At 44.4% G+C, this 72,089-nt stretch overlaps 1 protein-coding gene and 2 pseudogenes across 4 annotated transcripts; all 3 read left to right on the forward strand.

Moving 5' to 3' along the window:
• On the forward strand, positions 22,878-24,556 carry LOC110436411 (annotated as a pseudogene).
• On the forward strand, positions 25,316-31,058 carry LOC8069398 (probable LRR receptor-like serine/threonine-protein kinase At3g47570). 4 transcript variants are annotated; one of them, XM_021462490.1, is made up of 5 exons: positions 25,316-25,675; positions 25,775-25,851; positions 27,466-27,568; positions 29,749-30,385; positions 30,456-31,058. In XM_021462490.1, exons 2-5 carry the CDS (start codon positions 25,841-25,843, stop codon positions 30,815-30,817), a joined length of 1,113 nt encoding a protein of 370 aa, XP_021318165.1. In that variant the 5' UTR covers positions 25,316-25,675; positions 25,775-25,840; the 3' UTR covers positions 30,818-31,058. The 4 variants fall into 4 exon arrangements, with proteins under 4 accessions (XP_021318165.1, XP_021318164.1, XP_021318163.1 ...); XM_021462489.1 differs by lacking the exon at positions 25,775-25,851; XM_021462488.1 differs by lacking the exons at positions 25,316-25,675; positions 25,775-25,851; positions 27,466-27,568; positions 30,456-31,058 and having other exon boundaries at positions 27,637-29,799; positions 29,892-29,981.
• LOC8069399 lies at positions 35,705-39,030 on the forward strand (annotated as a pseudogene).

Genomic DNA, 72,089 nt, shown 5'->3' on the forward strand with positions numbered 1-72,089 from the left:
AGCTTTCAAACTCCTGAGAGACATACTTATCCCTGATGTGTGGCAATAAACCCTGGAAAGCTAAATCGGCTAGCTGCCGATCATCTAGAACCAGACTATAACATTTATTTTTGACTTCCCGTATTCTCTGCACAAAACCTTCAACCGATTCATCATTGCGCTGTCTCAATTTGACCAAATCGGTGATCTTCTTCTCATGAACCCTGGAAAAGAAGTATTTGTGGAATTGTTTCTCCAGATCGGCCTAAGTAATCACTGAGTTGGGAGGTAGCGATATGAACCAGGTAAAGGCCGATCCAGACAATGATGACGAAAATAAACGAACCCTTAATTCGTCTCTGTTACCAGCTTCTCCACATTGAATGATGAATCTATTGACATGCTCCATGGTTGACGTGTCATCCTGTCCAGAAAACTTAGTGAAGTCCGGTACTTTGTACCGATGCGGAAGCGGGATCAAATCATATGCAGGAGGATACGGTGTCCGATAAGAGTAAGTGTTGACTTTGGGTTTTATCCCAAATTGATCCCTCATTACTTCAGCGATCTTATCGGCCCAATACGCATCAGCGTCCTGCCGATGAGGCGGCTGCGGGTCCGGCACCTGGTGGTGAGCCTCCACGTGTCTGTTTGGGGCACGATCCGCACGGAACATTGGGTTGATCATCTGGCCTCCAATCTGCGGACCACCAAACTGCTGTCCACCGATTTGCTGCCCCCCGAGTTGTTGTCCGAGATTCATTGGCTGGTTGGGGATCCCCTGATTCTGAAATCCGTGATAGATCTGTCCTTGCTGGAACCCTGTAGCCTGGTAACTCTGTTGGGGCGTTTGTGGAAAACTTGCTGCCCAAGCCATCCATTATTAGCATTCATCGGCATAGGCGCTGCCGATGATTGGTAATTGGGCATCATCATTGAATTGACATACCCCGACTGGGCCATAGACCTCTGTTGCATCAACATTGAATCTGCCGATGCATTAGGCATCTGGAACATTGAATCTTGAGGATTCCCAGTGTGAGGCCTCGCAGTAGTAGTTGTAGTATACCAAGGACTCTGGTTCAACGGCGCATTGGGAGGCGCCGATGCCATAGGAGCCTTGCCCCTCATGTCAGTTATTTGCGATGTACCCGGCGTCAACTCTGGAGGCATACCATAACCCCACCAGTTGGGAGGAGGAGTCAACCCTGACATTGCCGATGCCAACATATCTATAGTCAGTTTATTCTGGCCACTTGAAGTCTGCGGGTTAGTTGTCATCGGCACAGATTGCGCATTAGTAGCTCCCAACGTACTTGGAGGAACGGCAGATTGTGCACTCGCAGCGGTCATAGTAGCCGATGGAGCCGTGACCTCCGGTGACCCTGGCTGATGATGAGTGGGGCCCACATAATCTGGTGGGATTTGTCCTTCCTTGAAAGTTCTTGCCACGGCATTGAAAACCGTATTAGACAGTACGCCAGCTTGGTTGATCAAAGCACGGTTGACAGCACTGTCAACCATATCTTGAAGCTTGCCAGGATTGGCTTCGAAAGTAACCTGCCGTGGTGTCGGCAGTGCATCTTTCTGGATCACCTCGCCGCTCCTGTTTATGCTGAAGGACTTCAGGCATTGCAGCTTGTATTCCTCCATGGCTTGGGCAATAGCTTGCTTCTGCTCATCCTTGAGATTGGCTTCCATCACGGGGATGACGTTCTCCTGATCAAAGTCAGAGATCGACAAGTTGATCTTGATCTTGGATCTGTCCCACTGGGCGTGCCAAAAGATGTGTTGGTGCAAAAGCTAGTCTGCAAACACAAAGGGCTAATACCCGACTCAAACGTTAAGGCGTGCCAGCCGATTTGACCTTACTATCGGCAAAGGTGGTAACTCGAATACTTTAGTCCTGACAACAGCGATGCGCCCGGATGTCACGGCTAAGAGGTACTCACGCGGAACTTGAGAACACGCCAAGCTTAAGTCGACGAATTCCAAAGAACTCGTAGTGAAAAGGAAAAGTATGGCGAAGTCGTCGAAAAAGTAGATGCTAGAATATGAGTAAAACATGTGTTTGATTGATTGATAGATGTCTCATTACAAGGTCCTAGGGTCTACATTTATACCCTGCTCAAAGAGCTACAACCAGACACGATTAGAATTCGAATTCCAAATTACACGGAATCCGTATACAAAACGATTTAAATAACTAAGGAAATAATAAAGCTATCCCCCGTGACAAGCTGAAACTCTTCCACAAACCGATTGACAGCTTCCGGACTCTCCCTTCATATCATCGGCAGATTCCCTTGTCATAGTCATCGGCAGACTCCTTGTCATAGCCATCGGCACAGACACATCACCACCTATAAACTTAGTCACATTCAACCCCTCCTTCATCGGCAACCATCCTCATCGGCAATTCATCCTGTAGACAAAACACCGCCGTCTCATCCTACCGGCCTGGACATGTGCCCAAAAACGGTGTCAACAGAGCCAATCCTAAGCACATTTCTTTAAAATCCAAGGCGGGTTTTGGTCAAACTTGGTCAAATGACAAACTAAATTACTTAAAATAAAAAAATTTTGAATACCAAGTTGTTAGATATCATCAATATCTAAACTTTTTATATACACAATTTTTCCATTTGACAAAGTTTAAGTTAACAATACCCACCAAATCTTGAATCTCACACAAACTATATGAAACTATATGTGTCAATTGTGGATTTTCAACTACACCTTCCCAAAACTTTCTCAAATGCAAAAATGGTCTATATATTAAATGTAGATTTTGATGAGTGGAACAATATTGGTATTCATGACTTTTCCATTCGAGACCATCTAGGGTTCCGAAACCGCTGCGTGGCTTTGAATTCTCTCAAATTTCAAAATTCAGTGGTTCAAACTTTTCCAAATGAAAAATTGACCATTAGACTAAATGTAGAACTTGATGAGTGTAACAAACTTTGTATTCATGAATTTTCAATTTGGGACCATCTAGGGTTCGGTCAAAGGGTGTTTTTGTAAAAACCAATGCTTTGACTTTGGTCAAACTTGGTCAAATGACCCATTTGATGACTTCAAATGAAAAAATTTTGAATACAAAGTTGTTAGAGATCATGAAGATCTACATTTGATATATTGTCCATTTTTCCATTTGGATAATTTTGAGCCAATCCTAAGCACATTACTTTAAAATCCAAGACGGGTTTTGGTCAAAGTTGGTCAAATGACAAACTAAATTACTTAAAATGAAAAAAGTTTGAATACCAAGTTGTTAGATATCATCAAGATCTAAACTTTTTATATACACAATTTTTCCATTTGAGAAAGTTTAAGTTAACAATACCCACCAAATCTTGAATCTCACAAAAACTATATGAAACTATATGTGTCAATTGTAGATTTTCAACTACACCTTCCCAAAACTTTCTCAAATGGAAAAATGGTCTATATATTAAATGTATATTTTGATGAGTGGAACAATATTGGTATTCATGACTTTTCCATTCGAGACCATCTAGGGTTCCGAAACCGCTACGTGGCTATGAATTCTCTCAAAATTCAAAATTCAGTGGTTCAAACTTTTCCAAATGAAAAGTTGACCATTAGACTAAATGTAGAACTTGATGAGTGTAACAAACTTTGTATTCATGAATTTTCCATTTGGGACCATCTAGGGTTCGGTCAAAGGGTGTTTTTGTAAAAACCAATGCTTTGACTTTGGTCAAACTTGATCAAATGACCCATTTGATGACTTCAAATGAAAAAATTTTGAATACAAAGTTGTTAGAGATCATGAAGATCTACATTTGATATATTGTTCATTTTTCCATTTGGATAATTTTGAGCCAATCCTAAGCACATTTCTTTAAAATCCAAGACGGATTTTTGTCAAAGTTGGTCAAATGACAAACTAAATTACTTAAAATGAAAAAAGTTTGAATACCAAGTTGTTAGATATCATCAAGATCTAAACTTTTTATATATATAATTTTTCCATTTGAGAAAGTTTAAGTTAACAATACCTACCAAATCTATTTGAATCTCACAAAAACTATATGAAACTATATGTGTCAATTGTGGATTTTCAACTACACCTTCCCAAAACTTTGTCAAATGCAAAAATAGTCTATATATTAAATGTAGATTTTGATGAGTGGAACAATATTGGTATTCATGACTTTTCCATTCGAGACCATCTAGGGTTCCGAAACCGCTGCGTGGCTATGAATTATCTCAAAATTCAAAATTCAGTGGTTCAAACTTTTCAAAATGAAAAGTTGACCATTAGACTAAATGTAGAACTTGATGAGTGTAACAAACTTTGTATTCATGACTTTTTCATTTGAGACCATATAGGGTTCGCTCAAATGGTGTGTTCATCAAGATATACATTTTTATATGATAAAATAGATTTTTTATTTGATGAAAACTATACCCTACTAACAAAAATAAAAAGTTTAACGTCAATATGATGTGAAAATAGATTTCCAGTTGATTGGATATAGTTTTTGTAAATTTATTGGAATAATATATTTTTGCATTAACAAAATTCTAAACATTCCTTACAAAATTATTGCAAATTAAAAAAATACAGTAAGATATTTAAGGTTAAAAATTTTCATGTGTACATAAAAAAAAATTACAATACATGTCGCTCTTTAAAAAATATTATGTAAAATATTTAATTTACTATACAATTTATAATATAAAGTGTATATATAAACACTTTAAAATCCTAAACTAAAAAACAGGGCCTTTAGCACCGGCCCATAGTGGAAACTGGTGCTAAAGGGTCCTTAGAACCCCGCCCGAGCCCGCCTAGGACCCTTTAGCACCGGTCCGTGGCTGGAACCTGTGCTAAAGGTCCGCCCCTATATAAACGCACAAACGCCCTGGATTTGAAGGAGTCTTCGTCTTCGTCGAGCAGAACAGTTTCCTGCGCTGCCGGCCGTTCGTCTACCGCGCGCGACCTCGTCTCCAATGCCGCCGCCGCCGCCGTCTCCAGCGCCGCCGCCTCCGCGGCCAACTCCGGCCATCTCTACACCGAGAACACATCGATCTCACGTATATACCTCCACAATCGCCATGCATGCATATCTCTAAAAAAATAAATATATATATGTATATTAATTAAATGTTTATATATATACACTAAACCACATTGAATTATATATATATGTATATATATTATATATACACTAAAAAATATTGCATGCTAATATATTATTCTAGTATTCTTTTTTAGTATATTATTCTAGTATTACTTTTTAGTATATTATTCTAGTATGCATATAGTCTGTAATATATATTTTAATTTCTAGTGTTTTGTATATATTGTTGTAGTATATTATTTGGCTTACAAGACTTTTTAGTATATTATTCTAGTATATTATGAATTGTAGTGTTTTGTATATATTATTGTTTTTTAATATTATTCTAGTATTATTTTTTAGTATATTATTCTAGTATATTACTTGTCTTAAGACTTTTTAGTATATTATTCTAGTATATTATGAATTGTAGTGTTTTGTATATATTATTGTTTTTTACTATTATTCTAGTATTATTTTTTTAGTATATTATTCTAGTATATTACTTGGCTTAAGACTTTTTAGTATATTATTCTACTATATTATGAATTGTAGTGTTTTGTATATATTATTGTTTGTACTATTATTCTAGTATTATTTTTTAGTATTATTTTTTTAGTATATTATTCTAGTGTATTACTTGACATAAAAGACTTTTTAGTATATTATTCTAGTATATTATGAATTGTAGTGTTTTGTATATATTATTGTTTTTTACTATTATTCTAGTATTATTTTTTTAGTATATTATTCTAGTATATTACTTGGCTTAAGACTTTTTAGTATATTATTCTACTATATTATGAATTGTAGTGTTTTGTATATATTATTGTCTGTACTATTATTCTAGTATTATTTTTTAGTATTAATTTTTCATATTATTTTTTTAGTATTATTTTTTAGTTTGGAGCACTCTAGCACTTATATTATTCTAGTGTATTTCTTATCTTATATATATATATATGTATGGTTGCAGACATAGAAATGGCCGGCCGTCCTCACGATGATCCTGAATATATGGAAGATGCCATTCAAAATATGATCGACGACGGTAGTCAGTACTTTATTGATTACAACGAGATCATGCAAGACTATCCGACTGAGCAACAAGAGGGCAATGCCCTGAGCAACATGAGGGCAATGCGCCTGAGCAACAACTTGTCGTGCAACAAGAAGGAAATACCGGCGAGGTATGTAAATGTAAACATATATAATACATCTCTTACATTAGGTTTTAGACTTACTTGGTTATTAATTTAGTATTTTTGTTTCTATATCTACGTGTAGCCTTCAGGATCGACCTCTACAGGGAGAAGCATACCTCCACGAGGGCCAAAGAAGCTGGATGGCCGCTATGTAATCTCCGAGTTTGAGATAGCTGTTGACACTTGCTAACACCACTTGACTACTAGGTTGTCATCCCCAGCATGGCACTAGAGTGTACTATGGTATTTATACGCACACAGATAAATCCGCAAGCACACGGATACCGTTGTAGCTTTTATCCGGTTAAAGGTTTTATCGTATCCACACAGAAATAGGAGAACTGATCTACGCTCTAACTTAACCTAGATAGATAGGTAGGTGTAAATAGGAAAGATGGTAGAATTGAATAAGAACAATATTAAAGGTAAGATAACAATGGGTGATAATATGAGAATAGAGAGTAGAGCAATTCTAGTATATGGGCGATGGTAGCAGAATAGAGAGGATAACTATGGTTTCTCTACTTCAAAGGGGTATGTCTATGTCTGGGACGAACCACGTGATAAGAATACACCACAAAGGATGCTTATCCATAGGCCGATAAACCCTATCCGTCCTGCTAACGAGAGGTGGACTATAGAGGACCAACGTAACTGTCACCTACGCGGCCTACCACACGATCCAGCTAGACAGAGGATATCCACAAGTAATCTAGGTCTAAGCACCACGCTTACACCTATACCACAACTCTAACCTATAGGGTCCTATAGATTAGAAGTACTCAAAAGAGTTGTAAACCAGAACATACATGGATAGTAATTGCATAATAAAATAGAAGTAGATTACTAGAGTCATCCCATGAGCAAGCTTGATTAGAGCTTGATCATGGCGAAGTACAACCAGAGGAAGAACCGACAGGCTGGCCTCTCCTCCAATCCTCCCTCGCTCTCCATCTCGCTACTATCTAGATCTACTCTAGTTTAGAGAAGAGAGGAGAGCCCTCATCTCGAAACCCTAGCTTTTGCTCTATCTATGAATAATGAATAGGGATGAAGGGGTGTCTCCTCCAGGGGCTAGGGGGCCTGCTTATATAGTCCTTCCAAATGAATGTGGGTCGTCGGATCAAACCGACCTTAATCGCACGGTTTTCCTTGATCCTTTAGGTCGGTGGAGCATAATCCGCGAGACTCAACCTGATTGGTTCCTGTAGCAGGGCGGGCGCCCAAGGGGGGAGGGCGGGCGCCCTGTCCCCGAGCCCGCTCAGCTTCCCGTTCGTTCCCGTGGCTTCTAGAGTCTTCTAGATGATAGAAAATTGCGCGGCACGTTAATATCTCTATGTAAACCCGACATGTGGGCCTTTCCTCCATATTTCCTGATAACCCCCTGCAGAAATAGACAAACACCAAAACTCGTAGAATTCTGTCAGATAAAACCCTAAGTCTGAGTGTTGGTTGCATTTGGATCCTTTTCTTTATTTATTTGATGATTATATTTGGTACTTAAGGACCGTCAACAATAGTGTCGGCGTCTAGACTCGTGGTCTAGACACAAACAAGTATAAGAATGCGTGACTGTCCTAGCCCGGATGGTGATGCAAGTGGAACACAGAGAGTTTATATTGGTTCGGGCCGAGGACGCCCTACGTCCAGTGAGATTGGGGGTCCGTATTGCCTTGCACCCAAAGGTGCTTGTAGTAGGGGTGTACGAGCAAGTTGCGAGAGAGGGCTGAGTCCTAGGTCTCGGCTTTGTGATGTGGACAGAGCGCTGCTGGCTACCCTGCGTGAGAACTCGCTTGGGGTTGCGGTGTTTGTGTGTGTATGAACTTGTGCTATGTGGATGAACCTGTCTTAGCTGTGAGCCCTGGTTCCCCTTTTATAGTCTCAAGGGGAGGCAGGTATTTACATGAGTGATTGGAGATTTACTCTGCTGAGCGACGAAGCCACAGTGCCGACCCTGTAGAAACTCGCCCATCCCGTCCTTGAGGTATGGCTGACAGCATGGTTGCTCCTGTGGGGGGTTACCGAGCCCTGTTGGAGTCGTGGGGGTCGGATCGGCGATACTGCAGCCTGTCATGTTAACAGTGAGAGAAGACAGCAAATAGTGACGCTGATTAACCTCTCCCATTCCCCTTTCACTGTGAGGCGGTACACTACAGTAAAAGAGGTAAGGTTGCATAGAGAAAGAGGTAAGGCTACAGTGACCGGGGTGGTTGGAATAGTCGCCACCATGCCTTGCTGCGATATGGGGGTCACTGCGCCTATCATGTCGTGGGTACGGGCGTCGTGCGTCGAAAGCCTTGTACCGTGATGGGGGATCGGGCGAAACGGCACCGACGCCCGAGCCCTAGAGGGGTCCAGCGAGGCGGAACTTGCGTCCGAGGCCCAGCGGGGTCGGGCGAGGCGGAGCTTGCGCCCGAGGCCAAAAGGGTCGGGAGAGCCGTGGTTTGGTCCCGAGGCCAAGGAACCGGACGAGACGGGGCCCACACCCTGGTGATTACGGGTGGTTTGTTTTGTCTTTTGTGATTTTTATTCTGATTTGGGTATCCCTTTTTATGGTACCCAACAAATAGCTACAGGCAGACCACTTGGTGAACATGCAAATAAATATGTTAGTCACTGTGGATACCTTGTGAGAGATCAAATACCGATCAATGCTCGTGAATGGAGAGAGAAGCGAGGTGCTCCTGAAATCAGTTTTGTCTCTGATCGTGACAAGAAGTTAGTTTGGAAAGCCGTCATGGACGTTTTCACCTTCAACACCAACGATTAAGAGTTGAAGGTGAAAATTTATGACTGGACTATGAAGAAGATGGCGGTACTGTTCCAGAATTGGAAGAAGTCTTTGTACAATAAATTTGTCAAGAAAAACGAGACTCCAAATTTCAACCTCAAGCAATATGTAAAGCTGAGGGCCTTCTGGGATGACTTCATGCAGTACAAAACATCAGAAGAGGACGAGGAACGAGCCATTAGAAACAAAGAGAATGCAAGTAAAAAGACATACCACTATCATATGGGATCAGGTGGTTATAAGAGTGTTGTTCCCAAGTGGGTCCGAATGGAACAGGAGATGCTTGCTAGGGGGGTCACACCCGAGACAATAGCAAAGAATTGGAGCGAGCGCGCTAAGAATTGGTTCTATGGTCATGGGGGAAGCATGGACCCAGACACCGGGGCGCTAGTTTGGGGCCAAGAAATCTCTAGAGCAGCAGAGAGACTAGTCTGTGCACGAGAGGCGGTTCAGTCTGGTGAGTTCAGGCCTAATAGGGAGAAGGATGAACTCACCTATGCGCTTGAAAATCCTGAGCACGGTGGGCGTACGAGAGGCTATGGGGCAGTTCTGTGGCTGCAATCATTCCAAGCTGATCAAGATACCTACAGAAGCCGCCAGAGAAAGAAGGATGAGGAGGCAGAGTGGATCCACCAGCTGGAAGCTTTTGTTCTGCAGTCAGAAGAGCGCGAGAAAGCTCGTGAAGAATGGATGCAGGCAGAGATTCAAAGGCTAGTGCAAGCAGCACTTAGTCAAATGACGAAAGGGCAAGGTACATCACAGCCTGAGGTCAACGTTAGCCCCCTAGGCCAGTTGAAAAGCAGCTGCGCATCCACAGAAGTACCAACCATTCAGGATGACACGAAGCTACACTTTCCCGTGGATGATGTTACAAAGGCTTTTACTACCTGTGAGCTGCATGTACCAGATGGGAATGCAACAAAAAAGATGGCTATCGCTGTTGTCAACCCTATCGACCGAACGAGAACTCCAAGAATCCATAATCGACCAGTACCTGGTGGATATGCTAGCATCTCGGTTGATAGGGTTGAGAAAGGTTGTGGCAATGTGCCTCTAGAAATAGAAGGGGGAGACGGAGAGAAGACCTTAGGTGAAGCTGAGAAGACGTTTATTTGTTGGCGCAAGCACTTCATAATTATTCCTCACCATAGGTTTGTGCGTGATTTTACTTCTTATAATATTTATTATGTATTGAATTTAAAAAAAGTTTGCTCACAAAACTTGTAATTGTTTTCTTTGCAGGGACCCCTCCAACCTAAGTCTCGTTCTCTCCCCAGCGCATCATAGTGCTGCGGGCGGTGACAATGTTGGATCTCCTCCAACACCTGCGGCGGCCACACCGACCCCGCCACCGCCTCCACCAAGGTCTCCACCTCCTCCACCGAGGTCTCCAACTCCTCCACCGCGTTCTCCAACACCGAAAAGATCGGCCCCACCACCTCCACCACCTGCACCACCCTCTCCAAAGAGTACACGGTCGGTCCCCTCGCCTTCAAAACGAGGTAGTCAGAAGCGGTCCGCCCAAGAACGACCGAAGTCATCGGTCCCACCTCCAAAGAAGGCTGCCTCAGCAAAGAGAGCTAAGACACCAGAGAAATTACCTTATGAAAAGAGTGAAGAGGAGGTAATTGCTGCATCCAAAGCTAAGGTGAAACAATTTTTTGATAAATTGAAGGAGGACAGGAAAAAGCGGCTAAACACAGAAAAGCCGTACTTTTATGTAAAGTCAGAGGAACTGAGGAAGAAGGTGGCGGACCAGCAAAAGAAGCAGCGGGAAGCTCAGAAAAAGCCAGCACTTTCGGGCTATGAGCGGACTCTGGTCAAGTCTTCACAGCCTAGAAAGAGAGTAGGAAAGGGGGTCCCACAGCTCGGAGAAGTATCAAAACCGGTGCCCCCTTTGATTGTGCCAAATCAATACGGCTCAAATGAAGACTTGATGCCAAAGAAATCCTTAGCGTTGTCTGAGCTAGATTCACTTGAGCATTACTTTGGACAGAGCGGTTTAAATATTGAAGACATTGCCGCAATTATTGGATGTCAAACATTTGAAAAGCTGAGGTAATTGATCAATGGAGGGCAAGATATGAACCGGGCAAGAGTCTATTCAACCCTCAGCGTCTACATGAGCTCGGCACACAAATATTTGCAATAAACAAGTGGTGCATTGAGGCGTCTAAAAGGGGAGATAATTGGATTTCTGTTCGTATTAGATAACATCACTACTTCCATGGAGATGACCTCATATACGTGCAGTTCGAAGAATTGCACCAATTATGTCACCTCGACGCTCTCGACAAATCTCTTGTCAGCTACTTTTGTCTGTAAGTATTTCTTTCTTTTTATTAAACTTCTAACTTCTTTAATTACATGTATATAATCCTTACACACTTAGGATTTGTATGTATATATGCAGGCACCAAATGAGAGAGCTCAGAATCAGAAATGACAATAGTATTGGGTTCGTTGACCCTTATATTGTTTTCAAGGCTCCGCAGGCAGTGTGGACAGCATCTCATGAGACAGAAGTCTGCACCAATCTTATGAGGATCTTTGTGAACCAAAAAGAAAAACAAAAAATACTCTTCCCCTTCAACTTCGAGTGAGTTATATAGTTATTAAGTGCATGCATATTTTATTTTACTTATTATTACTCGAGACAAGTTTTATATAGTTATATATAGGCCTGACTATATATATGTGTAAATAGCTTCACTGAATACTCATGGTCATTGAAATTCTTAAGAACCGGTTGATAATCTTTGACTCAACGATAAAACCACAAGAAAATTATCAACAAATGGTAAACATTATTCAAAGGTACGTAATGTCGATCTCAGCTAGAAGAATATCATAATACGACTATGTAATTATTAGTTCACGATCCACAATGGTTGTGTGTAGGGTCTGCGAAAGATTTATTGACCATGAACATCTCAGTGGATGTAAAGCGCCGCTTAACATAATTCATCCACGAGTAAGTTTTACTAGCTAGCAAACTTTCGCTAACTTTTAGCCTTCTTATTGTCGTGGTCGTGAATATTATATATATATATATATATATCGTACAGACAGTGGACAAGAAGGGGGAACAACCTATGTGCATATTACGTGTGCAAATTCATGATGGCATAAGTCAATCAAACACCCACAGAGACGCTCAGAGTACGTTACATGTCTCTTTTCATTATCTCCTAAATTATATTGAATAACTTAGATAACTAATATTTTTTTTATTTATTTCAAATTAAAGACGGAATGGTTGAGGGAAAAGGTCATGTAAAAATACCGAATCAAAGCTATCCAAGAGACGATAGCAGGATTTCTCCGCGAGCAAGTGATCAATCCAAATGGCGAGTTTCACTTCAACGACAACGAAACTCTTATTCCAAACAACGATGATCATTTGTATCGTTTTTAGTTATTGGGAGAAAAAACTCTATGTATATATGTGTTACGAATTTTGTACTTATAAAACTATATATAAAGCTTTTTACATATCTATTTAATTTTTGATGTGGCCTATTTATTTTATTATAGGCAAAGCTTAATTATAAAGCTAAGCCTATAATTTTCATTTATATATGCTTAATATGCGTGTAATATAAATATATTATTGTATCAGAAAAAATATGTATTGAAAAACCTATTATTATTATATAAAAACAATAAACAGAACCGAAGAAGTGACAAAAAAACCCTTTAACACCGGTTGGTAATACCAACCGGTGTTAAAGGGTCCTGCAACGTGGCAACCCTGACAAGACCCTTTAACACCGGTTGGTAGTATTACCAACCGGTGTTAAAGGGGGGGGCTTTAGCCCCGGTTCCCCGGACCGGGACTAAAGGCTGGGCCTTTAGTTCCGGAAGGGCAGCACCGGCTCGGGAACCGGGGCAACAGGCCCTTCCCGACCGGTGCTAATGCCCCAACATGCAGCGGTGAATGTTGCATTTTCTGTAAGATGGTATTTCATTTGCACAAGTTATTGGACAAAATTTAGAATGCGCGCGCTGAGGACAACATTGTTTACACTTTAGAATGTTGCATTTTCTGTAAGATGGTGTTTCATTTGCACAAGTTATTGGACAAAATTTAGAATGCGCGCGCTGAGGACAACATTGTTTACACTTTAGAATGCAGAGACTCATGTACTGTGTAGAGAGCACAAGAAAATGTTGGCATTATTAAATAAGAAAAACAAGGACAGGCCAGATAGGGGAAACTGAATGTCAAATTTGAGTCGTGAAAAGAAGCTAAAGAAAACCCAAAAATAGAATTGAAGTGATTTATTTTACATGGCATTTTGTAGGATAGAAAATTTATTAGATGTAGTGAACCACGTGCTATGAGATGCTAATAAGTCTCCATAATTCCTACGAACAGTAACGCAATGGAAAAAGGCATGCATGTACATATTGATTTTTGCGCCTCCATTAATTCATTTTTTAGATAAAAGATAGTTTATATCCGGCTTCTTCTATCAACTGATAGAATCAGATTAATAATTACAAAGAGTTCTTGACAACCAACATCCGACCAAGCAAAACGAAATAAATTTTGAACTAAACATGACCAATATATCTGGCAGCCAACCATCCACGGGTGCTAAAAAATTGCAGAGCTCATGTCTCGAAGTAAGTTCCAACATGGATCAGCTGCTCTCGATGATCATCATGCCGCTGCAAATTTGTCCATTGACGAAGCCAGTGTGTTCCTCTGAAGAGTACCTGCAAGAAAGATTTTGGTCTACATTTATCAAAAATCACTTTGTTTCTTGTTAGCCAAATTGTCCAGCAAAGCGCTGCAGCTGCTGTTAATAACAAAGAGTTGTCAATTTCATTTCCAATTTTTGACCAACGCAAAAAGAGATCAGTCTCGCCAGTTGGAGGTGACAACCCAAACAAACAGTGAAGAGCGCGCCATAAGAACTTAGTATGAACGCAGTCGAAGAAGAGGTGTTGAATGGCCTCCGAAACATGACAAAAACAACAATGTTTGTCGCCATCCAAGTTACGTTTTACTAAGTTATCCTTAGTTAAGACTTTACTAAGTTATCCTTAGTTAAGACTACACCTTTCTTCAGGTACCAAACAAATATTTTAATTTTCATCGGTACTTTAATTTGCCAAATATCTTATGGCACCCTAACTCCATTGTTAATTAACGCAGCATATATGAATTTGACCGTAAAAATTCTAGATGCAGATAAGCCCCAGATGAACTCATCCTCCGTTAAATTTAAGTCATGTATAGAAGCAACGATCCTATTCCACGCACTTAAGTTCGCCCCCACTAAATTCCTTCTAAAAGAAATATTCAATGGGATTGAACTAAGCACTTGTGCTACAGAGTCATATTTCCTTCTAACAATGTTAAATAAGGAAGGGAATTTATCTTTAAGCAGCTTATTACCCAACCAAGTATCAACCCAGAACCTGGTTTGACTTCCATCATTGATCTTAAACGAGCCAAATTCCATAAACAAATCTTTAATGTTCATTAAGCTTTTCCAAAAATATGAATCCGTTGATTTTTTAACACAACTCCCTAAAGTCTTGTCCTTGATGTATTTATTTCTCAACAGTTCCTGCTACATGCCATCTTCATTCAGCAGTTTAAAAAGCCATTTGCTCAGCAAACACTTATTTTGAATATCCAAATTGTATATGCCTATTCCACCTTGGTCTCTAGGTTGGCATAAAACCTTCCATTTAGCCAATCTATATTTCTTTTTATGTTGGTCATTTTGCTAGTAGAAACGGGACCTAAAGCAGTCTATTTTTTCAAGAACACCTCTTGGTAGTTCAAAAAAAAAGACATCATAAACATCGGTAAACTAGTCAGCATCGAATTTATTAAAACTAAATGTCCCCCTACTGTAAGCATTTTCCCTTTCCAACCACTCAACCTCTTTTCAATTCTATTCTCGATCTCCTTCCAGTCCTTTTTATTGAGTTTTCTAGTGTTCATAGGTAGTCCAAGGTAACGAAAGGGATACTTTCGAACCGCACAGCCAAACAGTTGCGAATAAAACTCTTCATGTTCTTTTGCCTTGCTAAAGTAGAAAAATTCACTTTTGTGAAAGTTTATCATTAGGCCAGACAATTGCTCAAAAGTGCTCAGCACAATTTCATGTTTACTGCCTTTTGAAAATCATGGCTCATAAAGATAACTGTGTCATCCGCATACTGAAGGATGGATAACCCTTCCTGTATTAAATTTGGAATGACCCCCTTTACCTGTCCTGCTGCTTTTGCTCTAGCAATGAGTATAGCCAACATATCCGCTACTATATTAAATAGTATGGGCGACATGGGATCCCCTTGCCATAAACCATTCTTTGTTTGGAAGTAGGAGCCTAGCTGGTCATTAACTTTAATATTAATATTACCTCCTTCTGTAAATGTTTTCACCCATTGACACCATTTTTGTGAAAAAACTTTCATTCTCAATGTCTGTTGTAAAAAACTCCATTTAACCTTGTCATATGCCTTTTCAAAGTCTATTTTAAAAATTACCCCGTCTTTCTTCTTTGTATGAAGTTCATGCAATGTTTCATGTAAAATTACATGCCACTTCCAGTATAGCAAAAAGGCAGTTTGAGTGGGTCTTATGATCTTCTTTGCTATGGTAGTTAATCTGTTAGTTGCGACTTTGGTGAAGATTTTGAAGGATACATTCAGTAAACAGATAGGTCTGTATTGCTGAATCACCTTCGCATCCTCCTTCTTGGGTAAAAGGATAATGGTTCCAAAATTAAGGCGACTCAAAGACAAGTTCCCTTGATGGAAATCCAGAAACAAGTCCATCAAGTCATCTTTTAGTACATTCCAAAAAACTTGATAGAACTCTGGACGAAAACCATCGGGACCGGGGGCCTTATTATGTTCCATTTGGAAAATCGCAACTCTAACTTCATCCTGCGAGAAAGGTACGGTTCTACTGAGAACTAATTTTCCAATTGGGAGACTTGTGGGATATCGTCAATTTGGGTCTCATCTAAGGTGAAATAGGATATTTTAGGTGGACCAAAAAGGTTCTTATAATAACTCGTGATATGTCCCTTAAGCTAGGCATCAGTAGTAATAGTACTATTCTCATCTTCCAACTGGAAAATCCGAGTCTTGTGATGTCTACCATTAGCCAGCAAGTGGTAATATTTCGTGTTTGCGTCACCCTCTAACAGATGTTTAGCTTTGGCTCTTTGGTACCACTTTAGTTCTTCCTCCCTTAGAAGGTCCGCTAATTTCACATTCAGCACATGTCTTAGGTCCAACTCAGGTTGGCTAAGGGTGGCACTTTCTGCCTTTCTATCCAGATCATCTAATTTATTCAAAATATCTTTCTTTTCTTTCTTATAAGTGCCACTCACATTTCTCGCCCACCCTCTAAGATGCTGGTGCAACTTTCTGATCTTTGTTTGCCATCTCTCAATGGGCGAGCTATTGACTACTGTCTCCTGCCACACGTTCTTAACCATATCACAAAATCTATCTCTCAGCAACCATCCCAATTCAAACTTAAATTGAGGTTGATATGTAGGGGACAGATTATTTGTGGATAGGAGCAGAGGTGTGTGATCGGAGATTTCTCTAGTCAAAGCGTGCACAGTGGTATGAGGGAATTTATATTCAAAATCTGCGCAAACAAGGATTCTATCTAATTTTTCAAAAGTCTGATTCCCTAAATGATTAGCCCAAGTAAACTTCATGCCTGTCATTTCTATCTCTCTGAGATATAGGGAGTCAATCACCGCATTAAACATAAAAGGCCATCTATCATCAAAATTAACATTATTTTTCTCATCTGGTCTTCGTGGAATGTTAAAGTCACCACCTATGACAATAGGTAAGGTGTCTTTAGAACAAACACGAACCATCTCTGACAAACAATTGGATTTATGCTCAACATGTACAGGGCCGTAAACCGCAATCAGATTGAATTTGAAGTCATCCTCCCTATTCCTAACTTTAAAACGGATGAAGAAATCACCCTCCTCAATCTTGCCTATGTCAAAAATTTAACAGATTAACCCCAAGTAACATGCCACCGGACCTTCCGCATGGAGCCATACAGTGCCACAAAAAATCTCTGCCAGCACAGATATTATTCAAGGTGGACTGTGGAAAATTAGCTCTACCGGTTTCCGATAAGGCAATAAATTTAAAGTTTTTTCTTTTGTTAGATCTGACAGGAATATGTATTTCTTACCATCTGCAAAACCCGTTACAATTCCAAAAAAAATTCCTTTCATCTTGACTGATTTTGTTTATTATTATTTTTTATTTTCTTTGTGCCTCTGCAGTGTGAAATATTCATCATTTGAAGAAACCGAAACCACATCCTCAATTTCTTTCTTATCATTAAACATTAAATTTTTGCTATCAACCATGCGCTGATATTCTGTACTTCTTAACAGCTCTAAGGAATTATTAATTTCAAGATCATTATTTCCTAACAGGATCCCGAAAGACTTTGTTGAATTAAATAGACAGGTATCATATTGGAAAATAAAAGAGTTGGGCTGTACATTTTTACCTTTGTCAGATGCGAATTCCAAATTTTGGCGGGCCTTTAGCTTGGCCGCCTTCTCCACCGAATCTTGGTCCGCTGTTGCAGCCGTCCTCTTGCTTGCACGTTCGGGTGACACTGTCCCACCACTTAATGTTTTCATCTTGCTACATGTGCTAGAGTCCTTTGCAACGTTAACAAGTTGTGCCTTCCACTGACCACCACTATTTGTTGTCAATATTGCCGCAGATTTGGAATTTGCATTCTTTTTATTTATTTTATTCGAAGAACCCCCATCTGAACCGCCCTTGGCCCTTAGGGGGTTGTTCTTCCTTTTCACCATCAATTTCCATAGCCTTATCACCAATTTCATTATTCTTTGGATCATCAACCTCTTTTCCTACAAACTCATTTTGAGGGTCCTCATCTTCCATGGTAGAATCCAGATCTAACAGTACACCCTCTTGTCCCCCTTGCTCTACTCCAAAGTGAAGCTGAAAAACATCATCCCCAATGACCACATCCACAAAAACTGGAATAAGACTGGGGTCAAGTACCGCTACCTTCATTCTTGCTCTACCAAAAGCCTTGGTAAACTTTGTGTCTACCGCTCTCGGAACACCTAGGTAGAAGCAATTGCCCAAATAATGGGGAATTCCCTAAGCTCCTTGGTCGTCCCTTGAACTGCACCCACACCTTTTCAATTTCATATTTATAGTATCATCCTCAACACTCTTCTCTAACTTAATTTTACCTTGAACAGTTTTTGTGTCCATAGTGCCCCAATTCACTATTGTTGCCAGCCAATCAGAAGATGGAAAATTAGTGGAGAAAGTATCCTTGCCCTTCTCCTCAATTTCCCACTTGGTTTTCCCTGGTAGTAGGTTTTCCAGTTCCACTGCCAACATCTCAGCAGTAAAAGAACCTTCCAATACATGTACCACAGCAGTTGTGTCATCTTCCTTAACCTTGGGAAAATCAGTGAAAACAGAAATATAGTAGAAGCCCAACCCCTCAACACCATATCCATATTGTAAAGCAGAAATGTTTGTCTTTTTCATATTTGGGCAACTTTTTGCGACACGGTCACCACAATAAACATCACAACATAAAACAGCCATGCACTCATGTATGGTATGGCCTTTGGTTAAACATTGGTAACAAAAAGGCTTGCCCTTGCTCTTTTTAGCACCCTTATTAGAAGACTCTGGCACATCTAAAATCATTGCATTATTTTTACTGCTTGGTGGGACAGTGCTTTTAGGTACCTCGTTCAAAGCCTTGTTGCCTTCCACGTTCTGGACTTGAGGCAGCCTGGCCATGCTCCTGACCAGCGGCAGGCGGCTGAGACTGTTGCCCGGTCTGCTGCAGGTGACCGGCCGTCGGCTAATCAAGAGCAGCAGCAGCCTGCGCAGGTGCAGGGGCCTGCTGTTGGTGCAGCCCTCCTGCTGGATCGATGTAGCCGTGGGGATGGGCGCCTGTTGATTCGTCGGGTTAGCTAGCTGCCCACCGTAGGCGCCGTAGTGCCCACGGCCGTCTCCAAAACCTCTGTTGTTGCCATGGAGACGACCGTCGCGGCCAGAACCAAATTGGCCCTGGCCCCCGTAGCCCTCGTGACCACCATAGCCGCCAAAGCCACCTCTGCCAAACCTTCCACGCCCACCTCCGTGACCTCCACCAAAACCGCCGCCACGGCTACCATACCCGCGACCCCGAGGTTGGTAACCAAAGCCACGGTTACCCCCCCCCGTCCTCCATACCTTGGATCGAAGCCGGAGTTAAACCTAGGATTAAAGCTTCCTCTTCCACCCCCGCGAACTCCAAACCCTCCATTGCCGCCTTCCTGCGCCATGCTCCCTTCACGAACGACCTGGGCGAACGTTCTGCGTGACGAGGAAGAGGTCGGCGGCTGTGTTTTCCGTCGTGGAATAGTTCACGTGCCCGTGTGCCGGAAGAAGTTGCACTGTTGACCACCAACCTGCTGAACAAGATTCATCGGCTGATTGACCAATCCTTGATTTTGAAACCCTGGTTGCATTGGTCCTTGCTGAAATCTCATAGCCTGATGATTCTGTTGAGGCATTTGTGGAAAGACGAACTGTCCTGTCCATCCATTGTTAACATTCATCAGCGTATGTCCTGCCGATGGCTGATAGATGGGCATCATCATTGGATTGGCATACCCTATCTGCGTCATAAACCTTTGATGCGTCGGCAGCGGATCTGCCGATGCGTTAGGCATCTGGAATGTTGGCATCTGAGAATTTCCAGTAAAAGGTCTTACAGTAGTGGTTGTAGAATACTGAGGATTCTGAGTCATCGGCGATACTGGGGGTGCCAATGTCATAGGAGCCTTGTCTGCCACGTCAGCCACTTGAGATGTCCCAGAACTATTTGCACCAAAGTCCGGGGGCATACCATATCCCCACCGGTTGGGAGGAACTTGACAGTTTTTAAATAGAGATCCTAACATTGCCGATGCCAGTAGATCTGTAGCAAGTTGAACTTGTCCCTCTGATGTTGCTGGATCCTGGATCAGTCCTCATCGGTGTAGATTGCCCATTAGTCATCCCTAATGTGCTTGGAGGAGAAGTAACTTCTGTACCCACAACGGCAAGAGTAGCCGATGGAGCCGTAACCGATGATGATCCTGGCTGATGATAGGCCGGGCCCACATAAGATGGTGGTATCTGTCCTTCTTTGAAAGTTCTAGCCACAGCATTGAAAACTGTATTGGACAGCACACTGGATTGATTGATTAAATCACGATTAATAGTATTGTCAACCATCTCTTGTAGTTTACCAGGATTGGCTTCAAAAGTGATTTGCCGAGGCATCGGCAATGCTTCCTTTTGGATCACCTCGCCGCTCCTGTTGACACTGAAGGATTTCAAACATAGCTGCTTGTATTCCTCTATAGCTTTTACCATAGCTTGCTTCTGCTCATCTCTGAGATTGGCTTCCGTCACGGGGATAATGTTATCCGTATCGAAATCAGTATTCGACATGTTGATCTTGACAATGAATCTGAGTCCCACCGGGGGTGCCAAAAGATGTGTTGGTGCAAAAGTGGATCTGCAAACACAAAGGGCTAATACCCGATTCAATGTTAAGGCGTGTCAGCCGATTTGACCTTACAACCGGCAAAGGTGATAATTCGAATACTTTGGTCCCGCCAACAGCGATACGCCCGGATGCCACGGCCAAGAGGTATTCATGCGGAACTTGAGAACTCGCCGAGTTTGACTCAATGAATTCCTAAGAACTCGTAGGTAAAAAAGAAAATATACGAGGTGACGAAATCGTCGAAAAAGTAGATGCTGGAATATATGTAAAAATTTGTGTTTGATTGATTGTGTTGTCTATTACATTGCTACGGGGTCTATATTTATACCCTGTTCAAAAGAGTTACAACCAGACACGACTAAGACTCTAATTACAAATTGAACGGAATCTGTATACAAAACAAACCCTAATAGCTATGGAAAACGTTAATCTATCCACCACAGGCGATCGGCACACCGTCACCATCCTATCAACAATTCCTGCGCCTCCTTCTGTTATCATCGGCAAATCGCCTTCCATCGGCATCGGCAACCACCAGTATCGGTCATCGGCATAGATCAATCACCAACCCTGGACTTGACCACATTCTGCTGTTTCGTCATCGGTATCAATCCCCATCGGCAACTCCTTTGACAACCAGTCACCACTCTTTCGCCTGCCGATCTATATTTCATTAACTCCCAGATACGTGTCCAAAAACGGTATCAACAGTTGTCTTCCCTTCGCTTGACATGGTCACCATGATATAAATATGTTTAAGATCTATCGCAAGTTTGTTATGGGAGGCACCTAATTCCAGTTTTGGTGAGATGTTGCTCTCATGTCGCAACAATACACTCGTGTGAAAGATAAATACGGCAAAAGCCGTACCAACAGGTCAACATGTCAATGTAATTAAACGTCTAATCCAGAAACTTCTACGAGTCAGTGAGTGTATGCATTGTTTATTTTGTATAAGCATATATTAAGAAACAAAGTTTACATAGTTCAAATGCAAATTAGGTACTCTTTGTTACCAGCAATGGCTACATTGCATATGTTAAGGGTGAGCACTTTCACACTGGAAATCGAGCACGCCGAACCACCAAAATTTTTGGTTTTTTTGGGGTCGATGGCCGGTTCGCTTGGTGCTTTTTTCTTTTAATAACTCGTTGTTCGGCTTCGGCTTAGAGGTTCAGAAAAGTGCAAATACTGCAATGCTTTGGAAACCAGAAATCATCTGTTCTTCAATTGCGTTATTGCTCACGTCATTTGGGTTTTGGGTTAGGATTAGTATAAGGAGGTCCGAGAGACCTATTTCGGTCACTCACTTTTAAAACATGATGTTTGGAGTTTATGGAAAGTCAGAGATGACTGAGTGTTTAATAATGTTTTGATCAAATCCCCCAAAACAATTGCTTACAAGGTTGTTGGGTTCCTAATACAGTGGACGAAGATGCAGAAAACGAATGGAGGATGTTATCCTGAAGCTGCAGGAAGGACTGCTGGCTTGGTGATCTGAAGACGGCGTTGGAGGAGCTAGGTGCTTTCTGGTTTTGTTGTCTTTTGGGCTTATGCCAGATACGAAGTTATTGTAATTAGAGCTTTGCTGTGGTACTCCCAAAGCCATTCATTTAATTAGATCGGATGGTTAAAATCATCTATTACTTTCTATGAGGTAATAGGTTAAATAAAGAAAGTATTAGATACAAAGATCATTTTTTTATTTTAATTGATGCACATATGATATATTAGATATGGTGAATCTTTTTATTTTGAAACTTTGAATACAATATAACTTAATTAGAATAAACTAGCTATTTTTTTGATGCACTTGTAACTCATGCACGCAACTAGATTTAAATGTGTGTGTATGTGCATGTTCGATTATATACCGTGTTGGTGTGTAACATGTATTAAATTGCTATAAAGTTCACAACTCAATTAACATGCTAGATGTTGATATTTTTCATGTATGTAACATATGTTTTTTAGTCGAGTATGAAACATAACTAGTGTACCTTTTTAACATAACTTAATATTATAACAAAAATTGACCACTTTTAAGACAAAAAAAAGATTATATAGAAGGAAAACTATAGCGAGAGTTATGAAAGGAAGAATACGGCTATGGACAAGAACAAGGAAAGGGTTTGTCTGCCCACCGGAGTCTCCCCGTGATTAGAGGGATTTAAAAAAAGATTATATAGAAGGAAAACTATAGCGAGAGTTATGAAAGGAAGAATACGGCTATGGACAAGAACAAGGAAAGGGTTTGTCTGCCCACCGGAGTCTCCCCGTGATTAGAGGGATTTGAGGATAATTTTTTATTTTCTAGATTTATTAATTAATGTAAAAATCTAAAAAAATCAATGGCTTAAATTTATTTGAGATATTACCTCCTAGTAAATAATGGGTGTACCGTAGCATTACCCTTGTAATTATTGTAAGACAAGTCTCAATGATAAGTTTTGTAGCATTGTTTGCAAGAGTGTTTTATCATACGAAATAAAATGAATCTGGAATGAAACTATGGTCTCAAAAGCATTTAATTTTAAGACTCATAGAGAGTAGGTAACTGTGCCAACAGAGTTTTATTGCCCCTCTCTTTTCTTAAATATACTGTCATGTCATCAAAAATGCTTATGTGACAACCTATTTAATACAAATGAAACTTATTTAAAATTTTCTATTAAGATTGACCTAAGCTGGTTTTCCCAGAAGATACTTTGGTTTCAATATAAAGCAGTGCCAAATGTTCCCTTTGGTATAAAAATCTAGTTCATATCAATTAATGGTCCCTCCTTTGGGCGTCTCAGCCCACCACACACCAAGACAACAATGCTAGGCCCAACTAGTGATGGCACCCCAATGGATAAAGGAAAGAAAGACTCTCCCTACGAGGCCCCTGCATTAGCAGCAACACCGAGCGTCACATGGGGCTCGGCGACCTTGTCGCGTATCGAGCCCCGATTTCATGACCCTTGTATGCCATTATGAAAAATCGACTTCAAACCAGAAAGCTATTAAAAAGTTGTTTCGCACCGCTATATTCAACTTTATCTTCGGCTATACCCGTGTGCCATTCCGTCATCATTCCGTTTATTTTCTTCCGTTTATAGAGTTACATGTAGGTCCCGAGTAACACAATGTCTTTATTGCCCTTCCGGTCGCTCTGCACTGTTTTTACTCGCGCCGAAGCAACCTCCCGATTCCGCCTGCCCGTGGTCTAAGCTGGCGGACGCTCAGCGCTCTCCCGCCCAGACACCCTGGCCGAGGCCACTTCCCACCTCCGGAAGAACCTCGCCTACTTCCGCGTCAACTAAGCCGCGGTCACCGCGCTGTGCCTGGCCGCGTCCCTCCTGGCGCACCCGTTCTCGCTGGCTGCGCTGCTGGCGCTGCTGGCGGCGTGGTGCCTCCTCTACGTGCTCCGCCCCGCCGACGCGCCGTTCGGCCGCACCTTCTCCGACCGCGAGGTGCTGGGTGGCCTTGTCGCCGCGTCCGCGTTCGTCGTCTTCCTCACGTCCGTGCGCTCGCTCATCTTCTACGCGCTCCCGCTGGGTGCGGCGGTCAAGTGTGTGCCCACGGCGCGTGCCGCGTGCCTGAGGACCTGTTCCTCGACGAGGCTGACCAGGCTGCTGGTGGCGCCGGAAACCCATTGCTGTCGTTCATCGCCTCCGCCACCGGAGGCCGTGTCTCTCATTGCCGCTCGCCACCGGAGAGACACGCCTGGTGTTCATTGCCGCGTCGAGAGACCTGGTTGCCCCTAGGCAGAGTAGGGGATGGGGCGGGGGCGGGGGCGGTGGGCCCTGGGGATCCGCGCGGTGGCGCTGGTCCTGCTCGTGGTCGCGGCTGCTGCCGAAGCCGCCGCGGGGATCCTGATCCGGACGAGCTCGAGCGCGCATTAGTGTCTCCGCTCTGCTCCGCGTAGACATACATAGATTGGAACGAATATGCCTAACAAATATCTCCAAGATCCACCAACGTTTGAAGCCACGTGAATCGGAAGAGGCGGACAACGGGCGGATAGATTGGCGGTGGCGGACTGAAATTTTCCTAATTTAGTATCAGGGATAGATAGATTAATATTCCATGCAACTGACCGACTAGCCGGAAGTAATATCGTGCACATAGAGATCACAACGTTTTCCTTGTATAATTATTTTAATAATTATCAATTTCGTAGAGTTCCAAAAGAATACGTTCCAACAACACCTGCGTTCCAAAAGAATAAGTGTCAATAATATGTGCGGAATAAAATTTTCTCATATTCATCTTGTAACACACGGTTATTTTTTCTTTTAAAAATAATCATCAAACACCTGCATTTGCCATAGTAGTATCCAAAATAGACAGTCAGTGGCGCACAGTATTTTGATTGGCTCGTTCATGGCGGTATCCAAAATTGGCAGTCAGTGGCACTGGGGACAAAAAAATTTTTGCTGTCCACACCAAGTAGTCCAGAGGCATTCAAGTCTATTGCCAGGTCACTTAACTGCCGTTAGGCTTCAAAATGGACGGAATGACACACGGGTATAGCTGAAGATGAAGATAGCGGTGCGAAACAACTTTTTAGTGGCTTGCTGGTTTGGTCCATCTTTGATAATGACATACATGTAAAATGCTCCGATTTCTTGGTGCGTTCTGGTTTCGAATCGTTTGATGAAATGTTTCAAGATAGTTCGCTCTTTGGGGCAGAAAACATGGCTATACAACAGCAGACCACACAATTGCTGTGCAGCTAGCCTAGCAGTCCTGCACAGGCATGCACAAGCAGGTGCATCACAGCAGAGCAGGCACAACCACAGCCCATGAGCTTGCTTGCAACAACAGGCCGGCTAATGGGGATGGGAATCGGCGGAGCAGAGGAGGGAGGGATGCTTGAATCTGAGGCACGAATTGGCGGAGAAGAGGAAAGGAGGCACGCACGAATCGCCGAAGGCCGATCGGCGGTTTTGAATAGGAACAGACTGAGAGGAGGGAGGCACAAATCGATGGACCAGAAGGGGCCGGAGCAGCTGGATTCCGGCAGTGCGCCGGCGAGGACCAGGTGCGCTCTCTTCTCTATCCCCTGCGCTGTGTATTGGATTGGGGTCGCTCGCTGTGCTCTCTTCTCACTGTAGTCTCCTGTATATATGACTCTTTTCAGGCTAAAAAAATTACTGTAGTCTTGTGACCAAGAGATGTGCAAGTAACTCTTGATTTTCGGGTGGAAATGCCTCATAGGTAACTATTATAGTGACTATATTTGGTCAGGATGGCATCTTTGAACATGACAAAGGAACAATCATGCTTCTAAATTGCTATTGGACTCTAAAGGTCTAAAATGTCAGTTCAGAGTTTATTTCATCTATCACATGAATTATGCCGATTACTCTTGTATGTATGGTTCATTACTTGTACTGTAGCTCGACTATTAGGCCTTGTTTACTTCCACCCAATGTTTTCAAGACGTCCGATTAATCGCGACTAATCGTCCTGGACGGTTGGAGGTACTCGACTAGGCCTCCGACTTGGCCAGAACGACCAGGAAACTGGTCGTCCGATTAGTCGTCGTCCAGTCGCGATTAATCGTCCGTCCAGGTTGTCTGGCGTCCAGTCAGGAGATGGTCTAGGTAGTAGATGGGCTGCATCTCAGAGTTGGGCCTAGCAAGCTGCCTTATATTTTGGCCCAAGCCCATTAGGGTTTATGTTGTCTACCCCTCACGGCCTCACTCATTTCAGCAAACACATTCACTCCTCTCCTCTTCCGTCCAGCAGCAGCAACCACCTCCATTGCTGCCCTCCTCTCCTCTCTTTCTGTCTCCCAGCTGCTCCTCCTCCTCTCCTCTCCTCCCGTCTCCCAGCTTCTCCTCCCTCCCTTCCTCCCTTCCAGCTGCCCTCCCTCTCTGTGCAAGGGAGGAGGACTGCACGACGAAGATGCTCCCTTCAAGCGTGCAACGTGCAGCAGCCAGCAAGACAAGAAAGGGCTCTGCAGCAGCCAGGTAAGTGGCTAGCTGACCTATCTAGACTCTAGAGCCTAGAACATGTATATATATATGGTATAATGTGTATTGTATATAGCTACATAATATATATGTTATATATCAGTTCCCATATGTAGGGGACGACCAGGGGACTCGTCCAGGGTCGATTAATCGTCCTGGACGACAACTAATCGTCCTGGACGACCTGGACGGTCCCCCAGCGTCCAGACACGACCAGCCGTCTTGAAAACATTGCTTCCACCAAAAAACACAAAAATTTTCAAGATTCTCCGTCACATCGAATCTTTAGACGCATGTATGGAGTATTAAATATAGATAAAAATAAAAACTAATTACACAGTTTGGTCGGAATTGACGAGACGAATCTTTTGAGCCTAGTTAGTCCATGGTTGGACAATAATTATCACAACCAAACGAAAGTGCTACAGTGTCATAAAAATTTTTCCTTACGGAACTAAACACGGCCTTATTACAATCTATTATACTCCTGGTAAAAAATATGCACTTTGTTGTTAGAATTTGATCTGATTATTTTTTTGTTGACGAAATCTGGAGAGGCCGAAGCCTCTACAGCGACTTTATTAAAGATAAAAAAAAGAGAATTTTTACGAAAGAAGCACGGGGGCGGGGAGAGGAACAAGAGAAAGAAGCAAGGCTCTCAGCCCAGAACTAGATAAACTAGGAAACAAGGCTCTCAGTCCAAAGAACTAGCTGATCATGAGAGCTAGACTTGACCATATGTTGTAAAAGACCCACTTCTTTTATCAGGGTTCTTCGACAGTTTGGGATCGAAATTTGATCTGATTATTTGATAAATGTCATAGTTATTCGCTGAAACTCTTTAGTAGAATAGGGGTCTGGCAAGCATGGAAAATTCTCCATTGACCACGTTTCTTCTAGGCACCTTCGTTGCTTTCTCATGGCATTCCTCATCCACATATCGGTCATCCCAACTGGTAAGTCAGCGTCTAGTCCAGAGCTACTTATTTTTGGGTATGACAGCAGGGGACAAATGTTTTTTTTTTGACGGCAAAAACTGTGGGGAGGTCCCCGCAGTGTCAAAACTTTTTATAAATTGAAAGGAGTTCCAGAAAACTTATAGTGGAATCTACACACCACGGGATCCCAGAAAGTAAAGGAAAACACACACACACTTCTTAGACGTGGAGAGATGGCTCATGCACTCATCTTTCTTCTCGTGGATCATCTTCTCATCTTCCTACTGTGCAATCCAATAGCATTCTTAGCTGCGGACTCGACCAATAATTCAGAGATCGAACTGCAAGCCCTTCTCAACTTCAAGCAAGGCATCACAAATGATCCTTCTGGCGCCCTTAGCACATGGAACATTAGCGGCTCATTCTGCACATGGAGTGGGGTCGTCTGTGGTAAGGCCCTTCCCCCTTCCCGTGTTGTTTCACTGGACCTGAACTCTTTGCAGCTGTCTGGGCAATTATCCCCTTATCTTGCTAATCTTACTTCTATAACACGGTTAGATCTTGGAAGTAATTCGTTGGAGGGACCCATCCCTAAGGAGTTGGGTACACTTCCTAAGCTTCAAGATCTGATCCTTGCAAATAATAGCCTGTCTGGAATTATCCCTGCTAGTCTGTTTAAGGACTCATCTCAACTTGTCGTTATTGACCTTCAAAGGAATTTCTTAAATGGGCCTATTCCAGATTTCCATACTATGGCAACTCTGCAAATTCTTAACCTTGCAGAGAACAACCTTTCAGGCAGCATACCTCCATCATTAGGAAACGTCTCTTCCCTCACGGAAATACACCTTGATTTAAATATGCTAGATGGATCAGTTCCAGAGACTTTAAGTCGAATTCGCAACCTTACTGTGCTGAGTTTAGATTACAACCAATTTGGGCATGTCCCAGCAGAACTCTACAATATAACATCGCTGAGAATCCTTGACTTAGGCAATAATGATCTTTCTGGACATTATATACCAGCCAGCCTTGGCAACTTTTTACCAAACCTTGAAAAGTTGATCATGTCAGGTGACAATATCACAGGACTCATTCCACCATCACTAGCTAATGCATCAAAGCTCCAAGAGATCGATCTTTCCTATAACACACTAGCTGGCCCAGTTCCACTTCTAGGATCTTTACCTCACTTACGTATACTAAATCTAGGAAGTAACTCACTAATATCTGATAACTGGGCATTCATTACCTCTCTCACAAATTGCTCCAATCTAACAATGCTGATAATGGATGACAACAGGCTTGACGGAAGTCTGCCAATTTCTGTTGGCAATCTTTCATCAAGTCTGCAGAGATTATACCTTGGAAAGAACCAAATCAGTGGCAAACTACCAGAACAGATAGGCAATCTTCCACAGCTCCAATTGCTTGCCATGGACCAAAACTCGATATCTGGAGAGATTCCTTTAAGCATTTGGAACCTAAGTGTCCTAGTAGTTCTAAAACTATCCCAGAACAGATTGTCAGGTCAGATTGCACCTGCAGTGGGTAATCTTCTGCAGTTAACCCAGCTTTCTATCGATAGCAACAGTTTAAGTGGAAACATACCAGCAAGTTTAGGGCAGTGTCAGCGATTGACAATGCTAAACTTGTCTTCTAACAACCTTGATGGATACATACCAGTTGGACTGGCAAATATCACAACCCTTTTTAGTTTGGACTTGTCGAAGAACCATCTTATTGGATCAATACCACAATCCATTGGTTTGCTCGAACAGCTTGTCCTTCTAAATATTTCCCACAATAACTTGTCTGCGCAAATTCCTCCTTCACTCGGAAAATGTCTTTCCATCCATCAGATTGATCTCTCTCAGAACAACTTAACAGGACAAATTCCAGATTTCTTCAACAAATTCACTTCATTGGAGCTACTTGACCTATCCTACAATAATTTTGGGGGGCCAATTCCAACCGGAGGAGTATTTCAGAATACCACAGCAGTAATCTTAAATGGGAACATAGGGCTCTGTGTAAATGCAACTACCTCTGCATTTGTATTCCCTGTTTGCCCCAGAATAGCAGCTGGTGGAATAAGAAAGAATGCACACTTCTTGTTAATAGTAATTCCACCGATTACTATTGCCTTATTCTTATTCTTATGCTTATGCTTATGCATCATTGTCGCCCTTCTGAAGAGAAGAGCACACATGGAGACTGCTCCATGCTACAAGCAGACGATGAAGAAGGTATCCTATTGTGACATTCTTAAAGCTACAAACTGGTTCTCTCCTGTAAACAAGATCAGTTCAAGCTGCACCAGTTCTGTCTACATTGGCAGGTTTGAGTTTGACACAGATTTCATAGCCATCAAAGTGTTCCATCTGGAAGAGCATGGTTGTCTAAAGAGCTTTCTTATGGAATGCGAAGTGTTCAGAAACACCCGCCATCGCAATCTTATGAAAGCAGTGACCTTATGCTCAACAGTGGACATGGAAAACAAGGAGTTCAAAGCTATAGTTTTCGATTTTATGGCCAATGGAAGCTTGGATATGTGGCTGCACCCAAAATTGCACAAAAATAGCCCCAAGAGAGTTTTGAGCTTGGGCCAGAGAATAAGAATAGCTATGGATGTGGTTTCTGCTTTGGACTACATGCACAACCAACTGACACCACCTCTAGTTCACTGTGATCTGAAGCCAGCCAATGTTCTTTTGGATTATGATATCACAGCTCGAGTTGGTGATTTTGGATCTGCAAAGTTTCTCTCTTCAAGTCTTGGTAGCCCAGAAGGTTTTGCTGGCGTGGAAGGAACTATTGGATATATTGCGCCAGGTAAATTCTCCTCTGTTATATGTTTCATAATATATTTTTCTTTGCTAACATGGAATTGTTGTTTTTTCAGAGTATGGAATGGGGTATAAAATCTCGACTGCGTGTGATGTGTACAGTTTCGGTGTGTTGCTACTTGAAATGCTCACCGGAAAGCGACCCACTGACATAATGTTTACTGATGGTATGAGCCTTCACAAGTTGGTGAGCTCGGCATATCCAAATGGACTTCACGAAGTTTTAGATCCCTACATGTTCCAAGAGGAAGACCTTGTATTTGCAACACTAACGCTGCAGTGCTATCTGGTACCGTTGGTTGAAGTTGCCCTATTATGTGCCATGGAGCTTCCCAAAGATCGACCCGGGATACGAGATATTTGTGCGAAAATATTAGAGATCAGCGAGGCATTCCTCAAGCCCCGGTGTCTTTATTGAATAAGGTCCAACAATGTGGACAGTTTATCATTTGCTATAAACTAGAACATCTTAAAGGAAAAAAGCTACATTTATGCTCTTCAATATACTCCCCTCTGCAAAAATGTATTTTCATGGTCCCCAGGAGAAGGATGGTTGCTATGTTTCTGTAAAGTTATTCTCAAACTAAGTTCAGTAGTTACTTTTACTTCAGAAATCTTGTTTGGACTTCTATATACCACTATCACATATATAATTTTTAGAGTCGTCTCATTTTTTTCATGCGACAGTTGTAATGTCTTTAAATTTCGGCTCCTAAACTCGGCTTTCATTACTCGACTGCCTAAGAAAGTGGATGCGGTGGAAATCAAAATTTTTCGGCCTATAAGTCTTATTCACAGCTTTGCCAAATTGGTTACTAAGCTCATGGCTAACCGGCTAGCTCCTCTTCTGCCATCCTTGGTTTCTGCGAACCAGAGCGCATTTGTGAGGGGAAGGAGAATACATGACAATTTTATGCTGGTTCAACAAATGGTAAAATCCTTGCATAAAAAGAAAGAGGCGCATATCCTTCTTAAGTTGGACATCTCCAAAGCGTTTGATTCAGTTTCTTGGTCCTTCCTCTTGGAGGTTTTGCGCAAGGTGGGGTTTGGTCAGCGGTGGCGGGACCTCATTTGTCTAATTCTGTCCACATCTTCGACACAGATCTTAGTCAATGGAGAACCGGGGGACACTATTTATCGCCACCGTGGTCTTAGACAGGGAGACCCACTTCTCCAATGTTGTTTATTCTAGTCATGGAAATCATGAATTCTTTTTTTTTGAAGGAAAATGGCATCTCTGCCTTTCAATTAAGGTAGAAAAAGGAAGTTTTTTACAAAGAAGCCTCCCGAGGGGGAGAAAAAGGTTACAGGTGTAGCAAAAGGAACAAAGACACCAAACAGCGCTCTAACCAAAAGTTCTTAGCGCTCTCCTCCTTTGGTCGATGTCCTCCTTGATTCTTGCCGCTACTTCCCTTGCTGGTTGAAACACATTGTTGAGATACGCCGGTTGCGTTCCTTCCACAAATTCCAGCAGGTATAGATGACCATGCCATTGAACTTCCTTCTTTGGTCTTTGCTTATTTGCGGAACAACCTGTTCCCACCAAGTGCGGAAGTGGTTTGGTTCATCCTGCATCTGCAGTAGGTCAGTATTGATGCCTTCCCAAATGAAGACTTGGTTCCAAACGGCTTTGGCGAAGGCACAATTGAAGGAGAGATGTATGGGTGTTTCCAAAGGGCCATTGCAAAGCACACAATGTTCGTGGCAGGGCCATCTTCTCTTCTGCAGATTGTCTGCCGTCAGGAACTTTTCTTTGATCAAAATCCACATGAAGACCTTGCATTTATTTTCTGTGTCCGCTTTCCAGATCAGATTGGAGTTGAAAGTGCTGTAGGCACCCTTGAATAGTATTCTGTAAGCTGATCTGGTCGTGTAGGATCCATCTGCCGTCCATCTCCAAGTGATAGTATCATTGACGCCCTCTTGTAACTGAACTGTCTGGATTCTAAGCCAAAGGGAGATGAATTCTTCCACCTGTTCAGCTGTGTTGATCCGGCTGCTGAGCCTGCTCACCCAGTTGTTATTCCGCAGCTCCTGCCTCACTGATCTACCTTTTCTTGCCACCATAAGAAAAAGGCTGGGGGCGAGGTTCATAGGGGCTTCTCCCTCTAGCCAGGCATCGGTCCAAAAACGGGCCTTGTTTCCATCTCCAATTGTGATCAGCGTGGATGCTTGGAACAGTAGTCGGTCCTCCCTGCAGCCACTTTGATGGGTTTGTTGCAGCCTCTTGCTGTTCAGCAAGCACGACATCGGGTATCCTTTTATGCTGATGATGCGGTGGTATTTTTAAGACCCCACAATTTGGATTTGACCACTTTTAAGCATCTCCTAGATTTGTTTGGCCATGCCTCAGGTCTGAGAACTAATCTGGCCAAAAGCTCAGTTTCCCCTATTCACTGTTCTGATGAGGAGCTAGCTCTTACGGCAAGCGTTCTCTCCTGCTCCATAAAGGCATTCCCTTGCACATATCTTGGCCTCCCACTCTCAACTGGAAAACTAACTAAAGAGGTGCTGCTACCTTTGGTGGATAAGGTGGCTGATTATCTCCCTGGATGGAAGGCCTCTCTTATGAACAGGGCTGGAAGGTTAGCCCTGGTTAAGGCAGTGTTGACTGCTATCCCTATTTATCACCTATTAGCCTTGGACCTTCCAAAATGGGTGATAAAAGCCATTGATAAAAAGCGGCGAGGTTTTCTGTGGAAGGGCCACGAGCAGGCCAATGGTGGCAATTGTCTGGTAACTTGGGAAAAGGTTCAGAGGCCACTTGAATATGGTGGGCTTGGGATTCATAATCTTGATCTTTTTGGTTGCGCTCTTAAGATCCGCTGGCTGTGGGCACAAAAGACAGATGATGACAGACCTTGGGCAGGCCTTCCTATTACGGTTCCTCATAAGGCCAGGGCTCTATTCCATGTTGCAGTTGATGCCATAGTCGGAAATGGAGAAAAAATATTGTTCTAGTCAGACAGGTGGTTGGATGGGCATACCTTGGCTGAACTAGCGCCTAATTTGCACAAGGGGGTTCCTAAGCGAACAGCCAATAGAAGGACCGTGGCCCAGGCCCTGCATAATAATAATTGGACCCAGGACTTTAAGGGAGCCCGTACAGTTGACGTCATGATTGAGTACTTCCAGATTTGGGATATGGTGGATGGCTTCCTGTTGCATCCTGAAACTCCAGACCAGTTTAGATGGAAATTTTCACAAGATGGTTCCTACAGCAGTAAATCGGCCTACGCTGCCTTTTTTGAAGGATCCATCAAGTTTGGCTCATGGAGAAGAATCTGGAAAACTTGGGCTCCTCCGAGATGCAAGTTTTTTATCTGGCTGGTCTTTCACAACAAGGTTTGGACAGCTGACCGTTTAGCTAGGAGGAATCTTCCCCATCCTGAGGCATGTCCACTGTGTGATCAGGAGGATGAATCAATAAATCATTTGCTAGTGGGCTGCGTTTTTGCTCGACAAGTTTGGGCTATGGTTTTGCAACAGTTAGGGCTGCTGCAGTTGGCTCCACATCCTACTTCATCTCGTTTCTCAGGATGGTGGAAGAAAACAACTGCTGCTGTCCCCAAGGAGGCGCGTAAACGTCTCAACTCCTTGATTATTTTGGTGGCTTGGGAGATTTGGAAGCACCGTAATACTTGTGTTTTTAATAATAGGCGGCCAAGTATTCAGAAAGTCCTTTGGGCTATCAGTTGAGAGGGAGGTCTCTGGTGCTCAGCAGGGAACTCCAAACTCCGGGAATTGATTGTTAGGTTGCTGCCTGTTGGGGTTTAAGGCATGGAGGTTTTTTGGGTCGTTCGCTGTTCTTAGTGTGGCGATTCTGTATCCTAGTGGCTAGTGTGGGGTGTGTGACTTTTTGGGTGTGTGAGTTGGGTCTCTTGACCCATGTAACTTTTTCCTCTATCTTAATGAAATGATGGGCAGTTCTCCTGCGCTGTTCGAGAAAAAAAAATTCTAGTCGCACCCTACAACTAACTTTGTAGTGTGGTGGTATGTGAAATCCTACTCTTTTTTTTGTTGTTGTTTCATGAAGCCACTTGGTGCGACGTGGACAGATGAAACGAACTACTTGCATCCTCTTCCATTTACATGTCCAACTACTATGAAATCTCAGATCTCAAATATAGTTGCTAGTAACGTCAATTCTTGAATCCCTCACCTTTTGATGCAATTCCACTTCCCATCAACCTTGTTAAATGTTTATGTTTCTAAAGTATTTCTCAAATCCTGTGGAAACGTGTAGGGAATTTTGTCTTGACACACAAGAGTGTTGCATATCTTTATATATTAACAGGATGAAAAATGGTAAAAGCCCCTAAAAACAGAACCAAATCAGACGCTCAAATTCTCACTCTTTCACAAACACACATCTTAGAAACAATTTTTACCTTTAAACTATGAAACCAGGTAACACACACCCTCGACTAGCTTCAAAAGTGGTTTTATATTTTCTAATAAGAATAAAAATCAGGTTTATTCTTTTAAAAATCATAATTAATTTATTGTAAATGATAAAAAATGGCACTAGTCCCAATTTTCTTCTAAAAAGTGTCATATATCTTATGGTGCTATATTTAGAGTTATTCGATTCTTACTTGTTTTAAACAAATAGTGGACTACGAACAATAAAGCAATACGAACAAAAATAAACCAATTCAAAATACTTTATATACATATAGATGATAAACAAGTAGACAACATTTTTAGAGAAGAAATGTACTTGTATCATAATTTCCTTATTTAAAATGAATTATTTATATGACTTTTAGATAGTAGATTTTTATTAGTTTTACAAGATACAAAATCACCTTTGGAACCAACACGAGGACTAAATTTGTCCGATTTGGATAACTGTTGTATAGTCTCAGCCTCTTGGGAATCTTTCCCTTGTCATATGACGTTGCCCTTTGAAACTGCCGGACATGTAGCTGCAATCCTAAATAAGTTGCGTATATTCATGAAATTTGGATGGTTACAAAATGGATGGGTTTTAGACGATGCAAGTTTTCTTTCAGCACTTTGCACATTTTATTTCTGAAATCTTTGTTGTTTTCTTATCAAAAATCCAATTTTGAGTATTTGGATTCATAAATGGTACAGATACATATCAGGAAATATCTATCCTGTTTTCATCCCTACAAATCACGTTCCCAGGTCTTTCTTCAGTTAAGTCAAGTCAATCATGCCTTCAACTCCAGCCCAGCGTGTAGTCCAGGGCAACTTAATTTTGAGTGCGACAGGCGACAGCAGGGGACGAATGATTTATAGTGGAAATAATGTACACACCCGGGATCCCAGAAAGGAACTGGAAAAAAACAAAACACACTTCTCCGACGTGAAGAGATGGCTCATGCACTCATCTTGCTTCTCCTGTCTCATCTTCTCATCTCCATGTCCAATCCAATCACAATCTTAGCAGCAGAATCGGCCAAAAATTCAGAGATCGACCGGCAGGCCCTCCTAAACTTCCAGCAAGGCGTCAGCGATCCACTTGGCGTCCTGAGCTCATGGAGAAACGGCTCATACTGCAGCTGGAGAGGGGTCACCTGTGGTAAGGCTCTTCCACTCCGAGTTGTTTCACTAGACCTGAACTCTCTACAGCTTGCTGGACAATTGTCAACTTCTCTTGCTAACCTTACTTCGATAACACGGTTAGATCTTGGAAGTAATTCATTCTTTGGACCCATCCCTGAGGAGTTGGGCACACTCCCTAAGCTTCAGGATCTGATCCTTGCAAATAATAGCCTGTCTGGAATTATCCCTGCCATTCTGTTCAAGGACTCATCTCGACTTCAAGTCATCAATCTTAAAAGAAATTTCTTAAATGGGTCTATTCCAGATTTTCATAATATGGCAAAATATGGCAACTCTGCAAACTCTTAATCTTGCGGAGAATCAACTTTCAGGAAGCATACCTTCTTCAATAGGAAATATTTCTTCTCTCTGCTCTATTTTGCTAGACCAAAATAAACTTACAGGATCAATTCCAGAAAGTTTGGGTCAAATTCCAAAACTTCTTGAACTCGATCTGAGCTTCAATAACTTGTCAGGGTATATCCCGTTGCCTCTTTACAATATGTCTTCACTCAAACACTTCAGTTTAGGCAGCAATGGCCTTGTTGGGCAGTTACCATCTGACATTGGTAACTCACTACCAAATCTCCAGGTGCTTGACCTATCAAATAACTCCTTGCATGGTCGTGTTCCGCCTCTTGGGTCGTTGGCAAAATTGCGTCAAGTGCTTTTAGGAAGGAATCAGCTAGAAGCATATGACTGGCAATTCCTTTCCTCACTAACAAATTGCACACAGCTGACAAAATTGTCCCTGGAGGGAAATATGATGAATGGCAGCCTACCTGGATCAATAGCTAATCTTTCCACAAGCCTTGAATATTTATTGCTTGGGTCCAACCAAATATCAGGCTCCATACCTGTTGAGATAAGCAATCTTGTTAATCTCACTATGCTTAGCATGGAAAACAATTTGCTCTCAGGAAGTATACCTGCTATGATTGGGAAGCTGCAAAACCTATTTGTCCTGAACCTATCCAAGAACAAATTATCAGGTCAGATCCCTTCCTCAATTGGTAACATTAATCAATTGGGAGAGCTTTTCCTCGACGGCAATGACTTGAATGGAAACATACCTAGTAGTTTAGGTCAGTGCTTAGGGTTGCTTCAGCTGAACCTATCTGCTAACAAACTTAATGGATCCATACCAGAAAAACTATTTTCTGGACCTTCCCCTTTTTTGGGTCTGGACCTCTCCCACAACAATCTCACAGGAAAAATACCGGAGGCTAGTGGGAAACTTGAACATATCGTTCTTCTAGATCTTTCCAACAATCTGTTATCTGGAGGTCTCCCTGCAATATTTTCGTACTTGTTCTACCTCCAGTATATTAATCTTTCTCGAAACGACTTATCGGGTAATTTGCCAGTATTCATTGAAGACTTCATTATGTTGGATCTGTCTTACAACAACTTTCAAGGGCAAGTTCCGACACTTGGGGTCTTTAAAAATTTCAGTATCATACATTTGGAGGGCAACAAGGGGCTGTGTTCAAACTTCTCCATGCTAGCTCTGCCACCTTGTCCAGATAACATCACAGACACTACTCATGTCAGTGACATCACAGACACTAAGAAAAAGAAACATGTGCCACTTCTGCCAGTAGTGGTGCCAACGGTCACGGTAGCTTTCCTGCTATTGTTATTTTGTTTATTCAGTCTTTGGAAGAAAATACAAGTGCAAACAGCCGCACGGCACAGTAAAATATGCAGTCTGTTGCATCTTGTTACTCATTGGAAAAGAGAAGGAGTTTGTATATTTCCACAGCTTGGTGCATTGAGGAATGCGTTGTGTTTTCTCACTCGTGGGACAGGAAGAGATGTGGAAATATTTCCAAGCCACCAGGAGACACTGAAGAAGGTATCCTATGGTGACGTAGCTTAAGCTACAAATTGGTTCTCGCCAGTCCATAGAATCAGTTCGACTCGTACCGGATCAGTTTATGTTGGCAGGTTCAAGTTTGACACTGACATTGTGGCCATCAAAGTATTCAATTTGAATGAACGCGGTGCGCTTGACAGTTACTTAACAGAGTGTGAGGTGCTAAGAATTATACGCCACCGAAATATTCTTAAATCTGTGACTCTGTGCTCAAGTTTGGATGCAGAAAATAATGAGTTCAAAGCAATAGTCTTTCAGTTCATGGCTAATGGCAGCCTTGAAAGGTGGCTTCATCCTAATCGACAGACTGAAAGACCAAAGAGAATATTAAGCTTGGGACAACGAATATGCATAGTAGCAGATGTGGCTTCTGCTCTGGATTATCTCCACAACCAACTGGTACCGCCTTTAGTTCACTGTGATTTGAAGCCAAGCAATGTTCTTTTGGATTATGATATGACTGCACGCCTTGGTGACTTTGGTTCAGCAAAGTTTCTCCCCCCAGATTCTGGTTGCCTGAAACACTCAGTTCTTATCCAAGGAACAATTGGATACTTGGCACCTGGTAAGTTTGATCCCATTTCCCTTTTTTTGCGGATTACGCAAGAATTTTATAGTACTAAGAGCATTGCAAATTTTGCAGACTATGGGATGGGCTGCGGAATCTCCACACGAGGTGATGTGTATAGCTTTGGAGTGCTTCTCCTAGAGATGCTTACAGGAAAATGCCCGACGGATGAAATGTTTGTGGACGGACTTAATCTTCGCAATTTTGCTGAATCCATGTTCCCAGATAGGCTTGCAGAGATTCTGGATCCCCATATGTTGCATGAGGAATCTCAACCGTGCACAGAAGTATGGATGCAGAGCTACATTATTCCACTGATTGCCCTTGGCCTCTCATGTTCCATGGGATCTCCAAAAGAGAGACCTGATATGCGAGATGTGTGTGCAAAACTCTCTGCTATCAAAGAAAGCTTTTCTGAAGTCTCATGATCAATTATCGAATTCCCCTTGATGGTGTTAGTATCATATGTGTAGACTGCTAATTTGTAATTGAGAGGGCCTGTCTATTTGACTGACTGAATTAATGTTTCCAGAGAAGATTAAGAGTTGGCATGAGACAAATCAAATTCATATGTGAATAGGAGGTATTGAGCTTGATCTGTTTCTTATATTATGCACGAAGTTTGGATGTGTTTTGATCAGATTTAAAAAAAAAACAATCTAAATTTCATAAAAAAAGAGAGAAAATTTTGGCTTGTCAATGATCAATATCTAGGGAATTTTTTGCTGGCAGTGCATTAACGCTGAAATACCAGAGAACTTGGCTCTTTCAATCATTTAATTAGGACGGACAAATCTGATTGCCAATATCGGAAGAAATACTTTCAACATAGTCCAGTATAAGAAATTAACGAGTGCCGAACTCTTCGGAGGTCCGTGAGCTGTTTCCGATGCGGTTGCTGGTGGTGGTGGTCGAAGTTGAAGGTTGCTGACGAGACTTCCTCTAGTTGGGTTGAAAAATCACCTGTAATGGATTCCGAAAACATCCTGCTGTGGAATATATGTGGGCTAGGCTAAACTCCTCTCCACATTATGTCATGTTGTGTAGTACATGAACGGGTGAGAATTTTTTTTTATTTTTAGCCCAAATTTAGAACAAATACAAAATTTGACCCGGTTTACGAACCTGCCAGCCCGTACTGACGTGGACCCGCCATGATCCATGGCGGGGTATAACCGCGCCCGTTAAAAACGCGTTCATTTGCCCACCTCGGCTCATTTCTCTCCCTCTCTCACCCCGAGGGCCTCTCTTTCTCTCCCTCTCTCACACCCGAGCGCCGCTCTTCTCCAGTGACCCTCCCCGCCGTCCTTCAACCCCACCCCTTCCCGGCACCCCTCCCCGCTGCAGCCGGCCATTGCCGATCCTTGTCCCGGTCACCTCTCGTTTGAATAAGGTAAATTTCTTATTTACTTTACGTTCATTTGTTAAGTTCATTTGTTTAGCTATAGTATGTTTGGTAAATTTTTTATTATGTTAGTTTGTTTAGTTACAGTATGTTAGTTTGTTTAGTTATGTGATTTGTATTGAATTATTTGCGCGTTTTTAGATGGAGGACTCGTATCGTGAGTCGATTTGGCGAAAAAAGGGTCGTCCTAGAAAGTTGTACCCCGACGTGTCTTGCAAGGATGCCTCCGTGCCTCCCAAGGAACCTATTCCTAACTGTGATTGTGGACATCCGACACACGTGAGCCAGTCGAGATATCTGGATACTGCGGCACGTTGCTTCTACATATGTTATAGTTGTAGCGTACGTCACTGTTGAAAGATCCTAATATGGCTAGAGGGGGGTGAATAGCCTATTTAAAAATTCTACAAACCCACTAGAGCAAGAGGTTAGTAAATAACAAAGCGAAGCTTTTTCTCTAGCTCTAAAGGGGTGTTTGCAAGCCACCTATCCAACAATTCTAATTAATATAATCACTAGGCACACAAGAGCTAAGTCACTACTTACACTTGAAAGCTACCTAAAGTTTCTATACAAGTAAGTAAGCTACTCTAGATTGCGGGAATGTAAAAAGAGATGGTTTGATCTTTATACCACCGCGTAGAGAGGATGAACCAATCAATAATATGAAGTCCAATCACCGGGAGAAATCCAATGAACAATCACAATAGAGACACACAATTTCCTCCCGAGGTTCACGTGCTTGCCGGCACGCTACGTCCCCGTTGTGTCGACCAACACTTGGTGGTTCGGTGGCTAAGAGGTGTAGCACGAACCTCGTCCTCACTAGGACACCACAAGAACCTACCCACAAGTGAGGTAGCTCAATGACACGAGCAATCCACTAATGTTGCCTTTGACTCTCCGCCGAGGTAGGCACAAACCCCTCACAATCACCGGGAGATGGCCACGAACAATCACCAACTCATGCCAATCCTCCTCCGCTGCTCCAAGCCGTCTAGGTGGCGGCAACCACCAAGAGTAACAAGAAAACCGCAGCTAGAACGATCCCCAAGTGCCACTAGATGCAATCACTCAAGCAAATGCACTTGGAATCACTCCCAATCTCACAAAGATGAATAATCTATGAAGGAGATGAGTGGGAGGTGTTTGCTTAGGCTCACAAGTATGTCAAGTATGCTAGAATGCCAAGAGTGTGAGCCCTAAGCCGGCCAACACGTATTTATAGACCCCTCAACAAAAAAGAGTCGTTGGCTCTTTTCACTGGGCAAAACACGGGGTCACCGGACGCTCAATTCCTGCGTCCGGTGCTCCAATGTCAGCCACGTGTCGCCTTTTGAAACGCTCGTGTCAGAGTCTAACGGTCACCTGTAGTGCACCGGACGCTGAGCAAGCGCGTCCGGTGCACACCCGTCTAAAACACAGAGAGGTCTGCAAACGCGCGAGGTCACCGGACTTTGAGCACCGGACGCTCCAGCCTACGTCCGGTGCTCACCGGACTTAAACCCAGGGAGCACTGCAAAACGCGCGGACATCGGACTCAGAACACCGGACGCTCCAGCCTGCGTCCAGTGTCTGGTGTCTGGTGCCTTACCCTAGCTGAGCCAGGCACTGACTGCACCGGACGCTCAGACTTCTCTAAATTTCCCACTGGCGTAATAGAAAATATGCACTTCATTTTCTCGAAAAGCGCCGAATCTCGCCTCGCAAGCTCGGCAAGAGGGAGAGAGAAACCCACCCTCTCTCTACCCTTCAAACTCCACCTCCTTCTCAAAGTGTGCCAACACCACAACATGTGTACCAACAAGTGCACGTGTGTTAGCATTTTCACAATCATTTTCTTTGAAGGAGTTAAGTTAGCTCACTAGGTTCTAAATGCATGCACATGAACAATGACACCTAGTGGCACTCGATAACCGCTTAGCCAAAGAATTCCCCTCTTTATAGTATGGCTATCGATCCTAAATGTGATCACACCCTCTATGGTGTCTTGATCACCAAAACCAAAACCCTAAGCAATACCTTTGCCTTGATCTCCATAGGGTTTTGTTTTTCTCTTTCTTCTTTTCCAAGTTGAGCACCTGATCATCTTGTGGTCATCACCATCATCACCATGATCATCTTTTGCTCCATTACTTGGCATGTACCAACCTCATTAAGTCTACACATACTTAGCATAGAGGTCAGTACTAGGGTTTCATCAATTATCCAAAACCAAACTAGGGCTTTCAACTGTGCCCTCTGTTTTTCTTATTGGTTTTTTGATGTTTTATTCCCAATGAGACAATTGAAACTCTTTTGTAGCCCTACTTCCGGTGCTTTTTCTTCCAATGGATCGACGGGCTGGAGAAGTTTGACCCAAGAATTCTGCTTTTCTACCCCAGCGTTGATCATTGCAAACGTGAGTTGTTTACTCGCTGGGTTCCGCCCCCCTAACCCTCCTCCTATGACGGAGGAAGAGAAGGTCGTTGCCTCTGCACGACGGCTCGAGGATCCTCCAAACTGTCATTGCGGAGAACAAGCCGTGGTAAATCCACGAAATGAACAAGAGTTCATTTGTCCTCTGCGGCGTGAAGTAAGTTTTGAGTTAACCTTCAAATGTCACTTTGTATATGTGTGTTCTAATGTGTTGTTTTTGTAGGATCATGATTTTCCAAAGTGTCATTTCGCGGAGTGGGTCTATGGTCCAAAGAGCCATTGGCCAGAGCCTGAGAAGGAGGAGAAGGTGCCAGAGTGGAAGAAGAAGAGGAGGTCTATTGCGCCTCCCGTGATGTGCAAATGTGGTGTTGAAGCTAGCTACGGCCTAGTCCCTTCAGGTCTTGGTATTGGCCACTTCTGTGGCCACATGATTGACTATGATGAGATTTGCTAGGACTGTGGATATTTAGTACTAATGTATTCATATATTTGTTTTTGTACACTAACTTTGTATTCATATATTTCCTGTAATAGAGCACTCAAAAATGCAAATGGGAATCATCTGATGATGTGTTTAAGTTCAAGGATGAGTATAAGACAAGAGTAGCAGTTCGCAAGATGAGAGGTTATCCTGCTAACTAGGTCACTGATTTTGTGAAGGACCATAAGAAGAAAATGCTTGCATGGGCCCAGGAGTTGCGTGTTCATAACCCTGCGAGTATTGCATGGAAGAAGTGGTCCGAGGAGAGGGAAAAGGAGGTATAGGAGTACCAGGCAAGGAAGGATGGAGAGGATGCAAGGAAGGCTGCGGAGGAGGCTGAGAGAGGTGAGATGCAAGGCTTGAATGATACTATTGCCTCATTATGTGCAAGTGAGTCATTACGTTTTTGAAAGTCAAACTTTTTGTTTCTCTTGAACGAACATCTTGTTAATTCTTTGAATTTTGTACTTACATAGATTGGATGCACCGGGAACTGGCAAACAGATGTGGGTCGTGCTAAGTACACGGAGAATAGGATATTAGGGTGGGACGCTGGAGTTGGTGGCACCGCTAGCCGTCCGATTGTGGTCGAACCGAGCTAGTGGAAGACGATGACACCGGGGGGATAGGCGAGCTCATTCGTCTTGCCGAGGATTTGGGCTACCCTCAGGTCTGGATAAGGCACGTAGTCCTCACCATAATATGGAGGCCACTGCGACTCATCAAGGTACGGCTCGAAGCTCTTCTCTGAAACATTTAGGGTGTTCGCATGGAGATACAAGGCTGACATGTATGGTTCAACTGTATGGTCAAAACCTCTAAGCCGACAAGACATAATCATGTGTGAGCAAGGGGCATGCATGATCTGAGGGACGTTGCAACTGCATTCTACTTTTTCAAGATCCACACGGTACGTTCGCCCACCAAATCGTTCGCCCCCAAGGTTTGTGCCCCCTCTAGCTCGTAGGCTAAAAACAAGCCTATCTCGTCCATAGGCCTCGTCAACCTGTTACTTGGACAACTCCTCAGCCTCCTGCAAATATTCATGTGCAGCCTTCCCCCATCTTTCAAGCTCCTCTTCATTCCTCAGGGCTAGACCATACCGCGTAACAAAATATTCATTGCACTTCTTACAAGAGAACTCAACAATACCGGACACTGGTAGAGAGCGAACGTCTTTGAACACACGATTGAAAGACTTAGAGGAGTTTGTTGTCATGATGCCATACCGAAAGCCACCCTCATCATATGCTAATGCCCACTTGGCTTTATTTTCCATCTGCTGATCTAACCATGCCTTGCCCGCTCGGTTCAGCATCTTCTGTAGTTCCACCATTGTCTCCTTAAACTCGTGTTCCGTACGTTTATTACAAAGCTCCTTTAACTTGTCTGCCACCTCCTTCTTCCGTTGACAACGCCAGAAATTTGCAGCAAAATGCCTCATGCACCAACAGTGCACTAGGGGTGGGTGCCCATCAATGTGTTCACCGGCAGCATTAAGAATTTCAATGTGATGATCTGAAATTAAACAAATGGTGCGAGAAGGCCCAAGCACATGAACACGGAGCAGACGCATGAACCATGACCGTGAATCATTGTTCTCCCCCTCGGCCAAAGCAAAAGCCAGTGGCACAATCTGGTTCTCTGGGTCTACAGCAGCAGCCATCATCAATGTGCCCCTGTACTTGCCGGTGAGGAATGTGACATCAACAATAACAACTGGCCAACAATACTAAAATGCATGCTTGCACTGATCAAAATACCAGAACACACGGTATAGAATATGCCTCAACGAGTTCTAAAGATACAACCCTCCTATGTATATGAACGATCTCATGCCAGGGTTGAAGTGTTGCATTGCACACAAAATGCGTGGAACCCTATTATAGGCTTCCTCCCAACTACCCCAGCGAATTGCCAGGGCAATTTGCTTTGCCCGCCAAGCCTTTCCATAAGTGACCTCATACCCAACAAAAGTGACTATGGTCTCTTGCAAGAAAGACATCGATACGTCGTTGCCCTTATCTACAAGACCCAATATACTGCGAGCAAGATACCAAGCCGTCAACTGGGGATGGTACCGTTTGCCCTTGTTAGTCTGGCATCTCTGGGGCTGCTCCACTGAAGTTACCTTCCACTTCCCATCACTCGACCGTTTCCGTCCATTCAATTTCCACGAGCACGGGAACCCTGCCTTGCATACTATGTGGAATTTTACATCCTTGTCGGAATGCCGAACCGTGTAGAGCCTATGATACACAGCATAGTCCTGAAGGAACAACTTCATCTCAGACATCGTATTGAAAAGCATTCCCTTCCTGAGTATTAAATTTTGATGGTTGTACAATGATTCCTTACATATCTGCAAACCCGTGTCACAAACCGCCATATGCGACATGCTGACATCCATATAATTTGGAACACCGGTAAAGGGCAAGCCAGCCTCACTCAGCTGTGTAAGCTCTACTGATGTATAAGAGGGTTGTGCAACGTAAGGTTCCGCCTCCCTAACCCGGCCCCATCCTTCATATTCCTCTCCATCACCTAGATACCCTGTGGCTAAAGTGTCGTGAGTCTGCATGGCATGAGGTACCTCAAGTGGCACTTCTGAGGGCATGCCACAAACCGGTGTACACATGCAGGTGGACCTCCTTCCTCATTTTTTGATTCGTCAGAATCAGAGCTAACATCAGCACCAATCATTTCATCCTCTGCCGCCTCATTCTCCTCCTATTTAAACTCGTCTATATCAAAATCATTGCTTATATGACCAACTGGAGGAGAATGAACCCGCTCCTGCGTCCAATTACCGTCCAAGTCCATACTCTCTATAGTTTGTTGAACCTGCACACCACAATCTCCTTGAGTACCACCGTCGAAGAACGACTCCTCATTCTCAACATGCTCCAACACCAACTCAGCCATGCCGGCATTCGAACCACTCAGCTTGGTTGCACAAGTCCATCATCACATAGTGTGCCCTATTCTTTCCAACGTCAAACCTACCCTTAAGTGTGAAAGCATCGCCAAACTTCAAACTCAAACGGTCACATAGAGCGCTGAAACTAGGGGGGCCATCAAACCATTCTAATTCCTCATACATATCCTCAGACTGACAATCCTCTCTCCTAACACTTCCTCCGTAAAAAACTCTTACACCATAATCCCTCTACAAAACGACATCAACTAATCAATATGGTAGTAACAAATACTAAATAACTAACTAAGTACAACACTAACTAATTAAAGTTATTACCTATTTCTGACAAAACCAACTAACTTACTAACTAAATTACTAAATAACTCTAATAATATTAAATAATAATAGTAATAACTAATTACTACATAACTAACTCTAATAATAATATTTAAAAATAATAACTTAAAAATAAATACTAAATAACTCTAATAATATTAAATAATAATAGTAATTAATAACTAATTACTACATAACTAATAACTAAACAAAGTTTAACTAATAAAAATAACTAATAAAAACTGTTAAAAAATAGCTAATAATAAGAGTTTAAATAAAAAAATATACCTTCACCACAAACGCCGGCCGGCTGGGGCACGGCGCGACCTACGGGCGCGCAGGCGACGGCGCGGGCGGCGGTGCGGCGTGCGAGGGGGTGGGGCGGCGTGCGCGGGGGCGAGGGGGTCGGAGCGCGGTCTAGTCGGATGCGTGAGGAGGAGGGAAGAGAAAGGAGACTGCGCATTTTTGTCACGGGGCGAACCCCGCCGTGATGGGTGGCGGGGTACGCCCCCTGCCGCGCCAGCCAGGCGCCACGTGGCGGCCCTACCCCGCCGCCATGCATGGCGGGGTGCAGTGCATTTGCCCGCCATACATGGTGGCGGGTCCAAACGGGTTAGTTTTAAAAAAAATTCAAAATAAGATCAAATTTGTATTTTGTTTCAAATTTGGGCTAAAAATAAAAAAAATCACGGATGACGCTCGAGCGGATCTATCTTTTGAATGGTAATTTAAATAGAGTACAAGAATATTTCAAAAGTACTTTAAAATAGTCTTTAAACGGTTTTCAAAGTATTGTTTAAAAAGGGTTTTACAAATGTGTTTGAAAATCAAGTATTTCAAATATATTCTCATAGTTCGTATTTTTAAAGTTCAAAAAGTTTAACAGATCATATAATTTGAACCTAGTTTAAAATTGTGTTTGAAGAATTATAAAATCCTCCTTTTTATCTGCGGCAAATTTCAGCCTAGAACTCATCTTCTATTTTTTTTGTTCTTTACTTTTATATATAACTAGCCGGGATCGCCGTGTAGTTGCACGGGGTACCAACCTGTTGGTGCAAAAGCTGATCTGCAAACACAAAGGGCTAATACCCGATTCAAACGTTAAGGCGTGCCAGCCCATTTGACCGTACTATCGGCAAAGGTGGTAACTCGAACACTTTGGTCCCGACAACAGCGATGCGCTCGGATGTCACGGCCAAGAGGTATTCACATGGAACTTGAGAACACGCCGAGCTTAAGTCGATGAATTCCTAAAAACTCGTAATGAAAAGGAAAAAGTATGACAAAGTCGTCGAAAAAGTAGATGCTGTAATATGAGTAAAAATTTGTGTTTGATTGATTGATAGATATCTCATTACAAGGCGCTAGGGTCTACATTTATACCCTGCTCAAAGAGCTACAACCAGACACGACTAGAACTCGAATTCCAAATTACACAGAACCTGTATACAAAACGATTTAAACAACTAAGGAAAACATAAAGCTATCCCCCCTGACAAACTGGAGCTCCTCCACAAACCGATCGGCAACTTCCAGACTCTTCCCCCATGTCATCGGCAGACTCCCTTGTCGTAGCCATCGGTACAGACACGTCGTCACCTGTGGACTTAGTCATGTTCAACCATCCTTCCATCGGCAACCACTTCCATCGGCAACTCTCCCTGTAGATCAAGCACCACCATCTCATCTTGCCGATCCACACTTTACCGATCATGGACACGTGCCCAAAAACGGTGTTAACACATGCCCCCCAATTTCAGAGTATGAGATCATTAATGCTCCGAAATTTTCTGCAGTAACGATGCCTTTTCCGCAATTAATGCTCCTAATCTGGTAACCGACAGCCTCAATCCGAACAACTCCGATCCTATTATTCTCCAGATTCCTCGAAATCCTCAACTTCCCCAAACGGACATTTCCGCTTTAGTCGCACATCGGCAATATGACCGTTACAGAGACTTGCCGATGGACGTCCATATCTTATCATTCCAAACGGCTATCTCCACATTACTCTCCCATCGGCAATATGACCGTTACCAGGCGCTGCCGATGGACCGACCAGGAGATCCCGCACAGTAAAATATCTCTGGATAACGACCGCTTCCCGTCAAATCACCTGCACAATCCCTTGATTACCGTGCGAACAGTTACCATATCTACCCGAGCACCCTCGGATTTCACAGATACGGCAAAGAGATAAGTCAATTTTGCCCTTGCCCGTTTTGTCCTATAAATAGTTCCTTCTCGGGTACTCCTTCTCCATCACATCATTCCACACCTCGGACTTTTCTCTCCCGGCGGCGGCGCTGTTCAAGAGCCCCAAGATCGCTGCCGAAGTCCTCCTCCACCAACTCCGAAGCTCTCGATCATCCTCCCCGTGACAAGATGGCCGTCAACTTCGTCATCCCTGAGGTCAGTTCTTCACTCCATCCTTCGTACCTTTTTCACACCCCTGTTCATCCACAATCCATTTTACTGAATATTTTCTTTCTCTTTCTTTGTTTCCCCCTTTTTCCTCCAAAATCACTAGGAATTGTCTAACAAAATTGTCATCCCCACCGATCAACCACACCTCCAATGCCTTGGCCCGTTAGGGGATTCAGATCCAACCGACCTCATTAACGCAGAAACCAATAGGATTCCTTTTAGAGCCGAGAACTTTTCTTTGGATCTGTGGAAGGATACTTTCCGTTCCTGGCCCAACCCTATTGTGGGATGGACGGATTGGTTTCTTAGGGTCAGCAATTCAAACGAAGTCCAGTGGGGTGAGAGAAAGCTAGACCAATGCATTAGATTGTCCATCGCTGATATGCACAGGAATGAATCACTGCTGATAGCTGCATCATATTTCTGGTCAGACACGCTCAACGCCTTTATTTTTGGCCACGGCCCTGCTTCCCCTACTCTTGCCGATGTGGCTATGCTTACCGGCCTAGATGTATCTTCTGCCGATAGCACCCATTTTTTCGACACCAAGCCCAGTGCCAAAGTAGAAACCCGTTCCATCGGCGGCTGGTCAGGGTATATTCAGAAATATAAACGAACAGGCCCTGTCAACATAAAAGAGCAGACCTGCTTCCTGAACATGTGGCTAGATAAGTTCGTGTTTTGCGGGCGATCGGCAGGACCAACCTCGGTCCACTTAGCGGCAGCTGAAAATCTGGCCAATGGTGGCCGATTTCCCCTCGACCGATACCTGCTTGGTGTAGCCTACCACCTCCTTCACCAAGTGACTAGGAAACTCTTGCTCGGCCAGTCTATCAGCAACTTGTGAGGCCCCTGGTGGTTCATCCACATGTGGCTCAATCTTCATCTGCACAAGTGCCTTGAGTTTGACCTGTTCGCACAGCGTTTTTCAAGGGACATAGCCGAGAACCATGTGCTGGACGAGGAAGAATCGGCAACACGCTCTCCCTTGAACTTCGGTGAAGCTGTCATAGTTCTGCCTGGTACAGGGGGTAATCCAGATCAGGTCAGCCGATTCTTCCAAACCTTGTATGAAGGTTTGGCCAGAGATGAGCGAGCGTGGTTGGCCTACGATGACCCAGACAATATGCTTCCCCTGGTTTTCAACCCGTTCAATGATGCCCTTGGCAAGGACAACGAAGTGATGATGGCATTGGTGACTCCTAGAGCCATACCGGTGAACTTCTTTAGTAGTGAGAAAACCTCCCCCCAGACTTATGAGTTCTACAATCCATCGGCACTAGCTCGTCTGTTAGCTTTCGACCAGCTGCCGATTGCACTCTGCTATGCCGATGTAATAAAGCCCAGGGAAACCATCACCAGCCTCCTGGAATGGATTCGAGTAGCCCAACTGCCATCGGGTGCCGATACAGACGTAGACTTGTCGGAGTGGGTTCCAGCCGCCTTCATCACTCAGGCGTACAAGCAGTGGTGGGCAGAATGGAAGGAGCATCTATTCTGCAAATCGGCCCTCACGTACCGCGGTATGATCGACCCCGAGTACAAAGTCCCCGATGATACTGTAAGTGTCTTCAAACCGATGTTCCAATTCTTCCAATTTCATTTCCATCACTGATTTACTTTTGTATCATTTTGCAGGTCGATAACACCCCTCCATCGGTCAGTAGAAGTGGCAAGCCGATTGATCTGTTTGCATCAGGTCCAATTTCTTCAATCGGCCACAACGCCCCTACCCTGGCTGCCATCGTGCATCGAGGTATACGCCTCAAGAAAGTTACCACCAGGAGAACTCAGACATCACCATCGGTAGCTGCTTCCACTCTAGCACAGGCTTTTAAGGTAACTGTCAAACCTCATCATTCATACCGATCTTACTTTTACATCGGCTGCATTTGTACTCACAAATTCTTTTTTCTGTAACAGCAAACCAGTGCATCGGCAAGAACCAAGAGCCAAGGTGCCGATGCCCCCCAGTCCAGCCAGCAAAAGAGAAAGGGTGCCAAGAGTACCAGGGCACAAACGAAGTGCCAGAAAGTGGCAACTCCCCCTCCTCCTCCTCCGGTATCTCCCATTCCGGTGGAATCCTCTCCTTCTCCTCCAGAAACAGATACTCAGCAAGCACCATCTCCCCCTCCAATGCAAGAAGCACCACAGGTGGAAGAACCTCAACTGGAAGAACCTCAACAGGAAGTACTTCAGCCAGAAGACACATCGACTGATGTTCATGAACCAACTGCCGATCCAGCAGGTTCCATTATAGCATCGGTGGTTTCTTCCATTCAGACAAGCACTGCCCTTCCTCAAGGTAACACATTTACAAAGTTAGCGCCGATGAACCTATTTTTCCCATCTTATAACCACTTGTATCAATCTTCAGCTGATGTAGTTCCATCGGCAACTCTGGCCGATCAACCCGTGGCTCCATCGGCATCTTCCAGTAAGCCATCCAACCTCTATTAATATTATTTGCTGATGCTCTGACCATAGAATGACTCACTTTGTTTCCTTTCCAGGAGCAGGATTCCCCCGACAGCCTATTCTCCTTTGCCATTGATATCTCCGAAGATGAGGGTGAGGAAGCAAGTTCCTCCCGGGCAGTTGGGATCGCATCGGCAGAGATTAGGGCCAAGCTAGAAGAACTGTCGGCTCTCCTCTATCAAGACACGGCTCAATTGGTCGATGACTCTGACCCGGCCAAGGTTCTGTTCAAGACCCTCAGAGGCCAGATCGTTGCCGATGCCGAAGAAACCCTCTTCCAAGCCGCACATCTGGAGAGTCGTCACCTGCAGTACCAGAGGGCCGCCCGGCGCCTTGCCGATAGAGCCGCTCAGACCCGGCTTTCTGAAGAAATGATGAGAGAGAAGCTCCTGACCGATGAGAAGCACAAGAACATCGGTACCTTGAAGTCTTCAGGAAACGCACTGAAGCAAAAGATCTTCGACCTATCGGCAAAACGAGAAGCCCTGCTGGCAGAGCTCAAGCAGGTGGAGGATGCCTTATCCCAAGCCCAACAGGAAGAGAGTCAACTGCCAGAGACCATCAAACTCCTTGAACAAGAACGAAACGCCCATGGTCGCAAAGCTTTGCAGTTGAAGAAGAAGCTGAAGCCGATAGAAGGTTCTGCCGACGACAAGTCAAAGAGATAGAAGCAGCCAACCAAATCCGGCTGCGCGCCATATCGGCGATCCAGGCACTGCTAAGCATGTGAGTTCTTCATCGGCAACACACCTACCTCTCCCTGCTCTTCAACTTTCTTGATGTTTAGTCTAGCCGATAGGACTGTTATCGGCAACTTTTGATACATTAAGTCCGGCCCCAGATACATTTTAATCCAGCCGATAGGAGTGTTATCGGCATTTAAATTTCATGCATCGACCCGTATGCTGGGGTAGTACTTCTTCAAATATTTGCCATTTAATGCTCTGGGAAATTCAACTCCTTCGAGAGTTTCTAAAATGTAGGCGTTACCAGGGGCCGATCGACTTATCCGATAGGGACCCTCCCAATTAGGAGACCATTTTCCAAACTTCGAACTTTTAGTCCCGATCGGTAAAATCAATTTCCATACCAAGTCTCCATTGACAAACTCCTTAGCCTTCACTTTCTTATCGTACCATCTGGCAACCCTTTTCTTATTCTCTTCTATACTCATCAAAGCCCTTAGCCGATGCCCTGCTAGATCATCCAACTCATCTGTCATCAAAGTAGCATAATCATCGGCAGCCAACTGATCTTGAAAAGACAGTCACCTAGATCCAGCCTTAATTTCCCAAGGCAACACTGCATCATGTCCATACACCAACTGATAAGGCGAAACCTTAGTTGACCCATGACAAGCCATCCGATAGGACCATAAGGCTTCATTTAACAATGTGTGCCACCTTCTAGGATTTTCTTCAATCTTCCGTTTAATAAGCTTAATGATTCCTTTGTTAGACGCCTCGGCCTGCCCATTAGCCTGAGCATAGTAAGGAGAGGAATTTAACACTTTAATCCCCATACCGATTGCGAATTCATCAAATTCTCCTGATGTGAACATAGTACCCTGATCGGTAGTAATTGTTTGAGGAATCCCAAATCGGTAAATAATATGCTCCTTCACAAAATCAATCATATCGGCCGATGTGACTTTCTTCAAAGGAATAGCTTCAACCCATTTAGTGAAATAATCAGTGGCAACTAGAATAAACTTATGCCCTTTGCTAGATGGCGGATAAATTTGACCGATCAAATCAATAGCCCATCCCCGGAACGGCTAAGGTTTGATAATGGGATTCATGGCCGATGTGGGTGCTCTTTGAATATTGCCAAACTTTTGACATCCTTGACACCCTTTGAAATATTTAAAGCAATCTTCAAGTATGGTCGGCCAGTAATATCCATTCCTCCTAATCATCCACTTCATCTTGAAAGCCGACTGATGTGCTCCACATACCCCTTCATGGATTTCTCCCATCAAACTTCTAGCTTCATCATCACCCAAGCATCGGAGAAGAATCCCATCAATAGTTCGGTAGTACAATTCATCTTCGAGGAGCACATACTTGGTGGCTTGAAACCGAACTCGCCTCTCGACTTTCTTGGATGGATCTTTCAAATAATCAACGATTTCTTTTCTCCAATCATCGGCACCAATTGCCGATATTGCGTCAATCATAGGCTGATATCCCGAGGCATGCTGAGCCAACCGATTGGCCTCTTCATTATGCAATCGAGGAACATACTCTAATCGGAAATCCTTGAATTCCTTCAATAATTGCATACTCCGTTCGTAATAAGTTATGAGACCTTCACTTCGGCATTCATAGCTTCCAGCTAATTGATTTATAACCAACATAGAATCCCCGAAGACCTCAACAGCATCAGCATGAACTTCTCTCAACAACTCTAATCCCCTTATTAAGGCTTGATATTCAGCCTGATTATTCGTTGATGTGGCAACAATCGGCAAGGAAAACTCATACTTCCTTCCCAGAGGGGAAACTAATACTATCCCGATTCCTGCCCCCTGGTCACATGTGGATCCATCAAAGAAGAGCGTCCAAGGCATAATTTCCAAAGCCTCCACTGTACCGCAATGTTGAGTTACAAAATCGGCCATGATCTGCCCTTTAACTGCCTTAGCCGATTCATAATGCAGATCGAACTCCGACAGCGCCAAAATCCATTTACCGATCCTGCCACTCATAATCGGCATGGATAGCATATACCGGACCACATCATCTTTGCAAATAACGGTGCATTCGGCCGATAACAAGTAGTGCCTTAACTTGATACAAGAGAAATATAGGCACAAGCACAGTTTCTCAATAGCCGAATACCTGGCCTCAGCATCAATCAACCTCCTGCTTAAATAATAAATTACACGCTCCTTCCATTCAAACTCTTGAATTAAAGCCGAACCGATGACCATCTCATCGGTAGACACATACAATCTGAAGGGCTTCCCTTGCTGAGGTGGAATTAGAACTGGAGGATTTATTAAATAATTCTTGATTTCATCCAGAGCCAACTGCTGTTCCTTCCCCAAACAAACTCTTGATCGGCCTTTAACTTAAGAAGAGGGCTGAAAGCACGAATTTTGCCAGACAAGTTAGATATAAACCTTCTGATAAAATTTACCTTGCCGATCAAGGATTGGAGCTCGGTCTTGTTGGTAGGGGCTACTATCTTATTGATGGCATCAATAGATCTTCGACTGATTTCAATTCCCCTCTGGTGCACCATGAAACCAAGAAATTGCCCCACCGATACACCAAATGCACACTTATTGGGATTCATTTTCAAACCATGCTTCCTTGTGTATTCTAACACCTTTCGTAAATCGGCAAGATGCTTTGCGAAGTCTCCAGACTTAACCACCACATCATCAATATAAATCTCCACCAGCTTGCCGATGAACTCATGAAATATAAAATTCATAGCCCTTTGATAAGTAGCACCAGCGTTCTTCAAGCCAAAGGTCATAACTATCCATTCAAACAACCCAACATGACCAGAGCACCTGAACGCAGTCTTTGGAATATCTTCTTCAGCCATGAATATTTGATTGTATCCTGCATTGCCATCCATAAAGCTAATAATCCGATGCCCGGCCGCAGCGTCGACTAGCAGATCGGCAACTGGCATTGGGTATCCATCCATCGGTGTAGCCTTATTAAGATTCCTGAAATCAATGCAGACCCGACGCTTCCCGTTCTTTTTGTAGATCGGAACAACGTTGGAAATCCATTCGGCATACCGACACTGCCGAATAAACTTGGCTTCAATAAGTTTGGTTATCTTGGCCTTGATGTCAGGAAGAATATCAGGATTACATCAGCGAGCTGGCTGCTGATGAGGCCGAAATCCAGATTTGATGGGTAGCCGATGTTCAACAATCGATCGGTCCAAACCAGGCATCTCAGTATAATCCCAAGCAAAGCAATCTTTATATTCCTTTAACAAATCAGTCAACTATTGCTTACACTCAGAATCTAACTTAGCACTAATAAAAGTGGGTCTAGGCTTATCACCACTACCTATATCTACTTCTACTAGATCATCGGCCGATGTGAATCCCTGGCCTAATTTTCCATCATCGGCGAACCTATCCATTAAAAACCTTCATCAGAACCGACTGCTTGGATCGGTGGAATCTCGTAATCGGCAACCTTGAGAAAATCCTTTTCCCAAACTTCTCCCGAAATACACCTAGTCCTTTCATAGGTGTCCGCCTCTGCCGATGCGATGACATAAGAAGAATCTCCTGGGACAATTTCAATCTTGTCACCTACCCATTGAACCAAGCATTGGTGCATTGTAGACGGGATACAACAATTAGCATGAATCCAATCCGTTCCCAACAACAGGTTGTAAGCACCCTTTCCACTGATCATGAAGAAGGTTGTCGGCAAGGTTTTGCTGCCGATGGTCAACTCTACACATATTGCCCCCTTGACCGGAGACACATTCCCTTCAAAGTCTTTGAGCATCATATCGGTCTTGGTCAAATCCTGATCCCCTTTCCCAAGCTTCCGATACACTGCATACGGCATGATATTGATAGCAGCCCCACCATCAATTAGAATCTTGGTCATCGGCTGCCCATCAACCCTTCCTTTGACAAACAGAGCCTTGAGATGTTGCCTTTCATCATCGGCAGGTTTCTCGAAGATAGCTGTCATCGGATCCAGAGCCAATTGAGCTATTTGGTCGGAGAATTCTAACTCATCATCACTGGATGGCGCAAGGAACTCCATCGGCAACATAAAGACCATGTTGACATCTGCCGATGGACCTTCCCCCTTGGGATCTGATTGCTGCTGATCCCCAGACTGGCCAGAGTCCTCGCCCTTGCTTAACCCTTCTCGCCTTTCGCGCTGCAGCCTCCTTTTCTGTGTCCTGGTCAACCCCTCTGGACACCATGGAGGAAGCTGCTGCTGCCTTGCTGTTGGGCGACGATTTTCCCTCGACTCCATCTGATGCGTATTGGCATCCCTGTAAAATATGAACTAATCGGGAACCCGTGCATTAGCCATTTCTTCGAGTTCTTCCAGGTTCCTGGGAAAATATTGAACACGATCACCAAGCCTGTCGTGCACGCTGAGCCTGCCCCCCAGCCGGTCGTGAACAGACACTCTTCCTCTGATCGGCCCATCACATCGCCGATTGTCGTCGTGATAGCGCCGATCGGATCTATCATACCGATCATAACCGTTGCACTCAGGGCAATCTCTGACAGTAGGAAGCTTGATATTCTCTTCCCAGCAATGAATGAAGAACGGGCAATTCCAGTGATCCCTGTGCCGATTCCATTCTTGCCGGCGTCTTTCCTCTTCCCGACGATAATCCTCTTGCTGGCGCCGGTACCGATCTTCACGTTGCTGCCAATTCTCCCGAGGCCTTCTGTGGGTTATAACGATGCTAGATCGGGGAGGCCTCCCTGAGCTGGTTCCTTCCTGGACCAAGCCTCTTCCTCTCGCATCGGCAGTAGTGTCCTGATGCTGAGGATCCCCCGATGCACTTCTTTCGGCTGCTTCCGATGTTAAGACCTTGGCCTTTCCCTTACCATCCAACATGTTCGTTGGGAAAGGATGTTGATCGATCTTCATCGGCTTCTGGGTCTTGGAACTGTCAAATTTGATTCTCCCAGACTCTATAGCCGATTGCAGCTGCTGTCTGAAAACCTTGCATTCATTGGTGTCGTGAGAAGTTGCATTGTGCCACTTGCAATATTTCATCCTCTTTAACTCCTCAGCCGATGGGATCATGTGATTAGGAGACAGCTTAACCTGACCTTCCTGAAGTAGAAAGTCAAATATCCTATTGGCCTTAGCGGTGTCAAACACAAACTTCTCTGGTTCTTTATGTCCAAAAGGACAAGACATCGGCTTCTTATTCTTCACCCATTCTACCAAGCCGATGACTGGCTCCTCATCAGAATCTAAGCTTGTTGCTTCATCAACGAACGATACCTTTTTGTTCCATGCTCTCTCTTGGGCTCAAAAGGCTTGATATCTTGATCAGAAATTCTCTGCACCAAATGACTTAAGCTTTCAAACTCCTGAGAGGCGTACTTGTCCCTTATGTGTGGCAACAAACCCTGGAAAGCCAAATCGGCTAGCTGCCGATCATCCAGAACCAGACTATAGCATTTATTCTTGACTTCCCGTATCCTCTGCACAAAACTTTCAACCGATTCATCATTGCGTTGCCTCAACTTGACCAAATCGGTGATCTTCTTCTCATGGACCCCAGAAAAGAAGTATTTGTGGAATTGTTTCTCCAGATCGGCCCAAGTAATCACTGAATTGGGAGGCAGTGATATGAACCAAGTAAAAGCCGATCCAGACAACGATGACGAGAATAAGCGAACCCTTAACTCGTCCCTATTACCAGCTTCACCGCATTGAATGATGAACCTGTTGACATGCTCCATGGTTGATGTGTCATCCTGCCTAGAAAACTTAGTAAAATCCGGTACCTTGTACTGATGTGGAAGCGGGATCAAATCATATGCGGGAGGATACGGTGTCCGTTAAGAGTAAGTATTGACTTTGGGCTTTATCCCGAATTGGTCTCTCATTACTTCAGCAATCTTATCGGCCCAATAGGCATCGACATCTTGCCGATGAGGTGTTTGCGGATCCGGCACCTGCTGGTAAGCTTCCACGTGTCTGTGTGGTGCATGATCTGCATGAAACATCGGGTTAACCATTTGGCCCCCAATCTGCGGACCACCAAGCTGTTGCCCACCAATCTGTTGTCCGCCGACCTGTTGCCCAAGATTCATTGGCTGGTTGGGAATCCCCTGATTCTGGAACCCGGGATAGATCTGTCCTTGCTGGAACCCTGTAGCCTGACGATTCGGTTGGGGCTGAAAGAGCATCTAGGCCCCTAGTGGTTTCGGTGATTAATGACATTGTTGATTACTATGACTAACGTGTGTTTTGCAGAGGCAAAGTCATAGGTAAGGTCATGGTAAATAGGTACTCGATGAACAGGGACGTACATGCCTACTTAATAGTGGAAATCGTTTTTGGTTTTCAAAGGACGGATGGACATCGTCAAGACTAGACTAGGTCTAAGTGCCATATGGTGAAGAAGGGCACTTAGAGTAGTTCAGGACTTTGTTCTCCTTTGACCGTACTATTAAGAGGGGCTTTGATCTAGTAGCTTGACTTAGGCAAGGCTTTAGGTTTAGGTGTGGTGCACACTTGGTAAAACTAGCACTAGGCAGCTCAGAGATAGTCCTTAGATCGAGAGGAACCAACTTCGTTTTGGAGCGATCGCGTTTCGACGAAGTTTGGGTGCCCAAAGGGGCACCGGACGCTCTGTGAGTGCGTCCGGTGAGGTCCTTAGCCGTTAGAACAGTGCCGTGCTTAGGGTTAGGCACCGGACGCTAGCACCGGACGCACCGGGTAGCGTCCGGTCCCTTACCCAGGAAGGTTGCAAGCCTTCCCTGAGCACCGGACGCTAGCACCGGACGCGCCGGGTAGCGTCAGGTCCCATGCGCAGGGAGCATGTAAAGTTTTCCCGAGCACCGGACGGTGCACCGGACGCTGAGAGTTAGCGTCCGGTGACCTGTCAGAGAAAAGTGCAGGTAGCCGTTATGTCACACCGGACGCTCGGTGCAATGCGTCCGGTGCAACATAATGTGCGTCCGGTGACCCCGGTTTCAGTGGAAAACGGTTGGCCGACCTTTGGACTTCGTGGATAGTATTTATACTCCTCCACCTCGTCCATAAGACCTCTCTTGCCCATTTGAACATCAGAGAAACTTGTTGTGGAGCAAGAGAGTTGCAAGAGCCTAGAGAGGATTGAGTTTTGAGTGAATTCTTGAGAGAATCCTCCTCTAGTGAGTTCCAAGAGTCAAGTGTGCATCCACCACTCTCTAGTGACTTGTTTGGGTCAAGTGAGAGTTCTTTGCTTGTTACTCTTGGTGATCGCCATCACCTAGACGGTTCGGTGGTGATTGGAGGCACGAAGATCACCCGGAGTTCTTGTGGGTGGCTTGTGTCAAGCTTGTGAGCGGTTTTGGGCGATTCACCGCGACGGAGTGTCGAAGAATCAGCCCGTAGAGAGCACTTGGTCCTTGCGCGGACCAAGGGGGAGCAAGACCCTTGCGCGGGTGCTCCAACGAGGACTAGTGGAGAGTGGCGACTCTCCGATACCTCGGCAAAACATCGCCGAGCACTTTCTTTCACTACTCCTTTACTTTCTAGCATTTACTTTGTGCTTTTACATTCTTAGAATTGCCATGCTAGAATAGGATTGGAACTAGGTTGCAAAACTTTTATCCGGTAGCTTTCTAGGACACTCTAGGCCCAAGGGGTGGAATTGGAGCTTATAGGTTGCTTAAATTTTAAGAGAAGCCCAATTCACCCCCCCTCTTGGGCATCTTGATCCTTTCAATTGGTATCAAAGCCTAGTGCTCATTATTTAGGCTTCACCGCCTAGAGAAAGATGTCTAACGGGGATGGACCGCCACCCATGTTCGATGGGGATGACTTCCCGTATTGAAAAATACGGATGGAGTCATACCTTGAGGCATGCGATGTAAAGTGCCTAAAAGCCGCGACCGAAGGGTTTGCCCCTCCGGAAAGAGCCACCGCTCTTACTCCACAAGAGCAAGAAAACGAGAAGTGGAATGCAAAGGCCAAAAACCACATTTTTAGAGGTCTTTGCAAAGAGGTGTTCAACCGTGTTCGGAGCCACAAAACCGCCAATGAACTTTGGAAGGAACTTTGTGCGCTCCATGAGAGAACTAAGAGTGAACGCGAGGAACGCTATCACCTAGTGATGAACAAGCTTAATACATTTGAAATGCTTCCTAAAGAAAATGCTAATGAAATGTATTCTCGCTTGAATGTCATTGTAGAGGAGCTAAATGGACTTGGGCTTACACAAATGAGTACGGCGGATGTAGCAAGGAAGATACTATGTGTGCTTCCCATTGAGAAATATGGGCACATAGTAACCGTGCTTCATCAAGGCGATCTTTCCACCGCTACACCAACCACCATATTGGGGAAGATCAATGCTCATGAGATGTACTTGCACATGAACCCTCAAGATGGCTCCTCGTCGGCCAAGAAAGAAAAGAAGGACTTGGCTCTCAAGGCTTCTCACAAGGGCAAGGCCAAGAAGATCGAAGTTGAGTCATCAACTTCAAGTGATGATGATGCATCCATTGCCCTCTTGGTGAGAACAACCACCAAGATGTTGAAGAAGCTCAACAAGAATGGAGTCAACTTTGACTCCAAGAAGAAGAAGTTCTTCACAAGTAGCAAGAGGAAGCCCATCTCCGAGATGGATTGCTACAATTGTGGTGAGCTTGGTCATCTTGCTCATCAATGTCCAAAGCCCAAGAAGGACAAGTACAAGAAGAAGAACAAAGAGCAAGATTTCTCAAGTGATGATGAGAAAAATGACAAGAAGCAATACAAGAAGAAAGGTGGCAAGAAGAAGGAGCACTACAAGAAGAAGAATGGCAAGGCTTATATTGTTGGTGATTGGCTCACCGACATTGAAAGCTCAAGTGGTGACTCCTCCGGCAATGAAAGTGATGATGAGAAGGTTGCCACCATCGCCATCGATGCTCCATCACCATCATCTTCACCACCATCTACATCCTCTACACACCTATGCCTTATGGCCAAAGGTGACCGGAAGGTACAAAGTGAGGATGAGAGTAGTGAAAGTGATAGTGAATATGAATCACCCTCTTATGATGAACTTGTAAAATTGCTAAACAAATACACAAAAGTCATAAGAAAGACTAGAAGTGAAAATGAAAAGCTTGAACTTGAAAATGATACACTTCTAGCAAAGCTTAACTCTAGTGATGAGCTTAGAGAACAAAATGACAAGAAGCAATACAAGAAGAAAGGTGGCAAGAAGAAGGAGCACTACAAGAAGAAGAATGGCAAGGCTTATATTGTTGGTGATTGGCTCACCGACATTGAAAGCTCAAGTGGTGACTCCTCCGGCAATGAAAGTGATGATGAGAAGGTTGCCACCATCGCCATCGATGCTCCATCACCATCATCTTCACCACCATCTACATCCTCTACACACCTATGCCTTATGGCCAAAGGTGACCGGAAGGTACAAAGTGAGGATGAGAGTAGTGAAAGTGATAGTGAATATGAATCACCCTCTTATGATGAACTTGTAAAATTGCTAAACAAATACACAAAAGTCATAAGAAAGACTAGAAGTGAAAATGAAAAGCTTGAACTTGAAAATGATACACTTCTAGCAAAGCTTAACTCTAGTGATGAGCTTAGAGAACAAAATGAGATCATGACCACTAAGCTCAAGGAGCTCAAACTCTCTCTAAAAGAGCTCAAAGAAAAACATGATAAACTTGAGAGTGTTCATGATGAGCTTATCACTAGATATAGAGCAATGAAAGAAGAACTAACAACTCTAAAAGCAAACTATGACAACCTTGAGATTGCTTATGAACTTGCAATTGATGAAACACATGTTGCTACTAACAATGTTGCTAAGCTTGATGTAGCCACATCTTGTGATGACTTACTTGTGGAGAGCACAAGCAAATGTGTTGATTGCAAGGGCAAAAAAGTGGTAGTGGTCGAGAGTTATGAGGACACTATCAAGCTCAAGAATGAAATTGTCATGCTCAAGAAAGAGTTGCAAGAACAAGCCATGCACAAGACCAATGTGATTGAGTCACTTGATCAAGACAAGAAGCTTGCATATGAGAACAAGTTGCTCAAGGAAGAAAATCAATATCTCAAGCTTGGTTTGATGTATGTCAAGCAAGAAGAAGATGAGACATTCATCTTGGATGAGTTAGCTAGCAACAATGACCCAATCATCAAGAAGCTAACTCAAGAGAACAACAAGCTCAAGAAAGAGAAGGAACACCTAACCATGGGGTTAGCAAAGTTCACAAAGGGGAAGGACCTTCAAAGTGAGCTTTTTATGAACACCGTCATGAAGATGGACAAGAGTGGAATTGGCTACAAGGCTCATCAAACAAAGCTCATCAAGTCTCTAGCCACTCATGATCAAGCAAGCAAGCCAAAGCCAAAAAGATGTTTTGAGTGTGGTCAAGAAGGACACTTTGCTCATGACTGTAAGGCACCACTACCACCACCCTTGCCCAAGCATGCAAGACCATTTGCCTTCAATGCTCATTACATTGTAAGGAAAGACAAGTGTGGCAAGGTCAAGGTTAGCTTCATGGGGCCACCAAACAAGCAAAGGCCAAAGAAGATTTGGGTGCCAAAGCAACTAGTTGAGAAGGTCAAGGGCCCTAAGCAAATGTGGGTCCCTAAATCTCAAGCTTGATCTCTTGTGTGTAGGTGAACTACAAGACCGGTGGATCACATTGGGTAATTGATAGTGGTTGCACTCAACATATGACCGGAGATCCCCGGATGTTCACCTCTCTTGATGAAGATGTTGACAACCAAGAGAAGATCACATTTGGTGACAATTCAAAAGGCAAGGTCAAAGGATTAGGAAAGGTTGCTATATCAAATGACAACTCCATCACCAATGTGCTCTATGTGCAATCCTTGAGTTTCAATTTGCTCTCGGTTGGACAACTTTGTGATCTTGGATTTGAATGCCTATTCAAGAAGAAGGAAGTAATTGTGACCAAGGAAGATGACAATGAAGTAATTTTCAAAGGGTTCCGGCACAACAACTTGTATGTGGTTGATTTCTCATCCGATGAAGTTGATGTCAAGACTTGCTTATTCACCAAGACTTCACTTGGGTGGTTGTGGCATAGAAGGCTAGCACATGTTGGAATGAGCACGCTCAAGAAGATGATGAAGAAAGAATTGATTAGAGGCTTGAAGGATGTGACATTTGAAAAGGACAAGCTTTGTAGTGCATGTCAAGCGGGCAAACAAGTTGCAAACACTCATCCAACCAAAGCCTATCTCTCTACTTCAAGAGTGCTTGAGCTACTTCACATGGATTTGTTTGGACCAACCACATATGCTAGTCTTGGAGGCAACAAATATTGCTTGGTCATAGTTGATGATTTCTCCCGGTACACTTGGACATTCTTCTTGCAAGACAAGGCCAAAGTTGCATCAATATTCAAGAAATTTGCAAAGAATGCAAAAAATCAATTTGATGTGAAGATCAAGAAAATTAGAAGTGACAATGGCAAAGAGTTTGACAACACCAACATTGAAGAGTATTTTGATGAAGTGGGAATCAAGCATGAGTACTCCTCAACATACACACCACAACAAAATGGGGTTGTAGAAAGAAAGAACCGGACATTGATCACCTTGGCAAGAACAATGCTAGATGAGTACAACACTTCGAAGAAGATGTGGGCTGAGGCAATCAACACGGCATGCTATGCTTCAAACCGGATCTTTCCACACAAGTTCCTAAAGAAGACACCATATGAGTTGCTCAATGGGAAGAAGCCCGATGTCTCATTCTTTAGAGTGTTTGGGTGCAAGTGCTACATCTACAAGAAGCGCCAACACTTGGGAAAGTTCCAAAGAAGATGTGACATTGGCTACTTGGTTGGCTATTCATCAAAGTCCAAGGCATATAGGGTCTTTAACCATGCCACAAACATGGTTGAAGAAACATTTGATGTTGAATTTGATGAAACTAATGGCTCCCAAGGAGCAAGTGATAATCTTGATGATGTAGGTGGTGAACCGTTGAGGGATGCCATGAAGAACATGCCCGTGGGAGACATCAAGCCTAAAGAAGATGATGATGATGTGCAAGTCATTGAGCCACCATCCACCTCACAAGGTCCACAAGATGAAGACAAGGATGTGAGAGATGCCCATGAAGACACTCAAGTCACTCATGAGCAAGCGGTGGCACAAGCACAAGATGTTGATGCTCCCCAACCAACCCCTCAAGTGGCACCAAGAAGAACATCACATCTCCTCCAAGATCACTCTCAAGATCTCATCATCGGGAGTCCATCACGTGGTGTAACTACTCGTTCTAGACATGCTTTATTTATTGAACATCACGCTTTTGTGTCTCTTGAAGATGAACCAAAGACTATAGAGGAAGCTCTTCGTGATGCGGATTGGATCATAGCCATGCAAGAGGAGTTGAACAACTTCTCTCGCAACCAAGTATGGACAATTGAAGAGCGACCCAAAGATGCAAGAGTGATTGGAACAAAGTGGGTCTTCCGGAACAAGAAGGATGATCAAGGCAAAGTGGTGCGCAACAAGGCAAGACTTGTGGCAAAAGGCTTTTCACAAGTGGAAGGTCTTGACTTCGGTGAAACCTTTGCACCGGTGGCAAGACTTGAAGCAATTCGTATCCTACTTGCATATGCATCTAGTCATAACATCAAGTTATTTCAAATGGATGTGAAAAGTGCCTTTTTAAATGGTTATATTAATAAGCTTGTCTATGTTGAGCAACTCCCCGGTTTTGAAGACCCTAGGTACCCCAAGCATGTCTACCGGCTGTCCAAGGCTCTCTATGGACTCAAGCAAGCCCCTAGAGCTTGGTATGAGAGGCTTAGGGACTTCCTCATTGAGAAGGGCTTCAAGATTGGGAAAGTTGACACAACACTCTTCACCAAGAAAATGAATGGGGAAATCTTCATTTGTCAAGTTTATGTTGATGATATTATTTTTGGCTCTACTAATGAAGATTTTTGCAAGGAATTTGGTGATTTGATGTCCAAGGAGTTTGAGATGTCCATGATTGGCGAGCTATCCTTCTTCCTAGGATTTCAAGTCAAGCAAATGAAGGAAGGAGTCTTTATCTCCCAAGAGAAGTACACTCAAGATCTTCTCAAGAGGTTCAAGATGATGGATTGCAAGCCAATCAAGACTCCCATGGCGTCAAATGGGCATCTCGACTTGGATGAGGGAGGTAACCCTATTGACAAGACTCTCTATCGCTCCATGATAGGAAGTCTACTCTACCTCACCGCATCTAGGCCCGATATAATGTTTAGTGTGTGTATGTGTGCAAGATATCAAGCAATGCCTATGGAATCTCACTTGATTGCGGTCAAGAGAATTCTTAGGTATCTAAAATACACACCTTGCCTAGGCTTATGGTATCCCAAAGGTGCAAGATTCCAACTTGTAGGCTATTCCGATTCGGATTATGCCGGGTGCCGGATTGATAGAAAAAGCACATCCGGAGGGTGCCATTTCCTAGGTAGATCACTTGTCTCTTGGATGTCAAAGAAACAAAATAGTGTTGCTTTGTCAACGGCCGAGGCAGAATACATAGTCGTCGGTGCTTGTTGTGCACAAATACTCTACATGAAACAAACTTTGCTAGACATGGAGTAGTACTAGACAAAGTACCTTTGTTGTGTGACAACGAAAGTGCCGTAAAACTTGCAAACAACCCGGTTCAACACACCCGCACAAAACATATTGACATCCGCCACCACTTTCTTAGGGATCACGTTGCTAAAGGTGACATATCCCTAGAGAATGTGGGAACGGAAAATCAATTGGCGGATATCTTCACAAAACCCCTAGATGAAGCTAGGTTTTGTATGTTGAGAAATGAACTTAATGTGCTTGACCTATCCAACTTCACTAAAAGATAAAAGTTGTGTGTTGAATCTTGTAATTAAACTTTTGCTTTGCATATCATGCATACTAAAACTAAAAATACAACTTGCATGTAGAGCTTGTCTAACATGGTTAAGATAACCCCCTTGAGTGTGTGAAAAAGCTTAACCTTGGATCAAACTTGACAAGCATTAGTTTACTTTCAAGTATTGCATTACAACTCATTTCATATGCATGCTTGTTAGTTGACCATTTCTTTTCGGTTATTCGTTGAGCATCCGCTGTGTTCGTCCATAGATAGGGGGAGCATTCAAAGCTCATTGTGATTCCAACCCCTAGCTTTATGGCCATACGATGCTCCTTGATGTTTTTTCTCGATCTATTTTCATAAAAATCTACTAAGCCTATAGCTAAATATTTTGTGAAAATTTGAGGGTTTGAGAGAAGTCACTCATACCAGTTCCATTTGGTGTTTAGTTGTGTGCTTTTGGAAATGGAACTTGGTTGGGTCAAAGTCGGACAAGGTGCTTAGTTGAAAAAGTGCTCAGAGGAGCACCGGACGATGCACCGGACGCTGCCCCTGTGCGTCCGGTGCGGTGAGTGTGCCAGACTGCACTCACCGGACGCAGGAACAGTGTCCCTGCAGCGTCCGGTGAGGTGCGTCCGGTGCTCACCTGGTGTGACCTGAAGCACCGGACGCTAAAGCCAGCGTCCGGTGCCCATCGTCCGGTGCAATGCCAATTTGCAGACCTCTCTGCGCATGAGTCCGGTGGTCACCGGACGCGTCCGGTGCCACATTAAGAGCGTCCGGTGACCCCGCGGCGGGCGGATATAGCCCGCGCCCAGGGGCTCTCCGCGGCAGTTTTTTCTCTTCTTCCTCGTCGCGCCCGTGCCCTAAGCCGCCGTAATCCGCCGCTGCCTTCGAAGCTCATCGAATCCGCGGCGCCCTCGGCTTTCCTCCTCGCGACAGATCTGCTCCAAGGCTCTCTCTTTCCCCCCCTTCTTGCCAGAACTCTCTCCTCTGCGAAGGGTTAGGGTTTGGGTAAGATCCTTTGAAAGCCCTAGTTTGGTTTTGGATAATTGATGAAACCCTAGTACTAACCTCTATACTAAGTGTGTGTAGACTTAATGAGGTTGGTATATGCCAAGTGATGGAGCAAGTGATGATCGTGGTGATGATGGTGATGACCACAAGATGATCAAGTGCTCAACTTGGAAAAGAAGAAAGAGAAAAACAAAACCCTATGGAGATCAAGGCAAAGGTATTGCTTAGGGTTTTGGTTTTGGTGATCAAGACACCATAGAGGGTGTGATCACATTTAGGATAGATAGCCATACTATAAAGAGGGGAATTCTTTGGCTAAGCGGTTATCAAGTGCCACTAGGTGTCATTGTTCATGTGCATGCATTTAGAACCTAGTGAGCTAACTTAACTCCTTCAAAGAAAATGATTGTGAAAATGCTAACACACGTGCACATGTTGGTTCACACGTTGTGGTGTTGGCACACTTTGAGAAGGGAGTTGAAGTTTGAAGGGTAGAGAGAGGATGGGTTCCTCTCTCCCTCCCGCCGAGCTTGCGAGGCGGGATTCGGCGCTTTTCGAGAAAATGAAGCGCATATTTTCTATTGCACCGGTGGGAAATTTTGGAGGAGTCACGGGAGTGTTCCTCGCAGAGAAACACTCACCGGACGCTGGCCACTGAGGCACCGGACGCTAAGTCTGAGCGTCCGGTGCAGACAGTGCATGGCCCAGTTAGGGTAAGGCACCGGACGATAGGCACCGGACGCTGGCTTGAGCGTCCGGTGTGCGGGCGTTTTGCGACCCTCTCTGCGCATGGGTCCGGTGAGCACCGGACGCTGAGGGTGCGTCCGGTGGCTTGCGTCCGGTGACCCTACGAGTTTGCGGAACTCTCTGCGCATGAGTCCGGTGTGCACCGGACGCGTCCGGTGCTAACTTGCTCAGCGTCCGGTGCTCTGCAGGTTACCGTTAGACTCTGACACGCGGCTGACGTTAGAGCACCGGACGCTGGTGTTGAGCGTCCGGTGCCCCTTTAACAGCGTCCGGTGACCCCGCAGTTTGCCCAGTGAAAGAGCCAACGGCTCTATTTGTTTGAGGGGTCTATAAATATGTGTTTGGCCGGCTTGGGGCTAATTCTCTTGGCATTCTAACATACTTGACATCCTTGTGAGCCTAAGCAAACACCTCCCACTCATCTCCTTCATAGATTAAACATCTTTGTGAGATTGGGAGTGATTCCAAGTGCATTTGCTTGAGTGATCGCATCTAGTGGCACTTGGGGATCGTTCTAGCTGTGGCTTTCTTGTTACTCTTGGTGGTTGCCGCCACCTAGACGGCTTGGAGCAGCGGAGGAGGATTGGCACGAGTTGGTGATTGTTCGTGGCCATCTCTCGGTGATTGTGAGGGGTCATGTACCTTCCCCGGCGGAGAGCCGAAAGGTAACTCTAGTGGATTGCTCGTGTCATTGAGCTACCTCACTTGTGGGTAGGTTCTTGTGGTGTCCTAGTGAGGACGAGGTTCGTGCTACACCTCTTAGCCACCGAACCACCAAGTGTTGGTCGACACAACGGGGACGTAGCGTGCCGGCAAGCACGTGAACCTCGGGAGAAAATTGTGTGTCTCCTTTGTGATTATTCATTGGATTTCTCCCGGTGATTGGACTTCATATTATTGATTGGTTCATCCCCTCTACGCGGCGGTATAAAGATCAAACCATCTCTTTTTACATTCCCGCAAACTAGAGTATCTTTCTTACTTGCATAGAAACTTTAGGTAGCTCTCTAGTGTAAGTAGTAACATAGCTCTTGTGTGCCTAGAGATTATATCAACTAGAATTGTTAGATAGGTGGCTTGCAAACACCCCTTTAGAGCTAGAGCAAAAAGCTTCGCTTTGTTATTTACTAACTCCTTGCTCTAGTGAGTTTGTAGAATTTTTAAATAGGCTATTCACCCCCCCCTCTAGCCATATTAGGACCTTTCATCCTTGGACTTTGCCCTCAAGGTATTTGATCGTATGTGTCAACGGCATTCGATTTAGTTTTTGATTTCTATCTCGATTGCCTTCTCGTTGCAGCATCTTGAGGAAAAGATTTGCATTCTTCGGTGGTTATCGATTGAAAGGTTTCGTCCGGAACGCATCTCGTCCGTGGATCGTAAGCTTTTCGCGTCCATATCTTATCTATCCTTGCGATCTATAGGTTTGTCTCATCTCTAGTCGATATATTTTCTTATATATATCCTATCTTGTCAATTTCCTGCAGCGCGCTAATCTCCATTGTCAGTCGGTTGTCTGTCGGACGCTTGTTTGGCAATGGCTCGTACCAAGAACGTCAGTGGTCCGACAGCTGGCTCAGGAGGTTCCCCAGGAGGCGATGGTGGAGGTGATCCTCCTCGTCGCCTATCAGCAGCAGAGAAAGGCAAGGGAAAGAAGCTGGCCACCAAGAAGCGCAAGGCCAGTGACAGAGATGCAGAGGTCGCAGAGGCAGTGGCAGCAGCAGCAGAAGCCGCAGAGAGAGGTGGTCGAGCAGGTGCTTTGAGGATTGGAGATGATCTTACGCCGCGACAGAGGCGTGCAGTGCTTGAGGCAGAGGCATTCCACGGATCCCCTCCAGGCACTGTAACGATTGGAGGACAGAGGGTTAGGCTTGTGGTCAGGGATCCAGCTCAGGAGGATCCGGACACTGAGACAGAGACCCAGGCAGAGGGTCCAGCAAAGGGACAGGAGCAGGAGCAGTCACTGCGGAGGTCGACTCGTGCTCATACTCGGGCCCCTCCCTGGACTGGTTCGTAGGGACAGTCTACCTCCACAGCTCGTGCCACTTCGGCGAGAGGCACTCCAGCTTCCCGCCAGAGGCCAGTCAGGATCCACAGGGATCTCACTCTTGTGTCAGCACGAGAGATCCAGCAGCTGCGATTTGTTCCGTTTCCGACTTGGTTTCCAGCTGCCAGGGATCCCAGAGCCGGTGCCCGTTTCTACACCGTCGTCCAGGAGGACATTCACAAGACATTGGTTCGCTCTCAGTCTCAGTTCAGGGAGCACAGGGTGATTGACCTAGAGATTCTCGGGAACGTGGTCGGGGCAGATATTCGTCAGTATTTCACTTACCTCCACGGACTCCCAGAGCTGCTAGCGCTCTCCGGTACTTATTGTGAGCAGTGGGTCAGAGAGTTCTATGCGTCAGTTTGGATTTCTCCAGATCACAGCTATATCCACTACGCACTGGCAGGGACTGACTACAGAGTGACAGCACAGTTGGCCAGACAGGTGCTTGGACTGCGAGCCTCTCCCACCAGGATTCACCAGCTGTGCTACGGGAACGTGGATCCCCCTCGTCGTCCTCATGGTGGTGAGATACCACCGGTCGACTTCGTGGCTCCATGCTTCCGTGCACCTTTTGGGGAGGGCTCCAGCAGGACAGTGGGAGACTTGACACGCCCAGCCAGGATCCTTGACTTCGTGTTGAGGAAGACTCTTCTCCCCAGGACAGGCTACAGAGACGGTTTCACTCGCATCCAGCAGTGGTTAGTTGCTCACCTCATCTCCCAGACAGAGTTTGACTTGTGGGATCTGATTGTCTCAGAGATAGAGGACACCATCTCAGAGAGCTTCAGGGGCCAGCGTCAGTTGCCCTACGCACATTGGATCACCCTGCTTATACTTCGTGCTAGGCCACTGCCCCTACCAGCTCACTTGCACAGGGAGTTGACAGAGTCCGACACCGTCTTCCCCCACTACGACCCTCGGCAGATGTTGAGAGCGCACCACGACCTCAGAGGTGCCCCTCCTCCTCGTGCTCCACGTGGACCGGTGCCCCCGCCTTCTCCTAGGGGCACCCACAGTACAGCAGCGGTTGCAGAGACAGAGGAGCAGCAGGACATAGCTATTGGCGCATTTGCAGATGCAGAGGCAGAGGGCGAGTTCGACTTCGCCTCAGACAGCTCAGATGATGACTATCAGCCGCCAGTGACTAACCTTCCTCCCAGAGCTCACGACCACGAGGCAGGCGGTTCTTCGAGTGCTTCAGACCCCACCTTGCTTGCTATTCTAGAGGGGATGAGGGCAGATCAGCGCCATGCAGCTGAGGAGCAGGCAAGGCGCGACAGGGATCAGGCTGCCATCAATGCAGCCATGCAGGCCAGGCAGGATGAGCTCCAGCGTCAGCTTCTCACCTTTCAGGAGCAGCAGCTTGCTTTCCAGGCCCAGCAGACAGCGATGATGGCCGCTCTCATGGCCGCCTCCGGGATTCAGCTACCGCAGATTCAGCTCCCAGGCACGTCGTCCGTCAAGCCACCTACTCCTGCGCCCCAGACTCAGAGTCCGTCACAGCAGCCGCTCCAGCTACCCGCTCAGAGTCAGCCGTTTTCGACGCCTCAGCACCAGGTCTCTCAGGGTGCTATCTCTTCAGGCTTTGAGCAGGTACCGCAGTTTACCCCTCTTCGCTCCAGATTTACCCCTCAGTCAGCTTCAGCATCACAGCTTGTGTGGGACTCACAGACAGATCCGCACCTCAGCTTCACCTACAGTGCTCTGACTGGTGACCCTACGCCTCCTCCTCTGCAGGCTCCTGCAGTCTTTATGGCGCCAGTTACCACTACAGAGCTTCTGTCGTCGTCAGTAGCGTCGTCCGAGCAGCTTGCATCGTCTACTACAGTACCAGAGACGACAGCCACAGCGACCGAGTCCGTGCCAGCTTCGTCAGCCGGACTTGAGAAGCCAGCACAGCCTGTGACAGCACCAGAGCAGACCTGGACCGCTTCTCCAGCACCTGCAGCTTCAGAGGGTCACTCCACCTCCTCCGCCTCGACGGCCGACAGTTTAGATGATGCAGCTCGCTTCGTAGCCGTGCCGAGGGACTCTACTGCTCCGCCTCCTCCACCGACTTCTTAGGTTTTTGGCGCTTGATGCCAAAGGGGGAGAGAGTGCATATGAGAGAGTTAGGAGTTAGGGGGAGCTAGAGAGGGTATTTAGGAGTTTATTCTTTTGAGACACCTTTATGTGTGCTACTCTATCATGCATCACGTTTATTTTTATGCATTGCACTTGTGTGAGATACTATGGTTATGAGACATGATTTGTGCCTTATGTGTTATCTTAATGTCATGTGTTTGGCTCATATTTTCTTTGCTTCCGCGTTTCTACTCCGATGTAATTATGAGCCCTATGTTTATATCCTATCGTATATCACTCACATATTTGGATGCAGGGTATTGGATTTGGTTGATATAAGCATCACTAATTCTTTTGTTCTTATTGTATCATGCTTATTGAAACCAAGTCTCTTTAAAAACCTCAACTCTTTTCATACTCGAGGTTGTCATCAATCACCAAAAAGGGGGAGATTGAAAGAGCATCTAGGCCCCTAGTGGTTTCGATGATTAATGACATTGTTGATTACTATGACTAACGTGTGTTTTGCAGAGGCAAAGTCATAGGTAAGGTCATGGTAAATAGGTACTCGATGAACAGGGACGTACATGCCTACTTAATAGTGGAAATTGTTTTTGGTTTTCAAAGGACGGATGGACATCGTCAAGACTAGACTAGGTCTAGTGCCATATGGTGAAGAAGGGCACTTAGAGTAGTTCAGGACTTTGTTCTTCTTTGACCGTACTATTAAGAGGGGCTTTGATCTAGTAGCTTGACTT

The sequence above is a fragment of the Sorghum bicolor genome, chromosome 6 (genome assembly GCF_000003195.3).
Source record: "Sorghum bicolor cultivar BTx623 chromosome 6, Sorghum_bicolor_NCBIv3, whole genome shotgun sequence".
Classification (NCBI taxonomy): domain Eukaryota; kingdom Viridiplantae; phylum Streptophyta; class Magnoliopsida; order Poales; family Poaceae; genus Sorghum; species Sorghum bicolor.

What these genes read in the sequence shown, in the direction of transcription:
- LOC8069398 (XM_002446136.2), top strand. Translation starts at nt 27,784, where the DNA reads ATGGCTCATGCACTCATCTTTCTTCTCGTGGATCATCTTCTCATCTTC. An exon ending in TATTGGATATATTGCGCCAG is followed by an intron (nt 30,386 to 30,455) that starts GTAAATTCTCCT and finishes TTGTTTTTTCAG; the next exon opens with AGTATGGAATGGGGTATAAA.